Below are 63,545 nucleotides of genomic sequence, written 5' to 3' on the forward strand. Positions count from 1 at the left end.
CTGGCAGGACCTATGGGACAACGCCTCCAAGGGAAGACACACCCATTCCATTATTCCCCAAATTAAGAGCTGGGTCGAGAGACCACATGGCGGAAACTCCTTCTACCTCACACAAATCCTCACGGGGCACGGCAGCTTTGGTCCCCATAGACTTAAGTACAAAAAAGATAACAGCAGCATATGCCCCTGTACATCTGACGTGGACACTGTTGAACATACAGTCTTTTCGTGTCATCTCTGGGACAGTCAACGAACCTCGATTGCACATCTTCTTGACAATCCTCCTACTTTGTCTCATCTTATCAATCAAATGGTCTCCACGACAGATAACTGGCAAACTGTAATTAAATTCTTGACGCTAGTCATTAGAGGCAAGGACAGGCTATATGACGATCGTAATCTTACCCCTGGTACCACTAGGTTCAAAAGACGGATTCAGTCCTCAAACCTTGCCCCAAATCCTCTCCCTGCCTCTCTTGCTAAAAGAATCAGAATAAACATGTCTCGACCTTAGTACTTCTAAATATATCATCGTTATTTACATTGTATAAATGTTTTATAAATTGTTACTGTAAGTTCATAATTGTTAATATATCTCTCTCCAACAACACAAATAAATACCATTATATCTACACTCTCTATAATCTTTTGGCCTATAATATGAGGGATCAAAACACATCCTATAAAAACATCCTACAAAACTTCTTACTATACTTTCCTAATGCTGAAACACCATGGCGACTCGCGAGGCGAATGTCCAGCTCTACGGCGGCACGCTCAAAGGTATGTTAAATTCAAATCAAATCAATAACTCTATCCATTCATGGACAATTCTCCTAAATTCACTTAAACCCCTCAATTCACTGAGGATCGCTTCTTTGCTTGCTTTAGCATTATCATCCACAGAGCTGTTCTTGCTGCCCGACTGGCCTCTGTTGCTGCGACTGGCCCTAATCGGCATGTGTTCGGCGATTTCGGCTCTTTTCGGGGAAGCACCTAACGCTCTATGGGTCTCTTCTTTCCGTCCTGGTTCGTGCTCTCGGGGCTTTGGTGTTGAGTTGCTCTCTGACCCTTGCCCTTCCTGGGCGCGTCAAGACCGGCAGAAGTCTCCCAGCTGATCCTCTTGGTCCCCTGGTCCGTCCTCTCGGGTCTGACTTGATCGCCGGCCCTCCTTGTCCCCCCGTCGGCCATTGGCATGCGACTGATCATCTGAGGACTGACCTTCTGACCCCTGGCTGAATTTGAATGCGCCGAGCCTTGACTCCTGTGAACTTCTCGTGGGCGGGGATGTTGGTCGTAACGAACGAAAATGGATTTGTGATTTTCTTCTGAAATCATAGAATGGAGGGTATGATTGGGTACGGGCTCAGATACGCGATCTCCCCGTCACGGATGGGTACTCCTTCCCCGTGGCCATCTGCTTGGTTCGTGTCCTGGCCGGGGTGGGCCCCTGCGGGGGACCCCGATGCAATAAACGCTGTAATCCTTCTCCTAACTCTCTCTAAAATCCATATCTGAGGGTACATGGCTCCCTCTCTCGCGCTCTTGGAGGGTTTAGGATTGCTGGGCCCGCCAAGGGTTCCTTGCGAAAGCCTGATGAGACTACATTTGTCCATTGACTTGATGGATCCCTTGGGAGGGCCTGGATCTTGGTTCCGCGCCGGCTGGGGGGGGGGGGGTGTGATTTGGTGGGGGCGGGCGGCTTGGCTGTCTTTATTGATCCCTGCATCGCCCCTGCTTTGGGCACTCCTCCCTCGGGCCTGGTGGCCTGGGACCCCATCCTGGGGCTCTTGTGTTCCTCCGGGTGATGGGCGGGGCTGGACTGGGAATCTGATTTGATGGGATAGTGCTCTCCCTGCTGATGAGCTTCCCCTGGACCAGAGTGATTAATTGCCTATCCATTGGACTGCGGGACTCCTCGGGAAGGGTGGGCTGAGAGGGTCTCCCTGGCGCGATTCGGGCTGCTTTGGGGGGGAGCCTTGATCCTTGGTGTCTTCACTGACCCTTGGGCGGCCCTCCTCGGCGGCGGTCCCTGTCGGGGTCTGGGTGCCCCCCCCTATCTTCTTGGATTCTTTCAGACCTTGGCTACCCCATCATCACTGGACTGGCATTGGAGATCCTGGGAAGGATTCGCTTCCGGAGTGCGCTGGACGGGCCCATCCCTCCCCTCTCTTCCTCTTTTCTAATACACAGCGGCATCATTCCCTTCTTGATCTCCGCGCGCGCCGATTGGCCCCGCATGGTCTGGAGTGATGTCCATATATCCTCCGGATCTTGGGGCTCTTCGGGGGGCGCGGGGATTGGTTGCCCTCCTCTCGCTGGGCTCTCGCTTGCTGGGGTTCGGACCCTGTCTGGCCCTCCGTGGGTGGGATCTCTTCGGGACCTGGGTGATCAATAACTACCCCCCCCCCGCTTCTCCCTCCCTGGTTTGTTTCACTGCCGGCACGAGGCCTTGGGGAACACTCGGTGGGACCTCCCACTATCAGTTTTGTTTTTTTTTTTTTTTTTTTTTTTTTTTCACGCGAAGGGTGGGGCGAGACTATAGAGTCTGACGGTTGCGGCCGACTTCCTTACGGCCGCGAGATCCTTCGCATCCTTGGAGTCTTGGCTGTTGCTTCAATTTCGGCTGGGTCAATATGAGATGGCCCGTGGTCTCGCTGCTACTGGCCTGCGGGTTCCGGGCGGAGGCTCAAGGGGTGAAGGTCGGACCCTGTATGGGCCTGGGATCCTGATGGGGTCGGTAGTAGTACGCTTAGCAGTAATCTTTGCGCTTCCCCTCACACACAACCATCGCTAAACCAGCTCATCTCATCCCACTAGTTCGCTCAAAAGACCATTTTGAAATGGCCAGTAGCTAGACTAATATCACCCACACTCATCCCCCCTTTCACCTACTCCATCAAAAAATAGGGGAATCGCCCTGCACTCTCCCCCCGAAATAAATTTTAAACAATAATAATGATAATAATAGTAATAATTCATTTCGCTCCCAGACTTCTTAGCTGGGAGGGATCATCTCTCCCCTTTTCCACCTAGCGCGTACACTCAACCACTTGACCCTCCCCTCTCTCGATGGCCGGGCCACCTCCGCTTCTCTGATAATTATCAGTAATTTGCTGAATAATTGCAGTCGGATCACCCCCCCCCCCCCCCCACCTCCTTACCCCCAAGCTCCTCTAACGCGAACAAACACTGCCCTCCCCCTCTCCTACTAAAGTCTAGAACCACCTCCCTCCTCTCTTACTCCACTTCAGGGAGCTCACTTGCTATACTCCGCTCTCCTCTCGGTCCCCCCGCTGCCTGGACCATACGAATCCTGTCAACAGGAGAGGTCCGGTCAGTTTGGGTGCGGTTTGGAGTGTGGAATGAACTGAGCAGTCACTCTCTATAATCGGGGGGTGTCTGTCTCTAATGCATCTGTGTCACCCCCACCCCCAAAGCTTCACTAAGGTGAAGAATCACCTTCTCCTGGGAGGCCCACTTGCTATACTCTGCCTCCACCCTGTGTCCCTGCTGGTCAGACTATACGTATCCTGTCAACAGGAGAGGTCTGGCTTGCCTGGATGCGGTTTGGAGTGCGGAACGAATGGAGCAGTCTCTCTCTCTTTTGGGAGGGTGGCTGCTTCAAAAGCATTTGTACCACCCCTCTCCCCAAAATCCTAGAATCACCTACCTCCCTCCCCTCTTACTCCACTTATTACATTCCGGGGAGCTCACTTGCTATACTCCGCTCTCCTCTCGGTCCCCCTCGCTGCCTGGACCATACGAATCCTGTCTACAGGAGAGGTCCGGTCAGTCGGGGTGCGGTTTGGGGTGCGGAATGAACTGAGCAGTCACTCCCTATAATCTGGGGGTGTCTGTCTCTAATGCATCTGTGTCACCCCCACCCCCAAAGCTTCACTAAGGTGAAGAATCACCTTCTCCTGGGAGGCCCACTTGCTATACTCTGCCTCCACCCTGTGTCCCTGCTGGCCAGACTATACGTATCCTGTCAACAGGAGAGGTCTGGCTTGTATGGGCGCGGTTTGGAGAGCGGAACGAATTGAACAGTCCCTCTCTCTCTTTTGGGAGGGTGGCTGCTTCAAAAGCATTTGTACCACCCCTCTCCCCAAAATCCTAGAATCACCTCCCTCCTCTCTTACTCCACTTATCACATTCCGGGGAACCCACTTGCTATACTCCGCTCTCCTCTCGGTCCCCTCGCTGCCTGGACCATACGTATCCTGTCAACAGGAGAGGTCCGGTCAGTCTGGGTGCGGTTTGGGGTGCGGAATGTACTGAGCAGTCACTCCCTATAATCTGGGGGTGTCTGTCTCTAAAGCATCTGTGTCACACCCACCCCCAAAGCTTCACTAAGGTGAAGAATCACCTTCTCCTGGGAGGTCCACTTGCTATACTCTGCCTCCACCCTGTGTCCCTGCTGGCCAGACTATACGTATCCTGTCAACAGGAGAGGTCTGGCTTGTATGGGCGCGGTTTGGAGAGCGGAACGAATTGAACAGTCTCTCTCTCTCTTGGGAGGGTGGCTGCTTCAAAAGCATTTGTACCACCCCTCTCCCCAAAATCCTAGAATCACCTCCCTCCTCTCTTACTCCACTTATCACATTCCGGGGAGCTCACTTGCTATACTCCGCTCTCCTCTCGGTCCCCTCGCTGCCTGGACCATACGAATCCTGTCAACAGGAGAGGTCCGGTCAGCCTGGGTGCGGATTGGAGTGTGGGATGAATCGAGCAGTCTCTCTTCTCTCTTAGGGTGGCTGCTCACAATGCACGTGTGCCACCTTTGCCCTCCTAAACTCAAAAACTCTAATTACTCCAAACAACTTACAATCTCAAAAACTCAAAAAAAAAAAAAACCCCCATCTTCTTCTCCTTCGGAACACTCACTACCACACAATTACAGTTCTCTCTCTCTCTCTCTCTCTATACCTTCGACTCAGCGGTTTCTACCTACGGGAGTGGACTGGCCTATCTAAGTGTGGACCTGGGTGTGGGTTACGTGGTTGAAATAATAATAAATAATAATAATGATGGATGGGGGGTGGGAGATCACCCCCCCCCCTACCATCCTTGTTTCTCCCCCCTCCCCCTCTATGAGAGGGAAGTGAGGGGCGTGAAGCATTTAGGATATTTTATCTATTTGCACATCTGCTCTAAAGTGCTAAACTGGGAGCGAAATGAACTGTCAAAAGGACAAAAAAAAAAAAAAAAATATATAAATAATAATAGTTGTTTTCCCTCTCTCCCCTTCCCTACACTCAATTAGCACCAGAGTGCAGGACCTCCTCCTCTTTTCCACAACTTCTATATATCCTGGAGGGTGCCTTTACTATACTCGATCTCCATTTGTTGCTCCTACTCGTCGGACTGGCCTGTTTGAGTACGAGTGGTGTTTGAATGAACTGCGCACTTACTCTCCCCATGCCTGACTCGCTCACATGGGGGGGTAGGTGCTCTAACGTATCTGTGCCCTTCCTCCCCCCCCCCCAACCTTCTATCTTATAAAATCTTATTACCTTATTATTTTTATTTATCTCATCATTATATTCTTTATAAATTTTGTTTTTTGTCCTTCATCCGGGGAATACGGTTGCTATACTTGACCTCCACTCATCGCTCTTACCCGCCGGACTGGCCTGTCTGAGTGTGAATGGTGTCGAACGAACTGAGCGCCTACTCTCTTCATGTTTTGATTCGCTCACGTGGAGGAGTGGGTGCCCTAACGCATCTGTTTCCCCCTCCCCTGTATCTTATTTATTTTTGTTTTTCATAATCAATATTTTTGTTTTCTATCCTGGGGAGTACATTTGCTATACTCGACCTCCGTTTATTGCCCTTACTCGTCGGATTGGCCTGTCTGGGTACGAACGGAACGAATGAACGAGCGCTTGCTCTCTCCATGATTGATTCGCTCACTTGGAAGAGTGAGGGCTCCAACGCATTTGTGCTCTACCCCCCAACTTTCTCTCGATTTGAGTGACCAGTGTAACTCGTGGGGGAACTCAAATTGTACAACATTCGCGACACTGGCACTTTGATCGAGAGTCCTATTCACCTCATAACCCACCACCTCCATTAACATTGTTACAGGACTATTTCTCTACCCTCCTCTCTTCGGATCGGGTAAAACCGATCCAAAAGCGACTTAAATGTCGTCCCACAGTCCACTGGTAGCTGAAGTAATACTAACTGTAAATCCGGCCCAGTGTTGACTCATGGATGGGTTTTGGTGGGTAGGTGCGGAATAACCGTAAATCCTATCGAATGCGCAGGTGGAATTAAGGTTCGCGGTCTTAAATTCTCTCTCTCTGTTAGGGTGCCAAGGGGTTAGGCCGCTCCTAGGTTAGGGTGCTGGGCCACCCCTTGGCTAGGGTGCCAAGGGGTTAGGCCGCTCCTAGGTTGGGGTGCTGGGCCACCCCTTGGTTAGGGTGCCAAGGAGTTAGGTAGCTTCAAGGTTAGGGTGCTGGGGGGTTAAAACTATTTTCGGGGTTAGGGGGATATGGCCTCAATTCCCCATATGCATTCCTTAGGTCGGTAGCAAGTCCCACACTACCTGAGCAAAGGATACCTCGTTATAAGGACCATCGTTTGCGCAGGTGAACATGAGTTTTCCCAACCATGTCAATCCAAAAAAAAAAAAAAGGGTGCTAAGGAGTTAGGCTGCCCCGAGGTTAGGGTGCTAAGGAGTTAGGCTGCTTCAAAGTTAGGGTGGTTAAGCTATTCCGGGGATATGGCTTTAATTCTCCACATGCATTCCTTAGGTCGGTAGCAAGTCCCACACTACCTGAGCAAAGGATACCTCGTTATAAGGACCATCGTTTGCGCAGGTGAACATGAGTTTTCCCAACCGTGTCAATCCAAAAAAAAAAAAAAAAAAAAAAAAAAAGGCTTCCACCCCTCTTGCGGCTCACGCTAACGTGTTCCCCCACTCCAGCATCGAAACTTACTGCGAAGCTTTCCTCATATTTACGCTATTCCCCTATCTGTAGCTATACACATATAAATACCGCTAAAATAATGTTGAGAACATTTCATTTCGCCGATATAATGAAATTGCTAAAAATGCAATTATCATTTTGAAATAAAATTGTAGAAAAGGAGATTTCGTTATGCTTGAAATATAGGGCATACGGCGAAACGCGGGACAATGGTACAGTCGTATTTTTCAACAGAATTTGATGAGACTAGTAATAATTAAAGCCATTCTTCATGTAGATTGTCCTAAAGAGCTCGCATTTTCGATATAGCTTATAGTTTTTCAGCTATGAACGTTTGAAGTTGCACGACACACAAATACATATTTCTTCTCTCGCGTAGATCAGCTGTTGCGCACGTCCATCTTCAATCGTTCATAACTGAAAAAATATAGGATTTATCGAAAATGCGAGCTCTTTGGGACAATCTACATGAAGAACGGCTTTAGTTATGACTAGTCTCATTAAATTCTATTGAGAAATGCGCCTGTACCATTGTCCCGCGTTTTGCCGGAATTTCAGGTCTTCAAGCGTCACTGACTCGTTCATTATGCTATTTATTCCGAGCAAAGTAAAAATGCACCAACAACTTGGGTAGCATCATTGAATAGAGCGTGAAAAGGGGAGACGCTTTTATGATATTTTCATAATTTTGCAACGCTTCTTTTGGTCATTATAATGCAAACTGTAACAAGATGCGTACTCGGAGTAAATAAAGTTGGCTTCCCCTTTCCCCTCTGCAGCTTGTTGCCTTGTCCAGCGTATGTAAACCAGCATAGTAGGCCTACATGCATACGGGTGTAACTGTGTTAGTGACTCGTGGAGTGTACTGTAAACAAACACACATAGCGTTTAGCATGTATGTACGTGGGTCTTATTTTCAATCGCGAAATTGCCCTTCTAAATTTATTGCATTGCACCTTCTACGACAAGCTTCATAAGATTAAGAAATACTCATAGCAGCATGTACATTATCGAGAGCTTCTAATGTAATTTCTCAATGTGCAATCGTACTTTTATTTGTTCCGAAATAAATAGCAGAATGAACGAGTCAGTGACACTTGAAGACCTGAAATTACGGCAAAACGCGGGACAATGGTACAGGCGTATTTCTCAATAGAATTTGATGAGACTAGTCATAACTAAAGCCGTTCTTCATGGAGATTGTCTTAAAGAGCTCGCTTTTTCGATAAAGCTTATAGTTTTCCAGTTATGAACGATTGAAGATGGACGTGCGCAACAGCTGATCTACGCGAGAGAAGAAATATGTATTTGTGCGCCGTGCAACTTCAAACGTTCATAGCTGAAAAACTATAAGCTTTATCGAAAATGCGAGCTCTTTAGGACAATCTACATGAAGAATGGCTTTAATTATTACTAGTCTCATCATATTCTGTTGAAAAATACGACTGTACCATTGTCCCGCGTTTCGCCGTATGCCCTATATTTCAAGCATTACGAAATCTCCTATTCTACAAATTTATTTCAAAATGATATTTGCATTTTTAGCAATTTCATTATATCGGCGAAATGAAATGTTCTCAAAATTATTTTAGCGGTATTTATATGTGTATAGCTACAGATAGGGGAATAGCGTAAATATGAGGAAAGTTTCGCAGTAAGTTTCGATGCTGGAGTGGGGAAACACGTTAGCGTGAGCGGCGAGAGGGGCGGAAGCCTAGCTGCCTTCCTAAAAATTTTTGGTTTTCGTCCACCTCAGAAACGCGGGACAATGGTACGGCTCTATTTCTCAACCGATTTCAATGTTTTTGGGCTTGTTGGAATCGTTAGGTCTGGCATCTCGTCATAAAGAAGCCCGATTTTTCGATTTGTTTTGCGTTTAAATATTATTAATGCGAATTTTTAAACAATTTTATTTTTTTACGTTTTTTAGAAAATACGGCTTTATTTATGACGAACGGCGAGTCCTAACGATTCCAACAAGCCCAAAAACATTGAAATCGGTTGAAAAATAGCGCTGGACAATTCTCCCTCGTTTTTCGTTCCATAATGTTGGCTACAGAGGGCTTGAGGGATCCCGTTAAGAGCGTGATTTGAAGAATAACTTTTTTCTCTTGCTGCTCTGATTAATCGGCACTGTATCTGAGCAATTTCCGTAAATATTTTCTGCCTTGCCCCTATACGTGCATTGCGGCTAGCAACTCTCAATTTTTTAATGTAATCGCGACAATCACGTACCCACTCACGATATTCATCCTGGCTATTTAAAACTCTATTTAGAAGCGACATCGTAGTTCTTTCCGTTTAAATGATAAGCGTGAAACTAATGAAAAATCTTAGATGGAGAGCCCTTCAAATAATCAGTCTCCGAGACACTTCAGTAACATAAATACTTTACGGATCAGGTTTCGCGTTGAAGTAAAAAGAATGCATTCAAGTTTAAAATATACATATATTCTAGATTTTTGATTCATACATTTATTTCATATAATATACATTTCTCAGTGCGCATATACCTTCATGATTCATGCAAATAGGAAGTTGTGAATTATATAAACCATCTTCTAAATTATAATTTCCCCACACATATTCATCTACATTACTAATTTCTAGATCACAAATACTCTTTAACCAATTTAACTTTTCCACCCCTTTTACAAAAACCGTATCCTCATATACATATTTTTTTATAATATCTTTATATTTATAATATGGTGAAAAACCATCCATCCAATTTAAGCCATGATGATTGAAAAAGATTGAACTGAAAAAGAAATTCCTTATTCATTGAAAATAATAATTCGTTGTTTTTTTATAAAATATACTTACTCTGTTTTCTTTCTCTCCTCTTCACTTAACCAAGTATGTGGAAAGGGGGGTGAAAATAAAATATGATGCACTTTTAGTTCTTGTAAAACTGCAAATTCTTTAACTATAAATGTCTTATCCATTAAATGGAATCCTTGAAAATCGACGAACGTTGGGATCATCATGTTAGCGTTTTTAATACTAAATTTATTACACTTTGCCGTTATTTTAAATATATTCTTTTTTTGTTTCTCTAAAGTTTTCCCCATCTCTTCAAACCAAGTATTTCAATTCTCCCACTATCCTTAACTATTCTCTCTTTGGACCAATGGTGTTTCTAAAAGTGTCTGGTTAGTCACCTCCCACCACAGACCAAATTTTTCACATCCCTTACAGCATTTAAAAGATCTTGAGGAGCGTGTAGGGTAGTTTTCAGTTCAGTTCTAGCTTTAGAATATTGAATACTACTTTATTTTTTCGCTCAAGTTAGAAAATGTTCAGTTTAAACAGTATCACCCATATAATAGATATTGATGGATTTATGGTGAACAAGAAAATAGTATATAAAGAAGTAGCCATAAAAGATGTAAAAACTGATTACACATATTACGCCTCGTTTAAAGTGAATAACACATTTCATGATTTAAGTATTAAAGATCAAAAAAGTGCTAACTATGTGTATAGAAATGTACATGGCATAGAATATGGAAATATGGATTTTGAAAAGTATATATAAAGTGAAATATATGACTTCATAAGAATTGTGCAACGAGACTATATGTATCCAGTAGTTGCATACAAAGGGGGCACTATAGAACGTGATATTCTAAATTTAATGGGCATTGAATGCATTAATTTAGAATATTACAAGTGCCCCAAGTATGACAACTTAAGGCAACATTTTACAACTTTCAACCTCCCATGCGAACTGCATAAATTAAAATTCAGTGGCAGATCAGGAAAACCAATCCACTGTGTCTACCAGGAGGTGGATGTTTTCGCAAAGTGGGTGCGAAAACAAATAGAAGGTAAATAATAAAAATTAAGTTCGCAATTTACTTGATATTAATAAATTTTTTGTATGTTTCAGAGTCTGTTATTAGCTGAATGGGCTAAATATTAGTTTAATTTGTATTAGTTTTTTATATAAGTTTCATTTGTATTAGTTTTTATATAAGTTTCATTTGTATTAGTTTTTATATAAGTTTCATGTTCGTTTTTAATTATATGATAAATTTTATTTAAAAGACTCTTTCATTTCCCCTACTCCTATTTCCCTTAATTTAATCTGTAAAAAACAAAAAAAAAACAGAAAAAACAAAAAAGGAAATAAATTTTACATGATTTCACCTATTATTCTTGTAATTATAGGAATTACTTGAGAATTCTGTCTATACGCTAAATTAATAACCATTTGATACTGCATATTTTTTCACTTTATATTTATCGACAGCTTGTATAAGAAAAAAGGAATCTGTATCCAAGGTTCAAGAAAGGTATAATGTGAAATTAAAAGAAGGACCCAAGGAGGAAAATAGTAGGAGGGAATAGAATGGGTATGTGGAGGGAAAAAGACCCTTCAATGGTGTAAAGGTAGGTTGAGAGGGAAGAAAAATGGTTAAATGTGAAATCAAGTTAAATGGCGGGTCCATAGTAGGAAAATAGTGGGAGGGTCTAGGATAAGTATGTGGAGGGAGAAAAAACCCTCCGAGGGCAGGACTAAGAAAACAAAAATGGCAGTCCGTAAGATGCTTAGGACCCCTAGCGGTGTAGCTGCCCCAGTAATTTTCGTGATCGCCACCTAGTGGAGAAAAAAGAAACTTTTTCCTCCACCAACTAAAATACAAAAAAAGTTCTCTGGGTAACTGTCAGGATAACTAACCATCCGGGCCCTAGGGTGATGGGAGAGGGGTAACCCTTAGGGAACTAGTGGACACGTAGGATAACTAACCATCCGGACCCTAGTGACATGGGAGAGGGGGTAAGCCTTAGAGAACTAGTGGACCCGTAGGATAATTAACCATCCGGGCCCTAGGCTGATGGGAGAGGGGTGAGAGACTCTAAGAGAGAAAGAGAGGGTGAGAGGGATCTCTCTCTCTCTCTCTCTCTCACTCCCCATAGCCAAAGCATTTCCTCCGCATACCCGCACCCTCCTCATCACCCAATAAACCCTAGCTCTTAAGAAGACACTTCCCCCCGCACACCCGCACACCCGCACCCCCTCATCACCCAATATACTCCAGCTCTCAAGAAGACACTTCCCCCCGCACACCCGCACCCCCCTGACCACCATGTCACAGGAACCCAAGACACTTCCCCCCGCACACCCGCACTCCCCTCACCACCGTGTCACAGGAACCCCCTAGCTACCACTACTGATGGACCTTGCTACGCCTTACTTGACCTGGTGTTACCTTTTTGCTTGTGCCTTATATTTCCTACAGGGATAATGCAGCAAGTAATTAGGTTCTTGGAGGGCTAGCGTTGGATACACTTGAAAAGGGTATTTTGTCCAGTTGGAATTGTTCATGCCTGGACTGAGAGTCATACGATTGATCCAGCTCCTCATTGTTATCTAATATTCACTCTTTTATTTCTTATTTATATATAGAGATTTTCTTGTAAATAATTATAACTACATTGCTCTTGTCTTTAGGAGTTAACAGTAGATTTGGGGAGAAATCCTATGTACAACTGTATAATTATCTTAACTTTATACTTGTGAATTGATAGACAGAGCAGTTATAGAATATAATCCTTATTTTGATTTTTATTAATGTGTACTGGTAATTTTCCTAGAGAATCCACTTTAATTTCACAGCATGCCACGTCCTTGAAAAGTCTCAAGCCGGCAAGCCTCAGACTGGCTCATACATAAGGGTCATGAGCCTGGCGCTCTTTATAAGTAAAGTCTGTGTGCCTTTGCAATGATTTCTTGTTAAATTTGTGCCTTCCCCACAATAGCAGGAATTCATATCGCAATGCGTGTATTAACAATGTAATACAAACCAAATCAGAGTGCTTCGATGAAATTGCGTTAAAAGTTGCAGTAAATTTGTACGGGGACTTAGAATTGAGCAGAAAACATGCTCATCAAATTATTTCTATGTTCGAAAATATATTTAATAGTAATTACTTTAATTCCTTCAAGCAATTAGTTCTTACAAATACGACTGAAGAATTTGCAACCAAAATATTGGCTAAGTTCAACGAATGCTCAACGGGATTCAAAAAAATTAACACTCAATATAAATGTTTTAAAGAATTATCTAACCTTGGTCATTTGATTAATTTTGATACAGTTACGTTCGCATACAAAGAAGAGCATCAGTCAAATACTCTTAGTTATTTTAAATGCACGGGTTCCGTATTACCATTATCAAAAGTTTTAATTAAAATACTTGAAATGCCAAATATTTTTGAAGAAATAATAGAATATATAGATATATTAAAATCTGAAGAAAAAATTAGTAATATTATTCAAACTGAGTTTTGGAAAAACAAATTTACCAATACCAACTGCATAACATTACCATTATTTTTATACGAGGATGACTTCGAATGTGGAAACTCGTTAGGCTCCCATGCCGGAGTTTACAAAATGACAGGAACATACATATCTCTTCCATTCTTACCACCTCGATTTCGATCTCGGTTAGATAGTATTGTTCTTTTTCAAATAGCACATTCCAGTGACATTGCTTACGGTAATAATGTTTACAGGCATATTATAAACCAATTAAATAACCTATTAACTGAAGGCATTACTATAACTGTATGTTCTAAAACGGTTAAAATTTACTTCAAATTAGCCTTAATAACCGGAGATAACTTGGGATTAAATTCTATGCTTGGTTTTAATAAAAGTTGTAATGCAAATCTAGTATTCCGGTTTTGTAAAGCACCAAAGAATATTCTTCAAAAAATGGTTGAAGTAGATCATTCTTTATTTCGAGATAAATGCACTTATGATAACGATTTATTAAAGACTGATACTGATACTACAGGGATTAGAAGAAGGTGTGATTTCAACGATATTCTTGATTTTCATGTTGCAGAGAACTTTTGTGTAGATATTTTGCATGACCTTTTAGAAGGTGTTTGTTGCTATGATTTAGGGTTTATACTACATGAAATGGTTATAGTTAGAAAAATAATAAGTTTAGAAACATTGAATTTTAGTATTAAATATTTCAATTACTCGTTTAAAAGCAATAAGCCTCCACCCATTTCATATAGTAACTTAAAAAGCAAACATATTAAAATGGCTGCCTCGGAAATGAAATGTCTAGTTTTAAATGCTTCTTTTATATTAGGTAATTACATTGATGAAAAGAACTTAGATATATGGGAACTGTATTTAACACTAAGAAAAGTACTATGCATTGTGTTAAAAACAGCTATTACTCAAAATGATATTGATTCACTTAAACAATTAGTAAATGAACATCATACTTTGTATTTAGAGCTCAGCAAAGATACTTTAAAACCAAAGCACCATAATATGATACATTATGCGCAATTAATGAAAATTGTTGGGCCTTTAATTAATTTCTGGACAATGAGATTCGAAGCAAAACATCGTATGTTAAAAAAAGTAGCGCAAACTTCTTATAATAAAAAGAATTTATCTAAGAGTATTGCTACAAAATATCAACTATATGTGTAAACTATTTCTTTCATCTGGCATGTTTCAAAAGCTATTAACATATGAAGATTCAAACGAGCCTCCACTTACACCTTCACACACAAGTATTTCAAACATTAATTGTAATGATTACATATATGTTAAATCTGTAACTATTGAAAATATCAAATATTTTTGCGGAATTGTTTTAAGATGGAACGAAAGCGACCTTCCTACATTTGGACGTATTCATTTCATATTAAAAAATAATGTAGATGCTTTAGAGGCTTCTAATTTTGCGTTTATATTTAAACTTATGCAATGTATAAAAAAAGACTATCATCTACAAGGTTTTCAACTAAGCGAATTAGACGAATATAAATTTGATTTATTTAATTCATTAAAATCTTTTGAACCAAGTAATTGTATTACATTATCCAACGGTCTTTTACATATTGCATATGATGATTATAATTTGTAATGAGTTACATTACAATATCTTTCTTTCACGTTTAAACCAAATTTTTTTTTTATTTTAGCAAAACAAGAAGCTTTTCTTTCCCTTTGTTACTTTTTTTCATTATAATATAAAAAAATTATGTAGCTATATATATTGTATAAGTATATATATATATATATATTTGATATTTCGTATAGTTTAATATTAGTACATTTATTAAAATAGCTTTTGCGCTTTATAAAATAAACAGCAGAAACATAACCATAACAATATTATAAATGATTGAATTTAAAAGAACTTTAAAACACTTAATTTTTATCAAATTAAAACTTAGAATTGAGCAAATGTATTTAATCTTGCAGAAGATTTACCGATGAACTGGTTACAGAGGGCATCTACGTTGATGCATTCGGCTATTTCATGATGAACATGAAGAATCATAAGGTCATCTAATCTTTGGTGCGTCATAGTAGAGCGAAGGAATGATTTTAATCTTTTCAACGCTGAAAAAAATCTTTCCGCACAACAAGATGTTACTGGTATTGTTAGAAAAAGTTTCAGCAATTTTACGTATTCGGGTACTAAACTCGCTAGAAATGATTCTTTTCTTAAATACTCTATCACAGAGGAAATTGATTTGCATTGAATTCCTTTTACTTCCAAAATATCTAGAAACATGTCGCGATGCGAAACGAGACGATTATAGTCAAAATCATTTTGATAAAAGAAACTAAGTTTTTCAGCGTTTTCATTTTTCGTTAAAATAAATTTTAGCAGTAATACAAAGTGAGACCAATATTTGTCAGCAAATTTCATCGACAAGCTAGAAATAACATTGTCAATTACTTCGTTAAAAATACTTCGATACAATTCTATAGGTTCTTGAAAATGGTAAGCAGTTTCTGGCCGATCGTCTAATTTTTTTGGAATTTTTCTTTTCCTATTGGAAATGATTGGTTCATCGACGCCTATTTGCTCTGCTTCTGTCTGTGCTTGACACCATAATTGATCGAAATTACTTTTCCGGAAGCCTTGTAAACTTAACACGACTGCATCTATTCTTTTTTTAGCATGATCAAAATTTATGTCTACTTTTTGAATCTCGATATTTAATATTTCTAAGGACTCAAATATTTTGATCATAATTTTGAGCAAGAAAAAGAAATTAAATGACTGCAGTTTCTCTAAAAAGCCTTGAGCTTTAGCTCCCATTAGGTTCTAACTTTTCGCATAGCTATTAAAAAATTTCAAAAGCATTTCGTAATTGGACCTTATGCTTTTAAGGGAAGCTATCCGAACTGTCCATCTTGTGGGACAAAATGTTCTTAAATTTATGTTGTCATCGAGCTCATTCTGAACTTTCAAATTTTTAAATTCACCTAATCTTTTCGGAGATTCTCTTATAAAAGTAATTAAATCTTTTATTGTTAATAAAAAGTTCCTTAAATTTGCAATTTTTTGGAAAGAATCTTGAACAACAAGATTTATATTATGGGCATTGCAATGTACATAAATTGCTCTATTTTCCTGTTCCAAAATTCTTCTCTGTAATCCGGTAATATTACCGCTTACATTCGCTGCTCCATCGTAGCATTGTCCCCTACAATTCGTGATATGCAGGGATAATTGCAGAATTATATCTGTTATTATTTTGTGCAGCATTTCAGAATTTGTAGAAGGTGTTTCGTAAAGTCCCACAAAAATCTCGTCAACTTCAAGGGTATTTCTTACAGTTCTAAAGCATACTGATAATTGTTCTAAAACACTGATATCAGAAGTTTCATCTGCAATAATTGCATAGTACTTATTTGATTTGATTTGATTCATTAATCCATTTTGAATTTCTATACTGAACATGCTTAACATTTCATTAATTATGTCTTTTGATATCCATTTTTGTTGATTATTAATAAGCCATTTTTTTAATTCTGGTACGTCTTCTGTTCGTAAAGTAAGAAGTCTGTAAAAATTTCCCTTCTCCTCAGTATGACCTCGCAAAGCTAAACCCTGCATTCCTAAGTACAAAACTGAAGTGAATATTTTTTTCAAACAAATTCTTGCTTCTAGCGTTTCTCGCTTTTTATATTCTGACAACATATTTTGAACATTGATTCCTTGTTGTACAGATTTGGAGCATTTCACAGCAGTTAGGTGAACGCTCGATTTTTCATGCGATTTAAAACGTTCAATTGCTTTTTTCCAAGAATCGAAACCATATGTGACAAACGTGGAAATGCTTCTTTGGTCACAAATTGAAGTTTGGGGTAGATGAAATTTTAATTCCACTGCTTTTCTATATAAATTACAATATGCTTTGTCCTTAACTGAAACATAATCAATCAATTGATATGTACCCTTCCAATGGTTTTGAAAGCTTCTATTTTTACTGGAGCTATTTGTTGAATGAGATATTGTCGAAGATTGTGCAGCTTCTTCTGGTTTACTTTTTTTCAGGAATGTATCCATTATTGAAGAAATATTTATAACAAAAGACAAAGCTGTTAATTGGAAATTGATTATAAGTATGCTGAGACGAATAACAGGTTGATATTACTGATCAAAACGCTTACCTTAAATTAAGACTCTCAGAACCCAATATTTCACCGGTTCTTATTGAGATACTAACCAATTGCCTCTTACGCTATCGAATTCAGTAATTACCCTATGTTTTATTCTACATTTATTATTGTGTATTGATGAAATATAAAAGGTACCGGCAAATTTTAAAATAAATTACAGTTCGGCTCATCAAAGGGCTGGATAAGTTTTCCGGGGAAATGCATAAGCGTCACAATTTTTGAAGGAGAACGTTAGTAGTTCAAGTTGCTTAATTGATAAATACAGCTGCTGTAAAATTGTTAATCAATTTAACCTGATTGTGACATAGTACGTAGTTCTGGTGATGAATTTTACAGATAATTGGATTTTAGTTAGCTCACGCGCTATGCGAGCAGTAAAGCCGGTCTGTGCCTGTACGATTCCCCCACTATACCGCCTAAACACATGCGGTTATATGGGAATAGTGTCCACAATAGGGGGTCCGTTCAGATCCAGATTGGCTACATTGAGCGCGATCTGCAGGCTGTGAGTGTAACTCTCATTTCACGTTTCCTATCGTGTTCCTCCAGTAGCTTAATACTTGCGCGGCGCGCCGATCTACGAACCGTGAAATTACATGTTTAGATAGTTGCGTAAATCTAATGCGAAATTTATGCTATAACACTAATCAAAACAGAATTTAATCCAGTGTAATATGAAAAGGAATCTATTCCAATTAGTATATATTGTCTTATATATCGGAAAATTTATGAAATTTCTTAAGCCGAAATCAGACGATGCTTTTTCTATTGCTGGATTATTTGCTGAATTTAGAATGATAACTACTGATTGGATATTTACATTATTATATTCAATCAGCAAACAATATTTCAGTTCATCAAAAAATGCAGCATGAGAAAAAGCATCGTCTGATTTCAGCTTTACTTCAATATTTTATGGGGGGCTGGGCCACCGATAAAATGATCACATGAGGGGCACTAGCCCCGGAGCACCCATTGATTCGCCGTCACTGAATCAGAGATTTGTTAAGTTTGCCGGTTCGGTCGATGATAGTGGTAAATGTTACGGTGAATACTATTCAGATCATTACGGATCTTGGGAAAATATGGTAGCTAACGGATTAATGGTAATCACTGTCATGGATTATTATACCAAAGTAAACTTAAAGAAAAACGTAGTTGTACTTCGATCTGGCGTTCGATGTAACTATGCCACCGGAAGCTGTCTCGATAATGAGGGAGGTAATACGTTTTGGGACGTTGTGATGAAGGAGTCGTGCGGATTTCGCGACTACAAAGTATTATATGAAGGTCCTGCTGAAAAAATAATAGAAGAATCAGTAGGACAACCAAAAGCAAGAAGTATATAACTGTTGGTTTAAATGACGTTTCATTTGCTGTTATTATTACTGGAGAAGATAAAATCTGTGGAGAGAGATTCTTAAAAACGGAAAATCCATTATGGTTTGTTGTGGAAAAGGCGTTTAATAAATTTATAAAAAGAAAGGAGGTTTTGGGTGCGGACGATATAAATATTTTAAGTTACGTCAATGCAAAATTCGTTTTTGTACACAGGCACGTTCGAAACCAAGTTATTTCCCTTTACAATGATATCATGGTGGAGCAATGTGAATTAAGAAAAAATCTCTTAAGAACACAAATATCTATTCAATCTATGAAACCAGCAGAATTTGCATATTTATTTATGGAAAAACCTGGCTACATTTCATTCAGATCGGGGGAAGTCATTCATATTTCTAAATGTCTTCCAGTTAATGTAGTTTTCAGAATAACTAAAGACTGCTTCGAAGAATTACCTGTTAGTAGAGGAAACGACAGCTTATTTATGACTCCTATCACGAATACTTTACTTAATAAAGGGAATAAGATTGAATGTAGCAATTATATGTCACCAATATACTATCTGGATAACACATGGATGAAGTTTAATCCGGAGGGGACTGTAGCTGCCACACCTCCAAGGATATCATTAAAATCTAAATCTAACTGGACTTACAAATCTCTGTTAAACCTAGGGTCCAGTGGAATCTATTCTGCGGAAGATGTTCAACGTTTTCACGAGAATGTAATGTTTCCAATGGAGAGACCGGCTATAGTTCATACTATCGCGAAAGAAGCCACTGGTCATTACAGAAATGATTATGTATTGAGACTAAATAATTTGCTGGACAAGGCGACTCTGGAGGAGCAGGTCAAACCAACATGGACTAAACTTTTCAATTTCTTTGGAAAATTTGGAACTTATACGGTAGCAGTAATGGGCCTGTTTATGATTATACGTGGGATCAAGTTTTTATTAGATATACCTTAGGTCATGGCTACACCTTGCACGCGGTATATGGTTGGAGTATATGTTTAATTGATGCTTTATGGGATTCCGTAACCCATCTTTTACTAAATTTAAGAAGAAATGCTGCTAGAAGAATTCTCAATCCTGCTACACAAGCACCTAATACAAATGAAAATGACATACCCCAAACAGTTATTATTAATAATGAAAATGTTGAAACACCTCCTTACCCAACAGATAATACACATCACAATTTCAGCCTCCAAAATCCCAACATTCTAGGTTCCATCAATAATAATAGAAATACTTCCAATTTGCCAAATGCGCCTATCAAAATCTCTCATCCTTATCCAATTAATTTGTACCCTTAAAAATAATTTAAGTAATATGCAAAAATTTATTTAAATTCAATATTACCATATTGTATTATACATAACCATTTATCCTTAAAATTTTCATTTTTTGTATCTACTAATTATAATCATAATAACTGAAAAATAAAATTATATTGTTTCTTTTTACAACTGTATGTATTAATTACTATACGTTGCAATCTATTATCTTTAAAATACTGCTTCTATTAGCAATCTAATAGTTCCACATTCTCAATGCATAAGATTTTTTTAATTTCACTTTGATGAAATTTATTGTAACGTAGTTTAACTATTATATCAATAAATATGTAAGTAATTTCAATTTCATATGAAATACATAATTGAATAATAAATAGTTGTTTACAATTTGATTGTGAGATGTAAGAAAGTAAGTAAATTGATGAATTACTCTCTGTACATTATTTATTGGAATTAGAGCAACACCGTTTAATACGTTTATAGTTGTTTAATTATAAATTTTCCTTTCCAATTACACATAAATAATTAATTGAAGATAGTAGATAATATAATAAACATAACATTGATTTTTTTAATAAAAACTTGACAATTACTAATGTACTTTTAGTTATAAGTAATTGATAACAGTGAAGAAGTCTCTTTAATTTTAGTAGCACTTTATAAGCTTTTCATCTGAATAATCATCTCAAATCAGCAAGCTTAATCCTCAGCAATTGTTAAATATATAAACATATGTTAATTGTATCTGGAAAAAAAACAACAATGTATACTACATTCTATATTATAAAACTCTTTATTATACTTATATAATGTCTTTTTATTTATTGATTTTTGTATTTACCCAATGTGTTAACTCAATTATTTGAATATTCGTTTTAATCTCAACGCAGTTTGATTCTCAGAGATGACACAATAACCACATTATGGTGAGTATATTCCCTTTGTTTTAATATTCAATCCACATAACTCCATTCTCAGCATTGACATAGTAAACACTTTAATATAATTTTATCTGAAACAAAATTCCAAAAAGTAATATAAAATATCTTACATGATAAAGTGTAAATGTCATGTCAACTTCTTTATTTGGTATCGTATTTACCCAATGTGTTGACTCATTGATTTGAATATTAGTCTCAATCGACACAGTTTGATTCTCAGCGAGATGACACAATAACAACATTCTATTTAGTCTCTTCCTTTATTTCAATTTTGAAAATTCCCACAGCTTCATTCTCAGCATTGACATTTGACATAGTAAATACATTATTATAATTTAATCTGAAATAAAATACCACAAAGTACCACAAAATATATATATCTTATATTTTATATTATAAAATTTATTGTTATACTTATCTAAAATGTTGAGTCCTTCATTTACTTTTAAAAATTATTTTAATGTATATTTTACAAATCTCGTCACTTTATTTATTCACTTTGGGTGCGTTCCACTTAACGTCCACAACGTTCAGAACGCCTAAAAGAACGTTCCACTTAACGATTTCGGACGTCGTAATTGTACTCAAAACGTCATAATTGACGTCATTAATAACGACCGTTTTGAACTTTCAACGCCTCTAGTCGTTAGGTAGGTCGGCGTGAGTCTTGAGATTAGCCGTGTTCTGTTATTATTGCAAGAAAACTTCAAGTACCGAGAATCTATACTTTATGTGACAGAAACTATAGAATTTCAATCTTACAGCTTGTAGTAATAACGGAACACGGCCCTGCATGTATATATCGGACCAAAAAGATCTCTTTCTCTCTCTCTCTCTCGGTTTGCGATTAATTGTTAATTAATTTTATATTCGTAAGTATTTTAACAATTTGAAAATTGTAAACGGATAATTTATTATTATGCACATATAATTATATAACATTTATTTTCAGTTAATATATCTTTTATTACATATAAAAAATGAGGCAAAAAATAACATACGTAAACGCAGATGAGAATTTATTAGTAGACGTATTTTTGTCAGACGAAGATGTATTAAGAGCACAAACTGGTGATCAACTTAATTTATTTTTTATCAATTCTCTGTATACATATTTGTACATTCAGATGATTCAATGGTATATTCTAACTCTCTATTTTTAGATGCTACTTTTGCAACAAAAGTTATGAATGAAGGTCTCAAACCCAACCCAAAGGAACGTACTAATAACAATGACATAATACAAGATAGTAACGCAACTGAATTTTATGGTGGATCAGCTGCTGATGATGATATTGATGTAGATGATCCTGAACTTGGTGAGGGACAAAAGGAAAGTAAGTTTAATTATGTTTTAATTTCATATGCAAAGTAGCTATTTATTGCCGTTAATTATTACATGTTTGAAATATTTTAGATACATCTTTGTATAGATGGTCAGCTCCTAACGTTTTATTACTATCAAGTAACACGGTAGTGTTACGCGGCAAGTAATTAAAAAAATACGAGCCGCGCGGTACTACTTACTTTTACGCGAAGATTGAACCAAACTATACCACTCGATTATTCCGATGGATATATTTTCCGATCGGTTCATTTAATGAAAATTTTAATGAAACTTTCATTATATAAATCGATTATAAGCTTTCGAATGAGACTACAAACGTCTAAATCGGTACACTCAATGCTGAGATATCAAGATTGAGCAATTACGATCAGCTATTTTAGTTTCAGCTTTTCTTCTTCTTCCGACCGAAAATTGTTTTCTCGCTCGGAAGTCTCACTCTTTCACATTAGAAGCCTATCCGCGGCATCTTCTGTCCTTCACCACCACTTTTCCGATATAGTCCGAATGTGTTCGTGCTATAGGTGTGAAACAGATTCCAATATGGCCGCAACGTAGGCGCGACGTATATCCCGAGTGGGAGTTGCAGTAGTTTGCCAATGCTGACGATCGGCAATACCTTGGCCCAATTGTAGTTGCCAATCATTCTTTCCTAGGCCTGCCATAAGGCTTCCCAAGTAGGAAAGAACGGTCGGAGCAATACCGGGACGATATAGTTATCGGAGTCGGAGTGTTGGATTAATACCGGCTGCTGTATCGGAATATAGTCGAAATGATAAGACCGGTCCATAGTTCGCTAATAGGTACATATGCAGTACTGACAATTGGCACTGGATCTGTATTTTTAAATATCTCAGTCCAAGTGTCGGATAAATACTGACTGCGGTATTGGAATATGGTCGAAATGATAAGGCCGGTCCATATCTCGACATTAAGTATAATTCTAGTAGTGTCAAACAGTACTGATTGAGTACAAAGAAATAAGCCTGAACGGTAAACCGTTGGCAGTACAGATACCGCGACTGGAAATTACACGGCTGTGATACTTCGTCGGTACCGAATGTCAGTGTTGAATCAGTATTATATGCAAAAAAAATCTTTATCTGAATTGTTGGCTTTTTGACACACATCGTTAAACGTCAGAACATTCAACTTCCATATACATCACAAGCTAGCATATAAACATTATAATTAATTTTATTGTCAACCTAGCCATACATACATAACTAACACAAACATACATATACATGAATTAATTTATATACATATACACATCAAATGTGAATAAATCTATACTCAAGAGAGAAGGGTGATAATTTACAGCATCCTGATTTCAGGGTATCGATCTCCATTGGCTCCATCAAACCTATAATCTAAGAACTAACAATGAATATACGTTTTTCGATCTGGTATATATATTCAGATCCATGTTTCACTTCAACTAACGAGAAAGTTGTGATCCTGCGCCATCTACATTTCATTCCCAGAAATATATAAGTACTATCTATATCTATGACTTTTATATATGTATATTAAGCATATGTATGAGTATTTCATAATTTTAATTTAAAAATATTTACTGTTTAGTAAAATGAATACAAATGACTTAACTCATCATAAAATTTATTGAGTTATAATACATAAAATACAAAAATTAAATATCATTGAAAATTAACATAAAATGGGACAATCATCTTTCTTTTATTAAAATGTCTAACACAGTCTCAAAATAAATAATTTATCTTAATCCACAAAGCTGGGGCATAATGATTCATTATTATCTCAATATTTTCACATATAATTGTTTCATTTAATGAATCGAAATTTAAATCACGTAAATCTATTATTTTACTTTGAATCACTTTCACAGAATCAAAATTGACACAATATTGTAAAAGCAAATTTATTTCTAGTAGTGTACGTTACTCATAGAATTTCAGAATATTCAAAAAAGAAAATATTATTTTTTCGCAATTGCCTTGAAAACTAGCAAATTTAAAGCAAAATAAACGTTATAATTAATTTTGATTTACAATCGAGAACCAAAAATATTTATATATTTAAAAAGTATTATATTTATTAAGTTATATTAAGAAATGAGTTTTATCAACTAATTCAGTTTTCATTAATCTTCCTGTAATTTTCTTTTTCTTCCTCCCTCACGATCCCCAGCTCCGGATAGCCAACGACTTATTCTTGATACAACACCTTCTACAGTTACTTGGCCAGGAAAAGCTAAGTGTAATGAGTCTAAAGCATTTATGAATTATAAAACAAAAATACAGAAGTTGATGTAAAAAACTTAAATAAGGTATTAAAAAAATTACCTAACATGCATTTGTAAACATTTGTTGCTATAAAACTGCGTTTTTTGGTTCCGAATGCTGAAGAGCGTTCACAAGCACTGTATAAAAGTTGAACATCCTTAGACATTATTGCCTTCAATACTTTAGGTATTGCCTCCTTAAATGTTGAACACATATTCATATTTTGTAAGAAAATGGTTTCTGGAAAAATTAATTTAAGTTAATTACATATGATAAAACTTATACGAATTTCCTATAAACCTACCATTTGTTCATTTAAAATACTTTCATCTTCTAATTTTTCATTTAATGTTTCGAAATCTTCTAAAGTTTTTACTGGGAAATGAAGACCAAATATATTTTCCATAGTCTTATTTTTCTGTATTACTTTTAAACCATAATTTAAATTTAAATTATTTTGTAAAATTTTAAAATTATTATTAATTTCTGCCTGCAGACGACGTGTAGAATTTTTAATCTCTTTGCTTAATGTATCCAGTTTTCTATTCAGCATATCTATAAATTCATTGATTTTTTTATAAGTTGATATATACTACTATTGAAAACTATTTTAGTGTAGTTGTCATGCAAATAAACTCATTATTATAATCTTATGTTATAACTATTATTAGTAATAGACTGCGTACATTATCTAATTACCCTGAACATTTGAAGTCGATTAGCAGTTTACGTAATGAGATAGTTTTCTTAAAGTTTGAAACATTTACACAAGGAACAAAAGCTATTTTGGATTCTAATTGATTAAATGGCTTCAAATGTTGAGATTATGGTGATTACGCAGTACATTATTAATAATAAGTAAAATTTTAAAACCTTCCAATGATTATATTTGCTTAATAATTACTATAAACGAAAATAATCTATATATGTTATACCATTATCAATTTGATATGCTGTTATATCCTTATTTGATGGTTCTGCAAACTTATTGTTATTGCAATCTTTTGTTTTCTTTATATTACCGGAACAGACACTAGTGGAGCTACCTAAAAATAATAAGACGCATACATAAAAGGTACACTTATTCTTATGTTGATCGTACAAACATATATTAAATACTAACAAAGAAATTATGAAAGCGAAAGACTGTTAGAAAGAGTGTTCTGTACTGTACACATTATTAATGATTTAAACACAGCTTTACGAGTGATATAAATTAATACTTACTATCAGAAGAGATATCTGACTCTTCGTAGTCTTTATCAGTGCAAATTCTGTTTAATGAATTCAAAATTCTCTCTGTACTTGATTTGGAAAATGTCTCAACTTTGCTTTTGCTTGGAGCATTTGAATGTGAACTCTCGCTTTCAACATCTAATTTGTATAGTGCTCTTTTTAAACGCCTCATTCCTTGTGCATAAGTCTCTATAAACAAATAAATTATTAAAGAGTAATAAGTTTCTGAAAAGTTACTTAAAAGATAGTAGAAAAGTATAGTAGTTTATTGGTTAGATATTTATTTAGAAAACTATGTATATCTAGAAATTATCTAATAAATTTAATAATAAAAAAATAAAAATGTTATAGCAATATATATACTTACTTGCTTCTGCTATTATTTTAACTGGATAAAGCTGCCAATTTTTATCTGGCTTTTTGCATTCCTTTACCCATTTACTTATCCACTGATATTGTAATTTGTCTGGGTAATAACAAAATAAAGAATCTTTATCCTTCTTTAACCATGTATACGGAATTAATTCTATTTGGTCTTTCCCATTTTCATCTTTCTGATAAAAGTCAATTATAACATATAGCTGAGTCATTTTTGTTATTCGTTTAAAAATTTTTTGTGCAGTAAGTTTGGTTTGTAGGCAAAAATAAAATATTTGTCTTCTTCTATGTAGTATGCAGCACATGTATCTTAGACTATCCATTAACACTAAATTATAAAGGCTTAGGCTAGCCGTTAAACAAGTACCACTAGAACAGTATTGCCAACTCTCACCAATTATTTTAAATATATTTTTGAAATATCTATTAGTTCCCAGCAGTATGTAATAATGCAATGGCATAATATTCTGCATCTGAAGTAGGAAGTAATAAGCATTTTTGTTTAATTTTGCGAAATGAATAAATAATTGATGTATCAGCAATGTCTTTAACCTTGAAAATTCCAATATTGGACGATGTACATGGATAGCAAAATGCTTTTTTTTGTAATTTAAAAATACGTCCTTTTATAAACATATTGGTTAATAAATATGAAAACTTTGTCCCATTTTCTGCATAAATTTCTTCTATTTTAAAAATATTTCCATCTTCAAGTATTACTATATTATCAGGTTTACTAGCTTTTATAACCATGCCATTATAAATCACTTTTTCCAATTCGTTATTTCGATTATATTGAACGTTAGCTTCATTTGAATTTATTTCGGTTATAGGTTTTAAGAGTGAATGCGATTTAGAAACAGTATTAAAATTGAATTGTACTTCGCATATACGCATAGACAATTGTTCTAATGGGTTATGCGGAGTACGGATTAATTTCTTTAATATTCCCAATTTATTTTCAAAGGAAAAAGCTGAGTAGCTGGGTAAGGCAGCTTGCATATATGTTACATCATCTGAAATGTGTAATAGGTTATGAAAATTCATAACTTGAATGTCTTTACCATAGAAAGTTGGTGCAATTTGGATAAACTTGGTTAATAATATTTTTGCATAATCAGCTTGTTCGACTGCCAAATTCGAACTTAAAATTCTACATGCAACAAACAAAAGCATAAAATGTTTATACGCACTTTTAGGAAGTATTTCACGTAAAGGAATGAAGCTGGCGTACAACAGGAAGAATCTGTACTGGGTTGCCTTCCAATTTGTAAGATCATTCAAATCGAATAATTTTCTTTGAAATTCTATCGTTATCCATGGGGAAAAAGATAGAAGATGCTCGCGTAATTTTTTTCGACTTTCCTGGTGTAACTTGCATATACCTGGTTTAAGCCATTTTTCTAGTAACGTTTTACTAACTCCCAAAAACAATAGATGCATGCTATCAAGCAAAACACCTTTAACAATATTAAAGTTCTGCAACTGAAGAAGAGGTGAAGTCAAACCTTCTTTATGGTGCTGAGGTTGCCGTTGTGTTAAGAAGGATTCGTTAGTACGTCTTTCACAGTTTATTTCTGGAAACACTCGTTTACCTGCCACAGTTTCTGCTTTTATTTCACATCTTTTGCAAGAATAAAATGCGGTATGTCCTTTGATACATTTTATGAACGCTCGTGCTGGTGTATCACACGTAAAAGCCAATATGTTAAAACAATATTTTTTCTTGTTGATATATATTCCATTTAATGTTAACTGATTAGCTTCCTGGATAAAATCTGACAAGTATTCTGTTATTGATGGAGGTTTTTCGTGGCCCCAAAAGAGTGCTATAACAAAAGGCTTACAGTTATAGTTTTTGTGAAAAATTTGTCCTAAAATTGGCCAGAATTCTTGACTTGAACGATTATAAATATTAGTTCCATCAACATTGATTAATAATTTTATTTCTGCTTCCTTATAATTGCTGGTGTCAATTATTCTTCTTAAATTACTTTCTATTCCAAAGTAGCGAAATTTACCTTTCGAAAATTTAATAACTGGTTTTAATTGATTATATATTTTCTTCGTTTCTAGTAAAGTTTCGGCACAACTAGGTACATCAAGACCTTCGGATTTCAATATATGTAAAAGACCAGTTATCAATTTATTATTCACTTTACTAATATTTTCTAAAAAGAAATATTTTAATTTTTCTTTTAGTGTAGGACAATTATAGGTTATGTTTCCGTTATATTCTTCCGTATCGTTAGTTTGATTTGCACCACTACTGTTATTTACATCTGCACTTTCATTTACACTAATCGAAGACACAGAATTATCATTGACTCTTAATGATTCTGAAGAAGCACTGAAACTGTTTGATAAATGCGATGAACTAAAGGACGAAAATGATAACGATTTCCTACTTGTACTATTAATAAGTCTGTACATTTTCACATACTTATAACTTCGAGACAGTGACATTTCCGTTACTACAATTATTCAAGATAGGTAACTTTTCTCAGCTCTGAAATAATTTCAAATTTAAGTAAATGTTTAGATGTTAGAAGTATGTACCTACTAATCAGGATGGTCAGATGATCGCTACTGATCAATCGTTACTACGGAAGCTTACACTTTACAACTCTCGCTTTATATTGAGTATGTTTACTCACAAGTTGTTTTTTTCGGATCGCGACGATGGCTTCTTTGCCAAACACTACAAGTTTTTTGATGGTCGGTATATTTAACATTTTGTATTATTGTATTTGGTTTGATGTAGAATTCAATTTCGTGTGCGATATTCGGTAAGAAAAACTTATATTTATTGTACTGTAATGGACAGTAAAAGTTGTTAAACTAAAAAAGGATAAGAAAACAGCACTTCAAAACTTTATGAAAAATAGAATTAGTGAGTATAGTAAAATAACGCAAATCCTAAGTCCCGTCTCATCATTAAAAAAATAAATATGTGTAGATTTTAGTCTAAAATATCTTTATGGAAGAAATTTGATAGTAGAAAAAATTATCTGCTAGTACTATAATCCATGCTGATAAACTTTATATTCCCAGTAAAGAAACAGTACTTTACCAAGATCGATTAAACACTGATAAACGGTATTGTACATATATCGAAATTAAGAGGATTACGATACTTATTCAATACTTAAATAATAGTACCGATTAGGTACAGAGTTCCGATGCTTAATCAATGTTGTATTAAAGTACTTGCTGTATCTTGAGTCCTAATATCATATCAATATTGATACGATAATACATTGGTATAATTTCAATACTCTTCCAACACTGTTAATCGAATATTGTTTAATTATACATTGCCAACATTGGGACGGACGTAAGCTTCGGAAAGCGTCCGGCAATTCCTACTTGGGTTGGCCCAAGTATGGTCCGTTGATAAACCGAGCTAAAAGCCAATATTGGCACAAGTTTGAACTTCAACGTCAATCCAAGTTTGGCGGAATCCTCGGCACAGCTTTGGCACAATATAAATGCCAATCGTTGGTTTTCATATTTATACCAAAGCTGGGCCTGTCTATAAAGCAGTAACGAGCCAGCATTGTTTGCCAGTATTGACTCAGTCCTTTCAACTTTTTATAACCCAATACTGACAACAAGGCTGGCGCAGGTTTGGCACGAAATTGAATGCCAATCGTTGGCCTTCCTGTCAATTACAACACTGGGCCAACCTAAAAGCCTTTAACCAACCAGTATCGTCTGCCAATGCTAAAGTTTAGTTTATAATTATAGAGAGAGCAAGCTCGGCACAGCTTTGGCACAACATTGAACGCCAATCATTGGTTTTCATATTTATTCCAAAGCTGGGTCAGTCCATAAAGCAGTAACGAGCCAGCATTGTTTGCCAGTATTGACTCAGTGCTTTCAACTTTTTATAACCCAATACTGACAACAAGGCTGGGGCAAGTTTGGCACGAAATTGAATGCCAATCGTTGGCCTTCCTGTCAATTACAACACTGGGCCAACCTAAAAGCCTTTAACAAACCAGTATTGTCTGCCAATGCTAAAGTTTAGTTTATAATTATAGAGAGAGTAAACTCGGCACAGCTTTGGCACAACATTGAATGCCAATCGTTGGTTTTCATATTTTGATACCAAAGCTAAGTATTGACTCAGTGCTTTCAACTTTTTATAACCCAATACTGACAACAAGGCTGGCGCAAGTTTGGCACGAAATTGAATGCCAATCGTTGGCCTTCCTGTCAATTACAACACTGGCCCATTCTAAAAGCCTTTAACAAACCAGTATTGTCTGCCAATGCTAAAGTTTAGTTTATAATTATAGAGATAGCAAGCTCGGCACAGCTTTGGCACAACATTGAACGCCAATCGTTGGTTTTCATATTTATACCAAAGCTGGGCCAGTCCTTAAAACAGTAACGAGCCAGCATTGATTGCCAGTATTGACTCAGTCCTTTCAACTTTTTATAACTCAATACTGACAACAAGGCTGGCGCAAGTTTGGCACGAAATTAGATCCCAATCGTTGGCCTTCCTGTCAATTACAACACTGGGCCAACCTAAAAGCCTTTAACAAACCAGTATCGTCTGCCAATGCTAAATTTTAGTTTATAATTTTAGAGAAAGCAAGATCGGGACAGCTTTGGCACAACATTGATCGTTAATCTTGAAAACTTGTGAATTTTGTAGCTAATACATATTTATTTTGTGGTAATTATTTCTAATAACATTTTAGCCATAAATAATAATTACATACGTTCATTTTTCTTCAACATATACAACATTGCTGCGCCAATAACGTGTTGAAGCTAGTTTATACTATGCCCGCTACCCCTTCCCCCACAATAAAGTATAATATTGGTATATCCCGTTTCCTAATATGATCGGAGGAAATTGAAAGGGGTGGTAAAAAATTAAATTCTAAGACGAAAGTTCATATACCATTTTTTTATGTGAGCCCTCTTTTTCGAGTTATTAAAAAAAGACGTCGACCAATCAGAGCCCGAGGAAAGACATCAATCGATTCAAAAGTGCGTCGAGATCGTGAATTTAAAGCAGTTATTAGATAATTTAAATTAGTCTACCTGCAACAATTAAATTATTTTGCAACATTGTTATTATTTATTTCATTTAATAGAATCAAATTATCCCTATTTATTTCTCTATTATCGCAAGCTTCAGTGAGTTTAATAGATCTAATAGTAAGCACAGTCGCTGGTCTTTTCTCGCGTTCTGATTGGTGGACGTTTTTGGTTAATAACTCGAAAAAGACGGTTCACATAAAAAAAATGGTATATGAACTTTCGTCTTGTAATTTTACCTTTTTTCACCACTTTCATTTTCCCCCCGTCTATTAGGACACGGGGTATACCAATATTATACTTTATAGTGGGGGAAGGGGTAGCGGGCATAGTAAAGACTAGCTTCAACACGTTATTGGCACAGCAACGTCATTTGTTACTGAGGCAGTTTGTGCATAACGAAGCAGCGCTCAAGACGGTACCAGTCAATTTCTTAAATTGTATTTTTACAATTAATCAACTTTAAGAACGGGGAAATCTATAGAAAAACTGAAAGAATCAACGAAAGTAGTGATTGTGCAATTTGAAACACCTAGAAATGACAAGGTATTATTGGATTATGTTCTGCCAGCTTGGTTAAATCGTGAGAATAATGAATGGTTCTGCAAATATCCAAACAAAAAACATGAAAGCAAAATAGAAGAATACATAAAATCAGATAAAGAACCAGAATCTTCATGGAAATCGTACAGAGTAAAACTTATTCAAGAAGCAAGTAAGGCAGGGCTCGGAACGGTTTGCAACTTTAAACTGATTTCCAAGCTCTATCCCCTCCACCAAGTCACGTGGGCTTGCAGTCGCTGGTCTTAGCTGCGCGCGCAAGCCTAAGCCAGGTGCGGCGCACGTAATTATTATGGTTCAGATAAAACACGTGGCACCAAATTAATGTTTATCAGCAATAGTATTATTGTTTATGCTGAAAAATATCCATATGAATAAAAACGTTACATTAGTATAAATTATGTACCATTTATAGGCTTAACGTCATTTTAAATATAGTATTACAAAATAATATAAGTCGAAAGTGTTACACTAATGTAATTATTTGATTTTAATAAACATTAAATTTATTCGATCTATAAAAGAATAGTGCTATGGCCCTGTGTATTGAATTTGTAACTATTAAAAGTACGCTAATTGCAGTATTATTTTCCATATTGTAGTTCTGCTGCTAAAAATAAATATGTGTACAAATACAATAATATTTACCATTTTTTTTACATGAAAGATATACCTGTACTTATATACCTATCTACTTTAATGATGTAGACAGTTTCAATAATCAAATGACAGATTCTTAATAGATTTCTACATCACCCAGGAGGTTCATTGCAGATTAATATTGTTCTACTTCCTTCAGGATCAAAAGAAACTGGTTTTGTAAAATATTTCCCGGCCTTCTTATTTAGAAAGTTAAATTTCCAATTTAAATCATCAATATCCTCATTAAAATTTCTAAGAGAATATCCATCAGGCATTATTTCATCAGGATTTGTGATGAGTGGATCTTCTGGGGCACCCGTCCACTTCACTCCTGGTATAGGGTTGTTCTGATAGAATGCGCGGCGCTGATTTGCCGGAGTCGCCGAATCTGACATGGCGACAACAACCTCTCTTAAATTTGACAGAATTATCTGTTCGCTCTGTGGGATAAATTTGCCGGTGTCAGTGTAATTATCAGCTGCTAAGGCTGGAACATACGTCTTTGAAAATACTCTGACATTTCCTACTGCATTAATTATCGTGCTAATATGATCTGGCATTATCATAATGGCTTTTGCCATCTGTATCCATTCTTCGCTCAGGGGTTTGTATTTATATTCTTCAGTATCTTTAACAGTTGCAGTCACAGCGCGCTGTGTGTGTTGAACTTTAGCCTGAATTAAACATAGGCCAATACGGTATAACTGATAGATGGTGCCACGAATTGGTACATTTGCAAATTAATATATACTTGCAAATATGTTCAAGGTTGAGAAACCTATCGCACGAGTAGTCACGGTAATCGTAATAGCTCTTAAGGTATTATGAGCTTCTAAGCGATCAAGCGCTGACATACTATAATCTTTCACACCTGGATATAACTTCTTCCGCAATTCCTCATTGAGGATAGCATCCGATTCCTTATTCTTTTCCGTTCTATATGATTCATATCGCTTGGATTGATAGGATTTTCGTGAAGTGCTTGCGCGGGTACCGGGCTGTCGCCCGCGAACAGGTGGTGGTTGTACCTGTCTCCTTGCCATCTCGTAGGCCCTGCCAGCGTCGTCTTCTTGTACGAATGAAGCATCGTACCACCCAGGAGGTACTTTTAATGATGCATCTTTTTTAAGTAGTATCCCCAGTAGGTTAAATTTAATCCACTGTAATTAACAACACGAGAAATTAAAAATTAATTTGGTTTATATGTTGTGATTGGAGGAACTATGAAAAAGAAGTATCTATCTCGCTGTGTTAGTCAAATATGTTTTCATAAGAGTAGCCAAAGTGGAATCATTCATGGAAAACCGTAAATCATTTTTAATTTGTTTCAGTTTCGAAAGTAAACATATTCACGCAAATAGGTAGATTTAAACAGAACAAATTTTGCGCCTAAAATTTCTGAAAAGACATAGAATTGCTTCTTAAAGTTGCAAGTATTTGGAGCAGATTCTTGAAGTAAATATTTACAGACGGCAATGTGAGGAATAGTATTAAATACTAAATCATGCCTAAACATATATTAAAATTTGCACCGAAAGAATTAATACGTCTGATCAACTGAGAAATAGACTGTTTTGACGTTTGCAATTAATAATTGACATTATGAAGGTGATTCGTTAAGCTATTGTTATTAAAGCTAATTCACAAGGAGAATGCATATTTTTTGTTCTATAAGAAATTTTGAAACTTTCGCTGGTTTTTAATAATAAATAAGACGCGATTTTATGAGAATGTGTACAACTGTACGCACACTATTTTAAGCAAATTCACACCTACATGTAATTTTAATGTGATATATTTAGTGAACTGCTAGAAGGGATGTTACTTTCATATAGTGTTTTGGAAAGCTCTTGAGATAAGCTAAAAGAATATGCAATAAAAAATAGTAGGTTATTTAAAAAAATTCAAGGTGACCTTCATATGTTTTTCAAACACAATTTGAAAATCAAACTAATGATAACATTTTATTTCTCCTTCTGAACCATAAATCTTTTGTATGAAAGATTTTTTGAAAAATTATTGGATTTCGAAATAATCAGCTGGAAACTTTTGTAACGAACACCCTGTGTTGTTATTATACTCAGGAGGTTGACTAGAAGATTTAAATATTTTAGTATCATTTTCAGTCTCCTAACGAACTTTTTCAGTATAACAACAATGTGATTGACATTGCCAAATATCAGCAAGTGTTCGATAGATGATTATTGCCGTTTAAAGTGTCACAATAAACTGTCATTAGAACGGATTAGTCGAATAGGTCTCCGGTTGGGCGATTTTGTAATTTAGAGGTCGAAATAAATCTTCTCTTCTTTCTTTTGTTCATCAAAAATTGATTCCTTTTGAAAGCAAGTGATATCAATTTCTTCCTTGATTTTGCTGGTTTTGTGTGATATATTCTCTAATTTATTGACAGTGAGAGTGATAAAATGAGTAGAAATCAAAAATATAATCAACCTTTCAACAGCTGCTGGGAAGACTAATTCTTCGCTTATATATCCAACAAAACGGTATGTCTGATTTGCCATTATGAGCCATCCATAGTTTCTAAATTTACTATAGAAAAACATTATTTTTCAAAACACATGTCGAAATATAATCATTCAATTTATAAAGATGATGAAAGACGAAATTTAATAGAAGGATTGAAATTAGATCTTAAACAATATTCTGATGAACCTCCAAATTTGGATATTGCTGCCCAAACATCCTCATTTGCTCGTAAAGCTTCCTACGATATTTCTTTGCTTATTGCTCACCGTGGTAGGCCTTTTGTTGATGGCGAATTTATTAAATCGTGTCTTCTTAAAGCAGTAAATGCATTTGGAGGATCTTTGACGGTTGATGATGTTCTTCAAATTCCATTGAGCGATAAAACGGTTGCTTCCCGAGGCAAGTAATAGCTGGTTCTATTGAAGAAAAATTGAAATCTCTGCTACAATCGTGTGTATATTTTTCATTGTGCCTCGACGAAAGTACTGACAAACGTCATGTCAGTCAATTAAGTATGTTTGTGCGCATTGTACAAGATGACTTTTCTTATACTGAAGAGTTATTAGATTTCTTCCCGTTACATGGTACAATGACAGGTGCAGATATTTTTAGCGCGGTAGAAAACACTTTTGAAAAATTTAATATTAATTTTTCCAAGTGTTCATGCATCGTTACGGATGGTGCACCGCCTATGGTAGGAACTAGAATAGGATTTGCTGGGCAGCTATTTCAAAGAAATATAAAGTTCCTTTAATGCATTGCATTATTCATCAAGAAGCATTATGTGGAAAAGCAATAAAGATTATTGCTGCAATGAAAATGGTAACAAAAATGATAAATTTCATTAAAGGAGAAATAGATCATTAACTCATCGTCAATTTAAATTATTTTTAGCTGAGCACGATTTACTCTATAAGGATATACCTTTATATTCTGATGTTCGTTGGCTTAGTGCAGGGCAATGTTTAGAAAGGTTTTTCGCTTTAAAGAATGAAATAATGATGTTCTTGCAAAGTATAGCAATGACATCAACAATGTATAATGAGTTCAAATCATTCTTGGAAGATATAGATTCCCTTTGTGAGCTAGCATTAATAACTGATTTAACAAATCATCTTAACATCTTGAATTATAAATTGCAAACATCAAAACAATCTATTTCTCAATTAGTCAGTCATATCGATTCCTTCATAGCGAAATTAAATATGCTTATGCATGATTTAATATATAATAGCTTTTATCACTTTCCCGCATGTAAATATTTACTGGAAGAATCTGCTCCAAATACTTGCGACTTTAAGAAACACTTCTATATCCTTCAATTGATTATTGAAGAATTCACTACTCGTTTTAAAGATTTGCAAGGTCTTAGAAAGGATTTAATTTTATATGAAAATGTCTTCTTTGTACCTATTGAGGAGCAAAATGTAACCTTACGGGAAGAACTTTGCGACTTACAAAATGATATTTCTTTGCATTATTTAAAAAATAAATTTCAGAACTCATTAGAAATTTTTAAAACCTTGCCAAAAGACAAATATCCTTTTCTAAGAAGTTTTGGGATCAGGATATTTTCTATATTTGGATCCACCTATTTGTGTGAATGTTCGTTTTCTAAAATGAAACAAATCAGGAATGATTTACGGTCTTCCATGAATGATTCCACTTTGACTGCTCTTATGAGAACATATTTAACTCGAAATAGATACTTCTTCGTTAGTTCCTCCAGTCACAACATATAAACCAAATTAAGTTTTAACTTCTCTTGTTGTCAATTACAGTGGATTAGACCTATTGGGGATACCACTTACAAAAAAAAATGCATCATTAATAGTACATCCTGGGTGATGTGGAAATCTATTAAGAATCTGTCATTTGATTATTGAAACTGTCTACATCATTAAAGTAGATAGGTATATAAGTACAGGTATATCTTTCATGTAAAAAAAATGGTAAATATTATTGTATTCGTACGCATACTTATTTTTAGTAGCAGAACTACAATAAGGAAAATAATACTGCAATTTGCGTAATTTTAATAGTTATAAATTCAATACGCAGGGCCATAGCACTATTCTTTTATAGATCGAATAAATTTAATGTTTATTAAAATCTACTAATTACATTAGTGTAACACATTTTCGACTTATTGTTTGGTAATACTATATTTAGAATAACGTTGAGCCAATAAATGGTAAATTTTTTATACTATTGCTGATAAACAGTAATTTGGTCCCATGTGTTTTATTTGTTCCAGAATTGCGTGTGCCGCCCCTGGCTATGTTTTACGCCCCCAGCTACGACCAGCGACTGCGAGCCCACGTGACTTGGTGGAGGGGATAGAGCTTGGAAATCAGCCGAAAGTTGCAAACCGTTCCGAGCCCTGAAGTAAGGTTTTTTTACAAATACTAAAACTATTCATGCAATCATGCAATATATGAATTAAATATAATTTTTTGCAGCCGATTTTAATCAAGCATCTAGACGGATTGATAGATTATGTAAGGATCCGGAATTATACTCTTCGAGAAGTAACTTAACAAGTGTTTTCACTACTAAGAGTAATTTAGCAGAAGTTATTCCAGAAAAAGGTAAGATAGTCTCAAAAAAAGAACCGTTTGGATACTACTGATTTATTTATCAAATATTTTAGTTTGATTTAAAAAGTAAATTTTTTGCTCTCTGATAATATTCAATTTTTATGGTTTTCTTTTCTCTAAACTTCCATAGATTCCATATTTTATAATTGCTATTACTTTAAAAATATTAATTAATTCCAATTTAGTTTTAATTATGATATGCATTACTTTTTACGGTGTGCAAGTACCAATAAGCAGTATGTTCAAATTTACTTTAACATAAAACATAAACACAATCTTCATTGATAAAAGTTCCTGCTTAAATTTGAGATGCTAAAAAGTATTTGTCTAAGTATAGTTTAATGTATAATAAGAGATACCTTTAACATTTTTTTTAAAAAATAAGGTAGTAGCTTCTGATTCAGTTTCACTTGCTACGGTGTACTTTTTACTATGCATAAGTACACTATCATTTCAACGAAAGACTTTTAGCAACTTAATTTTAATTCTGATATGCTTATGCTGTATGACCTGTTACGTTGTGTATGTATCAGATCTTTAATATTTGTTGCAAATAATAAGGAAATAGCTTCTGATTCAGTTTGACTTGCTACGGTGTACTTTTTACCATGCATAAGGACACTATCATTTCAACGAAAGACTTTTAGCAACTTAATTTTAATTCAGATATGCTTGTTCTCTATGACTTGTTACGTTGTGTATGTATCAGATCTTTAATATTTGTTTAAAATAATAAGGTAATAGATTCTGATTCAATTTGACTTGCTACGGTGTACTTGTCACCAAGCATGATGCACACATTTATTTCATCGAAAGACTTTTAGCAACTTAATTTTAATTCTGATATGCTTGTTCTCTATGACTTGTTACGTTTTGTATGTATAAGATCTTTAACATTGCTTTAAAATAGGTAATAGCTTCTGATTCAATTTGACTTTCTACAGTGTGCTTATTGCCATGCATAATGCACTTACTTACATCAACAAAAGAATTAAAAATAATAGTTAATTGCTAATATATAAGCTAATATATATTGTGGGATTTATCCCTAAGCATTTGGCTATTCAATAATTATTTAATGACTGCAAGAGCTAGAAACCTAAAAAGATTAAACATAATAAATTTGCCTTATCAAGAGATTCCTAATACAGTGCGATTTTCCATAATTGTTAGTGTGTGCTAGGTGTAAAGTAATTCTCAAACAGTAATCATTTTGAAGTTAGGAGAATTACTTTTTATTAGTGTTAATTATTTTTTAAAACATCGTAATTTTTGGGGATTCTTTTCTTATACAGGGCTATATGACTTCAACGGAAAAATTCGTACAGAATATGTAAAAAAGCAAAGCTTAAGCATCGTTTTGTTCAGTTTTGCTAAACTGTTACCCCCCTCCCCTCCACAACTTCAAAACATGAATGAACAGCTTTAACGAGTAATAAACGACACAGTTAACTGAAAATTCGCGAAGAGTTTAATCAAGTTAGACCTCACTTTATAATTGTTTTAATTATCAAATATATATTATCTATTTAAACTTATTATTAGTAATTTGAACAACTCTCAAAAACCAATTATCCATTGAAATTATCAATTTTCCTTCAACGTATATACAAATATTATTATTGCTTATAGTTTACTTTTGTGGGATATACTCGAAATAATTTTTTAAGCAGTTAGACAACCAATCTATTATATAGTCATATATAAAATCAATAAAACCAGGCCCTTAAAAATGAAAAGATCGAAAAGTTCCAATTATAAGTACGTCAAAAAATACCGAACATTAAAACAAGATAAACAGAATTATTTATCGAGTACGGAAAATGACGAAAGTGATAGTAATGACAATGTTAGTGAAAATAATATACAAAGGATTCAGAACGATCAATTGTTTTGTTCTAAAGAAATTTCTCCATGCAATTACAGTAGTAATATTGATCAAATCGGTAATACAATGGAAGAATTATGTTCTTTAAATTCTGAAGACGCTTATTGTAGCAATGTTAAATTTCAAGAAATCATACCAAACAACAACGAAGTGGATTTTATACAAAGTGCAGATAGTGGTTCATCGATACAAACAGAAAGCGTAAATGATATAGAAACTTCAAGCCGAAGTGTTTTTGAACTTGTCGATTTTTCAGCAAAGCTTCGTGAAATTGTTATTAAAAATATTAATTCCCTAACTAATACATTTCTGTGTCAACTTCTTAATATATTGAGGGAAGAAGGGTACGATTTACCAAAAGATCCTGAAACTTTTTTGAAAACCCATAGAAGAAATAGAGATTATACTATAAGACCTATGTTGAGTCGAAGAGACGAAACTGATGAATTTTGTTATTTAGGAATTGAAAATCAAATTCGAAAAATAGTTAACCCTAAAATATATAATGAAGAAATTATTAAAGTACTAATAAATGTTGACGGTATACCTCTTTATTGATCATCAAGTACACAGTTATGGCCAATTTTGCTACAAATAGTAAGTGACTTTCACATGGAACCATTTGCTGTAGCCATCTTTTGTGGCAAATCCAAACCAAAACATGTTTCAGAATTTTTAAAGAACTTTGTAGAAGAATCAACAAATTTAATAGAGAATAGAATTATAATTGACAATAAGATATATAAATTCGAAATAATAGGTTTTGTGTGTGACACACCAGCACGAAGTTACGTGAAATGTGTTAAAGGCCATGGAGGGTTTTATTCGTGTGAAAGATGTACCGTTAAAGGTAAAACAGTTAATCGCAGAAGAGTATATACAAAAATAAACTGCTCATTAAGAACTAATGAAACGTTCAGAAATAAAAAGCAGCCTCAACACCACCTAGAAGATTTAACATCACCATTGCTAGCTATTCCAAACTTTGATCCAGTTAATCACTTCATTTTAGATTATATGCATTTATTATGCTTAGGCGTAACGAAATATTTATTAAATCAGTGGATTTATGGGAAAAAAGAAATTAGGATAATTAAAAATAAACAAGTTTTATTACAAGAAATTTTAGAAAATATTGTAACTCCGTCGATACCTGCAGAATTTCAAAGAAAGCATTTTCGTATCATAGATTTAGCTCACTGGAAAGCAACACAATTTAGATTTTTTATTTTATACGGCGGTGGAATTATTCTTAAAAACATACTTGATAAAAAACGTTACAAACATTTTATATTACTTTTTATTGCATGCAGAATCTTATGCGATTCTAAATTAATAACTCGTTTAGAAGAAGCCAGGTCTTTATTACAAGAGTTTTTTCTTAAAATTCCCAATCTTTATAGTGAAGATTGTCAAACTATAACTTTTCATAATTTAATACATATTTCGGACGATGTGGCAAATTTTCAAATGCCTCTTACTCAAATATCATCTTTTCCCTTTGAAAGCTATTTAGGTAAATTAAAAAACTTAGTTAGAACTCCACGTGCCCCTTTATCGCAAATTATTCGTCGATTATCTGAAATTGAAAGTACAGCAAGGCCGAAAATGAAATCTTTAGCAGCAATATCGGAATTTAAAATAGATACCAATACAAAGCTTAGTGAAATTACTGTTTTAAAAAATTTGAAATTACATATAGGTTTTATTAGCGTTAGTAAGCCGGATAATATTGTACAATTGAAAAATGGAGAAATTTTTGAAATACACGAAATATTTACTTATAATACTAGCAGTAACATATTGACATTAAACGAAGTATTTAATAATGGAACAATTATAGCCAAAAAAGCAAATAATAAAAAATTATTTAGTTCACAAATTGGTATAATTGAATTGGAGACTAATTATAATAAAGTATTAATGAAAAATGTCTCATGGATAATATTTTATCGAAATGCATAAAAATGGATTTGCATGAAAAATCGTATGCAATAAGATTATTGCATTAAATTGAATTCACTTGATACAGTATAATTTAATTCTTACACCTGTAGATTGTTTACCAATATGAAATTTTTTTTTTTTAAATAATATACTGACTACTTCCTCAGGAAAGGATATAAAAACTGTTGAACGATTATAAATACTAACTACCTTTCAGGTAACTGTTGCTAATAGTTTAATTACTATTGTGGGATTATCCCTTAAGTAATAGTTAGCCATAAACCTAAAATAGTCTTTTATATGTCCTTTTCATTTTTTCGTTACTTATAGGACAATACCGTTTATATCGATCATCTTACCAATATTACTTTAATTTTTTCTTACAGTTAATCAAGTAATTTTTTTATGGCTTCTTTTATGAATTTACAATTATAGTATTAAATAATCATTTAGACATGCTATGCATTGACTGATTGGTCTGAGCTTAATGTACCATCACTATTTTGAAATAAACATTGCAATAGTACATCGAAATAGCTCAGGGGTCAGTACAATATATGTATGCGTTAATAATGTAACACAAACTTAAATTTCATCACCAGAAGCAATATGGATACCACAGGTTCATCTTCAGGAATTGTACCATCGAGAAGACTCTATATAACTCGATTAAATCCTAGAACTAAAAAGGAGGATTTATTAAGAGTTTTTAAGGATTATGGCGCAATACATGCAGTTGTTAGAAGAAAACAAAGTGGAAATACCGCCTTTGTTACATTCCCAACAGCTGATTTAACAACTACCGCTCTGAATAAGGTTCAAGAAACACCGATAGTACTGCATAATCGAACTATTCGTGTATTGCGATCTGACTCTTGGCATGACCTTAATCTGATAGCACCTAGGCAAAGAATTGATCCATTTCCTGGATGGAATCCTCCGGAGGGACCCAAGCTACCACATGAAGTCATTCAAAAGATAGCGTCTTATTTGCCTTATACTGATAGGGCTCGCATGGAAAAAGTTTGTCGTCAGTGGCGTGCTGCAATGCAAAATTCGCATAGGCATATTACCACATTAAATTTGGAAAATTGGCGTTGGTTGAGAAGGAGTGTGACAAAAGAAGCATTTTATTGGTTAATTCAACGCACTGGGGGGAATTTACGTAGAGTAACGTTAAATACAGATTTATCCGCTACGTTACAGCCTCAGATTATCGCCATACTCATGAACAGTGCCAAATTTGTGGAAGAATTAGATTTACTGAAAGTAACTATACGACCGACTGCAATACGAGAGCTCGGAAATGGAATTACATCCTTGAAAATATTTAAATTGGGCAAATGTGATGGGTATATCGATCTAGATCTATATCGAGCCTTTAATAACTGCCAATTGTCGCATTTTGAATCCATCGGAAAAAATATTACTGGACTGGCGTTGATGGGTCTTCGAAATTTAGACACATTACGTTTGGATGAATCTCATGTTAGGAGTTGTCACCTCGTCAATGCTATCCTAGCGTTTCAATGTTTATCTGTTTTGCATATATCTCATCCTAAATATTTTGATAACTCAATTTTACACGCTTTAACTAGTAATGAGAGTCTTGGTGTATCTATGCAAGTTCTTAGTTTTCTCTATTGCAACCCCAAAGGCTCAGAAAATGTTGAGGATATGGATTTTGACGATGACGATGATGGAAATATACAGGATTTTTTTTAGATAATTCCTAACCGACTAGACATTGAAATATCGATTCCACAGAGATTTATCTATGTAACAGACTTCACTGTACAATTTTGCGGATGGGTAGACAACATTTTTATAGGACAAATAGGGGAATTTATGCGTTATTTAAAAAGTTTAGATATAACTGGATGCACTAACGTAAGAGAACAGTTCGCTCTAGAACCTTTGGGCTCGTTAAGTAATCTAGAAACTCTAAATATGAGCTTTCTTCATATTAGCGTTGGTGCATTATTCTTAAGAGAATTGCGCAAATTAAAAACCGTCGTCTGTAGGGATAACAAAGGCATAATCGATATTGACATTTGCGAAGCAATAGCACACTGTAAAGATTTGGAAATTTTGGACCTTGAAGGATGCTATAATATAACAAGAGAGACAGTTGGATGTATACAGACAGTACTGCGGGGAGATCCTAATGATCATCCTATCCGAATATACCTAGGAGGAACTTCTGCAAGATCTCACAGACGGGATCGCTTAATGCTACATGTCCATATTGATTATCAGCGCCATTTTTCCAATCCTTACGAACGTCAGGGGCGACAGTATTATTTGTAAAAAGGAAAGACTATTACGTCTCATAACGAAATTTTTTCGATCTTTTTTTTAGTGTAACAAATTACTTAATTATTATTAATTGTAGGACCTTCCCTAAAGTAATTGTTACGCTACACGTTAAAAGCAAAAGAGATACTGTTTTATACTTTATTATTTATAGTTTAAATTAATTTTATATTAGCCGTCGTTGCCTGGCTAGTAAATACTAATAGCTTGCTATTGTGGGATTTTCCCTAAGTGTTGCTATGTCAGGTATCGAAATTGATTAATTCTTCATTATAATTTTTGTAATGATTCTTTCCTTTTCAAAATTCTTCATTTTTAAATTAATGAAATTAGTTTAAACGAAGCGTAGCAGCAATAGTGTGAATGAGTGTGTGCGTGTGGGACTAAGCGTTGGAAACAATGAGAAAATTAACTATTAATTATTATTATTATACTAGCATCGTTAGATTTTGTGTACTTTAAGAATAATTTGGTTATGACAGTTACTAATTGTGAGGTTTGCACTAGTAACTGCTGACTGACTGATCTAACAGATGAATTGTTGACTCGAAAACAAATGTTACTTAGAAGTTATGTGTAAGTATATTACTACCGTGAAAATTAAAAAAAAACACATTTTTAAGGGCTTCTGAAAACACTATAATATTCCAAGGATTAACAAGTTATGCATCTTTTTTTAATTCAAGGGCGAAGGGCACATTATACGAAATTTGACACCCTCTTTATGTAAGAAGCTTTTATTATAACCTTTCAATTGCCATTAGTTGGAGGTTCGTAGCTTTGCTATTTCTCGAGATATAATATTTTTAATAATCCACATTTTAAATACCGTTCGTAGGACATGCCCTTCGCCCTTGAATTCAAAACAATTGCATAACTCTTAAATCTCCACAATATTACAGTGTTTTCAAAAGCTCTTTTCAAAATTCGCAATATTAAATTAAAGGTTCCATTTAAAACGTCCAAGATGACCTTGCCCTGATTTTGTCGACGCCAACCAAGGTTAAATTGTTAAGATCGGTAAATAGATCTCTTTCAGCATTTTAAACAGTATTTTTTGACATTTTTGCGGTTTCCGTAGATTTTTCGGCATCCTATATAAGTCTTATATCAATTTTAAACCTTTTCCACTTATTATTTTTTATTAGATTGTGTAAACCAAGAAGTCGTAGTACAAGATACAGATAAAAGTCTGCATGACAAATTGGATGAATTAAAGCAAGAATTTAAAACTTTAAGTAAAGCTGTTACAAATTTTCAAAGAAGCATGAAATATGATCTGGAACAGAAACTTAATGAAATAGTAGACAATATGGTAAACTTGGATGGCTTGAGAGAAAAAGGAGAAACTTTGACTAAATGAAAATCCAAAATTGGAGTAAATCTACCTATTAAAACCTATAATGACTTTGTTGAATTTGATTTGGCTCTTGCAAGTGATGAAAAACGTGATGCATTTGTAAGGAAAATGATTTGAAACATGTTTATTTGTTTTTTTTTTATGTATGTATTAATGATAAATAAATTCACAGAAACTATGGATTAAAATAATGCAAAACACAACAAAAAATGTTAAGGATGCAGTTTCAAAAACATTAGGAAGTTTACTTGCCAAAGATGTCCAATTAAAATATAGTGGATGTGGACGACAGATTAAAGGCAAGAGGAAAAGAAAACTTTAGTGTCACTAAAACATTTGAGATTTTATGTGGTATGTATAAATAATTACACCTAATAATGTTTATTAGCATTTTCAACATTCAATATACAAATATCTATATATTCCCAGTAAACACAATCATATTCAAATAATATTCAGTAAATATTCTCAAAGAATATTGATAATATTCTTATTTGATTCCAATTAAATGAAAAAAATATACCTGAAATATTACATAAATGTTTAAGTGGCACTCTTTGAAATATTCAATAGCAAGGTAGAGAATATTCTTTTAAGGAACATTTGAATGTTTTTAGAATATTTTAAGAATGTTCATAGGACTTTCTGGAAGAATGATTATAGACTATTTAAAAATAATGTTAATTGATCAAGAATTAAAAGTTTAAAAAATTACAAAAAAAATTTATAATGCTCCATTCTCATAAACATTGAATTGAAAATATTTATAGATATTTAAAATTTAATGTGCAGTGAGACAAAACATAATAAACTTTGCTAACAATTTTTTAAATTCCTTTTCCCTCAATTGCTATTATTTCTTACAATATTTCTTAAACATTCTTGCATTTATTTAAATACTGTTATTTAGTATTTGTGTGTGTGTACAAAGTAAATATAAAATAAATATATCTGAAATGTATTTAACATTTATTCTTAGTAAACCTTTATAAATGTATATATATATTTATATATATATAAATATAAAATATAAAAACAGTTATTTATACATGCCACGTATAATATTTTTTCGCACAAGTAGGAAAATTCCATCTTTCGATCATAGCAAATAATAATGCTTCTTGTCATATAACATGTAATCTCTAATTATATAGAACTTCAAAATAAATACTTATTATTGTTAATCAGTCCTCCTTCGGTTTTCTAAATTTAGCTTTAACAAGCCATCCCTTTAGCACGCTTTCGATTTCTGAGAGTGTTGTTGTTCGGTGCGTCTTTTGTATGGCGTCTATAAAATAAATATATTAATTAACAAACTTATATTTACTAAAACCGCGATAAGCTCTCAAATAATTTATTACTTATAACTGAATTTTTTTTATAATTTTCTATGTAATGTGAATATTTGTGTGTAAGTTAGATCATATGTTTTATTGAATTTACTTTCAATTATCTTAATGATTTTGGAATTTTAAGAGCCTTGACTATCAACATATTTTTGACGTAAGGATAAAAACCTATTCCACATTGTTCATCATCATATTACTTATTAATATTTACAATAAGTAATTTATAAAAATAAATATTTTCACCTGTAATCACAATTGCAATACGTAAAATGGAGAAGTTATTTTTTCCTTTAAAGCCGACCCAACTGTATTGTTCAGCTACTTCGTTCGAAAGGATCTTGATCATAATACGTTTAGCCATATGCTTATATGTAACACCACCAATTTTTGTCAATTCTCGTGTCTAAAAATTGCAAAAATTGAAGCACCAAATTATTTTTGTTGTATCAAACATAACTAATTATATTTCACGTGTTATGTTATGTAATATTTACCAATATTAACTTGTTGTTAGTGTTGTCTAAATAATCTTCTAAACATTGTAAATCAGCAATAGTCTTTAAAGGAAAATCAAATTTGTTCAAAACACTTTCAGTTTCAGTCACAGCAACATCATTTTCATTATTTCTTTGCAAGTACCGAAGAATTACTTGAATATCTTCCCACATTTGGGATTGACGAAGATTAAGTATTTGCAACTGACGCAAAACTAGTTTTTCAAATGATCCATTATCTATAAAATATTATTTTTAATTAGTATATATATATATATCGCAATTGTACGTTAAATATTAGAGTGCGTATCATGTTATGTAAATATGGAACATTTGTGTATATGTTATTGTTCTTAAGTAAACTATAAGTTTTTATTTTGTATATCCAATTATTTAATGTAGCTGCCTAAATTTATAAAAATTTAATAAATAGTTTATATATCAATCCAAATTAAAACTGTTAAGTGTTCTATATTTGCATTATTATTCACAGCCTCTACTAAACATATAATTATATATATATAAGCTGCTTACTATCAAAGATCCTTAGACTCTCAGGAGCTTCGATAAACCTTGAATTATAATTCTTTTCTGGTATCAATAACTTACCTTTATTATTATTACATTGTTGCAATTGTCCTGCCGAACTAGTATTGGGCCTCAGATTTAAACTGTCATTAAAAACATTGTCCTCTACATTTCCATAACTGACATTCGTCTGCGTTAAAGATTTTGCATGAACTGTGTCATGCAACATTTGACAACTGGTACTGGGCTGCATCTTGAAACGTTCATGCAAGTTGCTATTTCCACAGCTTGCAGAATTATTATTCGATTGCACTAATCCATCATTGTTACCTAGTTGATGAAGAAATTTAATTAATACTTGTCCCATAATAATGAAAACAAATGTATATGTAAAAAAAATCCCTTAAATCAAATATTATAAAACAAATAATACCTGCTTCTTCTGAAATTAATGGAAAAGACATATTAATATCTGCAGCCTCATTTTCATCTTCATTTGAAGTATTCGTTGATTCAATATCACCCTCCGTGCTTTCATAAAGAAATTTTTTGGCCTTCCTCAATCTTTTCCCTTCTAAATCTGAGGCAAGGTCAGATGTATCTTCGGCAGCAGCAGCCTTTGACTTAGCCTTCAGTAAGTTTTCTACAATTAAAGATGTAAAATAATACAATTTGTCCAGATCAATTAACTCAGTAATGTAAATTATTGTTAGCATGCACTGTTTTAGAGAATTAAGGACTAACACAAAACCAATGGGAAATATCTTGCTATTAGGAGTAATAATCTTGTGCAATTTATTATTATAGTTATATAATATTTATTAATTTTCACAACAATTTATGCAGATTTGTGGCTTGAAACTTAATTGTTAAATATGTAATCCTATAAATATTAACAAAATGAAAATATTATTTAGGATTTTTCTATTGCTAATTACAATTAAGAAATATTTACTATTATTCTAAAACATTTGTATATATAACTCCTTACCATACATTTTTTCATTTCCTAATCTTCTAATTTTATGCAAACTCCATGTTCCGAATACCGGATCCTCGCACTTTTTAATAGCTGCATTCAATTTTATTGCAGAGTATGGTGGCCAGTAACAAAGTTTACCCTGAATCCAGTTAATTGGTACAGCCTCAACTTGGTTTTCATTAATGAAATGAACGACAGCCCAGCCCATTATATAGATGATGCTAATAATTGTGAAGAAGAGGAAAAACTACATAGTTGTTTTTATTTGGAAAAATTACCATTTTTGAAGAAATGCTATTAACAGGCCAAACTGATAAATCACCGAGATCTTTTATCGCATAAATATCTAGAACTGTTGATTGAAATGGTTGACTTATAAAGCTGCTTACATTCTTAAATTTTTTTCCAATTACAAAGTAATTATTATCTTCCGTTGCAAAATTTTCAATTAACACAATGCTATTATCCTTTAATAAGCAGCAATTATCACCGAGTCTTGCAGTAAATGTAATATTATCAAAAACCAGTTTCTTAAATTGTTTAGAAAAATTTCTGACTGGCAGAGGACCATTATGATGTTCTTGTATCATCTTCAAATTACTTTTTTCCGAACATATATTTGCTAAGATATTATCTGCTTCACTAATGCGATTTATAAGCTGAACCAAAGGAAGGCTAGGTTTTCTAATTAATTTTCTCAAATGTTGTAAGTAATTTTCAAATGGAAATGCACTATATCGTTCTAAATTTCCATAAAGTTTACAATCATTAACAACGTGAATTAATCCATGTACATTATGTGATATATATTCTGCCCCGTAAATATTTTTAAAATTACTTACAAAGTATATTAATAAGGAATGTGCATATTGAGAATATTTTGCAAATAAATCAGCATGGAGTAATATTCTCATAGCAATATGCAAAGATAGGAAATGTAAATATTTATCTTGTGATAAAATTTCTTTTAAAATGACTGGTCCACAATATAGCATAAAAAATCTGAACTCTGTTGCCTTCCATCGATTAATTTCTTCTAAAGAGCGTGTTTTTCGTACAAAGTCAGATGGGATAAAAGATCTTATTTCAATGAGGTAATTTGAAATCTGTTGTACGCTACTTTTTGATAATTTGTTTGAAGGAGGTCCTGCTATCCATATGTTTAACATTAACTTTTTCATCACACCAAGGCACACCAGATGCATGTACTCTAAAGGAAAACTGTCAATCATGTTAATAGATGGTATTTCTTCTAAAATTGAATATCCTGTATGATGTTGCGCTTGAACTCTATTTCGGAAACTCTCATCGGTTCTTAAGACTACATTATCACTTTTAGGATAACACACTCTTCCTTTTATATACTGTCCTTTTTGCATACATTTAGTACATGCAAAGTATCCAGTATGACCTTTACAGCGAGTAATAAGTGACTTTGCAGGCGCATCACAAATGAATGCCTTAATTTTAAAAGGTATAGTACCCTTTTGACATATAAAACCTTCTGACAATTTTTTGACTTCATCTACAAATTCTGATAAAAACTCGTTTATATTGCTAGGTTTTTCATTACCATGGTAGATACCTATTACAGACACACAATAAGGATATTCATACAACGAACATAAGATTGGGTATATTTGACTGTTGGAGCTTTTACTTAGAGGTAATCCATCTATATTTATCAATAAATTAATTTGGTCTGGATGCTTATCAATAACAGCAATAATTTTTTCAACCGCAGATTGAATTCCTATATGCGAATACATTCCTGAGCTTACATATCTACTGATTATTTGTCGAGGGGTGTGCAGCAGTGTTCTTGGATCACGTGGTAAACTCAATTCAGTACTTGAATTCAATAATATCAACAAATCACGTATAGCATTATGAGTAATTTTATGTTTTATAGCCCATAATCTAAATCCATTTCTGAAATTAGTACTATTTTCTTCTATATTATTTTCCACATTTATTGGAACCTCATTATTAATATTATTTTCAGAGTGATCAGAAAGATTGCAATCACCTGCTATTGCAGTTGCAATTGTAACATTGTAATCAGTTGAACTTATATTTGTACATTGCTGAATTTCTATTTCACAATTTGTATTCTTTTCTTCATAACTGATGCTGTTACTACTCATGGATGGCTTATTTTCACAGTTGTTGATCAAACTTTCAGATAATGTTAAACATAATTCTGTTCTCATTTTTACTCTTCGATAGAAAGCTGATTTTGATATGGTACGCTTCATTTTAAGATATTTATATTGGTGAAAAATGCAAAGACATATACTTATTTTCAGATTTCAATTTAAACAGCAAGCTTCAAATTTAATGAGAACAATTGCAATATTCAATCCCTGGATTAAAATATACCTGTAGAGAAAATATATAGACAATTGATGCAATATCAATTTATGCCTGTTAATATCATGACTATTTTTAAGTTCTTAAGTAATATATGAATTATAAGAAATTATAAATGAACTTACCAACATTGAAAAAATGTAACAAAATTTACCAGTTTATAAACTTTTATTTAATTAGCAGCAACTGTAGTAGCAGTCATTCACTGAAAACCACAAATGATTTAAACTGATTTAGTAACCGTCACCACCATAATTACCGTTATTGTTAACGTGGTAAAATTAGAAAATTGACAATGTGTATATAATGTTATACATAGATATATTCTGATGAAATGTTTATATATGGAGCTTTAAATTATGTCGGAATAGGAATAAATGAGCATTCCTTAAATGACAAATGTTAGCTGAACTCTCCCTGTACTATCTTCATTGCAGGAAGGCTAACTCTACATAAGTTTTCACCCAACATCAAAAAGTCACTTATGAAAACTAGTCATTATCATTGAGTAATTAAACTATTATAGATAGTAATGATGATAAGAAGTGTTACAGTTGTATCAAACCATCAAACTATATATACTAGCGCCATCTTAAAACATATTCTAACTATAGCAAATTCTTCAATATTCTATTCAGAATATTCTCTAAATATTTAGTCATAATTCCTTGAAGAATATTCTAAATAAAGAATGTTTACACTATTTTGGAATATTCAGAGAATATTCTGTGTTTACTGGGATTCTTTCAGAAGTTCTTGTTGATATTCATCACACTAATCCAGGGGAGATCAAAACTGCAGTTAGCAAATGGCTTTCAGGAGCATGCGATAGAGAAGGTGGAAAAAAGCTGCGTTCGTAGAAAGTTGTGGCACAGTTCAACAATTCTGATTTTATATTTTGTTCGATGTATTACCTTAAATAACCTAATGCGAGGGAGTGGGAATTTGTTATAAAAAATACTTGTTATATACTTGTTATTCCCCATACAAATTTGAATCACATACCTTAACAATAGTAACAACCCACCATCATACCTTAATAATAATGATGTACGTGCCTTTCACCTCTCAGTACTGCAACTTGTACACACCATGCCCTTTTTGAGAAAATATCATCCATTATCTGTAACAAAAGAAAAATATCACCACAAAATTAAGTAACAAAAATATAAAGTGAAACATAATGTACATTACAGTTATATAAATTTACCTCATAAAATTGCCATTGTCGCCTATCGTTACCTGATTTATTATTATAGTCCTTTACTGATTTGTATGATTTTTTTAAGCTACGTAATTTTGCTGAACACTGTGGCCCTGTTACTGGAATATCTCTTTTATTAAACATTTTAGCAATAATCTCCCATACTTTTTTCCGAGGACATTTTCCATTATTTAGTTTACTTTCCATTTGCTTGTAAGTTTCTAACCCAAAAAAACACTTTCGTGTAAAAAAATGACTGCAAGTAATTAAAAGTGATTCCACTGAAAAAAATAACCTATAAGACCAAATAATTATTAAACTCAAATGTTACTTTAAAAATTTCTAGGTAAATATATTTCCACACATCAAACATCAATACTTTTACAATAAAAAATAATACATTAAAAACGAAATATAGCAGAAAAAGAATTTTAGACAAAAATATCTGAAAAAGCATACTTTACAGTTAAATATTTCAGAAAAGGAAATAGTTCTTCTGGTTGCTTAATAAATATATCTGGCAACATAAAGCATGAAGATCAAATAAATTAGGCAAGTAAGTCAATCAATCGGCAACATAAAGTATTGAGATCACATAAATTCAAGCAAGTAAATGAATGAATAATTAATTATTATATAATTTTTGTATACGTACACAGTGGGAAGTTGAATCGTGTGTGGTTTCAAATACAGTGTAGTATATCATTTTCCAAGTTAAATTACAGAGTGAAGCTAGCTAAACCACCCACGATTCAATTTCCTACTGTGTACTACTTGCCCGAACGGGCCAAATGTGTACTGCAGATGATAGTTCAAAGTGCAACTGATGAAGACTCAAATATACTTTACACTTATCGGCCCATCCGGGCAAGTAGTACACAGTAGGAAATTGAATCATGGGTGGTTCAGCTAGCTTCACTCTGTAATTTAACTTGGAAAATGATATACTACACTGTAGGTAAAACCACACACGATAAAACTTCCCACTGTGTGCTTATACAAAAATTATATAATAATTAATTATTCATTCATTTACTTGCCTGAATTTATGTGATCTCAATACTTTATGTTGCCGATTGATTGACTTACTTGCCTAATTTATTTGATCTTCATGCTTTATGTTGCCAGATATATTTATTAAGCAACCAGAAGAACTACTTCCTTTTCTGAAATATTTAACTGTAAAGTATGCTTTTTCAGATATTTTTGTCTAAAATTCTTTTTCTGAAATATTTCGTTTTTAATGTATTATTTTTTATTGTAAAAGTATTGATGTTTAATATGTGGAAATATATTTACCTAGAAATTTTTAAAGTAACATTTGAGTTTAAAAATTGTTTGGTGTTATAGGTTATTTTGTTCAGTGGAATCACTTTTAATTACTTGCCGTCTTTTTTTTACACGAAAGTATTTTTTTGGGGGATCTCAGAACTTTTTGTAATATTTTAAAGTTATGTGAATAATATATTTATAAATTTATTTGTGAAAATAAAACGAAAAATAGTAAACTTTTGGAGATACATCGGTTAATGAAAAATTAAAATGGTGAAAGATCTGCTTATTACAACAACTTTCTATCCTCATTAACATTAGTCACCAAAAGTTTTTGTAAGTTATAATGTTTTATCTGCATATCTTTACGCAAACATGTAACTGCTTAGCCAATTTCCCCCTATTATAGATGCTCCTTCTTCTTTCTGAAATAACCTGTAAATAAAACAAAATTTTAATATAAACAATGCTAATTAAAAGAAAATTTGCTTGGATTAATTTTGGATACATATTAAACAATATAATTTTCTTTCAATTGTTGCTTTGCTACCTAAAGCTCAAGTCATACATAATAGTTCCCAGACTTACTATTTAAATATACATATACAACAATTAATGACAATTTTAAATGATGAAAGATCTACTTAATACTAAAACCATCTATCTTCAATAGTTAGGCACTAACAGTTTACGTATGTTAAAATGTTTTATATGCTTATCTTTACGCAAATATGTGACAGCTTAGTCAATTTTCCACCATTGTAGATGCCCCTTCTTCTTTCTACGATAACCTGTAAATAAGATAAATTTATAATATAAAAAAATGCTATTTAAGAGAAAATTGGTTGGAATTAAAATTGGATACGTATAATAAAATATATTTTTTCTTTCAATTGTTACTTTGCTACTGAAACTTCATCTCAAACATAATAGTATCCAAGCTGACTATTTAAATATACATACACAACAATTAATGACAATTTTAAATGATGAAAGATCTATTTATTACTTAAACCTTGTATCTTCAATAATTATAGGCACCAGCAGTTTACGTATGTTAAAATTTTTTTCTGCATATCTTTATGCAGATATTTGAGAGTTTATCCAATTTTCCACTATTCTAGATGCTCCTTCTTCTTTCTGACATATTCTGTAAATAAGACAAATTTATTATATAAATAATGCTACTTAAGGGAAAATTGGTTTGAATTAAAATTGGATATGTACGTATTATACAATATAATTTTCCTTTTAATTGTTGCTTTTTTACATAAAGCTCATCTCAAACATAATATAATTGAATAATTTTATAATATCCACAAATGGCTCATACTCAACATACAGCTGCTGGATAAAATTATTTCTACTCTTTTTTTCCATTCGGGTGCTTGTTGTTGCATTATTTAAGAATATATTGCCTGGTAATCATTTTATAAGAATATAATAACAATACGAGAGGCTATGAACCGAAAATGTGATAATATTTAAATTTCCGCTACTTGCAGGTCACAAATTAAATTGAAATAAGTATCTCAATATTACTGTATTAGAGTTTATTGATAAGCACCATGTATCACCATATACCAAACCGAATTCTCCAACATAATCTGAAATTAATACAAAAAAATATATCTGTAAAAACATGAATATGTATTTATAAATTTTAATATTTTTGTCTTACAATTTTATAGATCTTACACAGTGTAAAATACCAGGCCTCTTTTTAGTCGAAATCTAAATTTATCATCCCCCGTAGCATTGTCTAATTGAATGATTTTCTAATATCCATAAATGGCTCATACTCTACATAATCAACCGATAGCAAAATTGGCTCAAATGATGTAAAAATGACTGGAATTCTTGTCATAATGACGTCATCTCGACCAATCTTGCTACTGGGGCAGCTCCTGGATACAATTTGATAACTTCTACTTTATTTTCCCATTGCGATACTTGTTGTTGCATTTTTGAAGAATATATTACCTGCCAATCATTTTATAAGAATATAATAACAATAGTTTAAAATATATGTTGGTATATGACTGCATATAAGTATATAAAAGTACTTATATATATTCAATTTTTAAACGTACGTACAAACCAAGTTAAGGCCAATTTAAATGATGAAAGAAGATTTATTTTGTTAATACAACCTTCTAACCTCATCGAAATTAGTCACAAACAGTTACTGTATGTCAAATTATTCTTTCTGTCTACCTTTATGTATATATCATTCTCATCGATCTTCGATTATTCCAACTATTTCTTGCATATTTCCAAAACAATCTGCCATTTAGGAAACAATAATCATATTCACTAACATGTATAACAGAAAGACTAAGACTGAATTAAATCTAAATATTAATTGTTAAATGTTATTTACCTTCTAATTTGTCCATCGTAATCTATTATATCTGATCTAAATAACCTGAGTAAGCTTGAAGTATATGCTGGTATATAACTGCGTATATAAATATATACAAATATCTAGATTCAATTTTTAAACATACGTACAAACCAAGTTATGGCAAATTTAAATGATGAAAGAAGATATATTTATTAATACAACCTTCTAACCTCATTAAAATTATAAGTCACAAAAGATCAATGTATGTTTAATTCTTGTTTCTGCATACCTTTATATATGTAATCTGTTCTATCTGCCATTCGTTCATCGGCTTTCTGCATTTTGCTAACACAATCTGTAATTTTGAAAACCCATACTATAATAATAATATTGATAAACACATTTAATATTAAAACTTAGTAAATAAAAATCAGATATTGAAAAATGTTATTTAACTTTTAATTTGTTTTTCAAGATGCATTGAAACTAATCTAAATAATTTGCGTATTAAGGGTTATAGATTATACCACAACTATTTTCCTTGTTTTGGCATCATTTTGTTACAAATTACTTTATTAATTAGAATGTGATGAGCGTTTATAAACGCATGGTTTTCTATTAGTCACTCTATTTCCTGTAACCTATAAAACAAAGAAATCACAAAGTACCATTGCTCAAATATTTAAATATTTGTTCTAACAAACAATACTTATCTAATTGTTTTCTGGATCACTGCCATATAATTGATGCATCCAAATTTTAACTATGAATTCACGTGGAAAACTCACGTGCGAATCATACTAACAAAACGAACACTTCGATGGATACTACATCCCGAGTGCGAATTTACGATTGGTTATTGCTTGGCGAAGCCTTGGCACCGGTCTTCGGAGACTTGGCCGATGCTTGGCAAACAATATTGGACATGTGCAGAAATGATAAGATCGGCAACAGCTTGGTTCGGTTACTCAGCCAATGGTTGTCTGGCAATACTGGCACAAGCTAAGTATCAAGGCTGGCCCAGAGACATTTTCGAAGTCAGGCTTTTCCTTGGCAAACAATATTGGACATGTGCAGAAATGATAAGACCGGCAACAGCTTGGTTACCGATACTAAGCCAATGGTTGGCTAACAATAGTGGGCCAAAGATAATTTCGAAGTTAGGCATTTCCTTGGCAAACAATGCTGGGAATTGCCAGAATTAATAACACTGGCCAAAGCTTGGTTACCATTACTAAGTCAATGGTTGTCTGACAATACTGGTCCAAGGATAATTTCGAAGTTAGGTTCTTCCTTGGCAAACGACGCCGGAAATTGCCCGAATTAATAACACCGGTCAAAGCTTGGTTACCATTACTAAACCAATGGTCGTCTGACAAAATTGGTCCAAGGATAATTTCGGAGTTAGGTTCTTCCTTGGCAAACAATGCTGGGAATTGCCAGAATTAATAACACTGGTCAAAGCTTGGTTACCATTACTAAACCAATGGTCGTCTGACAAAAGTGGTCCAAGGATAATTTCGGAGTTAGGTTCTTCCTTGGCAAACAATGCTGGGGATTGCCAGAATTAATAACACTGGTCAAAGCTTGGTTACCATTACTAAACCAATGGTCGTCTGACAATACTGGTCCAAGGATAATTTCGGAGTTAGGTTCTTCCTTGGCAAACAATGCTGGGGATTGCCAGAATTAATAACACTGGTCAAAGCTTGGTTACCATTACTAAACCAATGGTCGTCTGACAATACTGGTCCAAGGATAATTTCGGAGTTAGGTTCTTCCTTGGCAAACGACGCTGGAAATTGCCCGAATTAATAACACCGGTCAAAGCTTGGTTACCATTACTAAACCAATGGTCGTCTGACAATACTGGTCCATGGATAATTTTGAAGTTAGGTTCTTCCTTGGCAAACAACGCTGGAAATTATTGTCAGAATTATTGGCAATAACTTGGTTACCAATTCTGAACCAAGATTGTTTTTAATTGAGAAAACTGGTCCATGTTCCACTCTAAATCCAACCTTAATAATTCTTCTTCTATATTAGTCTTTACTAAAATTTTATAACTGGGTAGTACTTGACTAGAAAAGAATCACCAATACTGAAGTGCCATTATTGTTTCGGAGCTAATTATTTTTTAAATTCCAATTATGAATTTCATTCCTTCTATTGGGTTGACAACTAAGTAAATCAGAAAAGTATAAAATATAAGTATACGAAATAAAGTCAGATTTAGTTAACATTTCATTTATTATGTATAATTTTATACATAATAAGAAATACATCCCAGAACAAACGAAAATTTAGAATCTTATTCTTTCACTACGCTTCACTTTAATCAGTTTCTTTAATAATTTAAATAGGAAAATGTTAATAGTAACGGCATAGTAACGCTTTAGGGAAATCCCACAATAGCAAGTTGTTAGCAATTACTTGCAAGGGCTAACGTAAATTTAACGATTTTACATTTTTTTCTCGCTGTACATACATAAGTCAATAATTGTTTAATATGAAGCGTAACAAATGCTTAGGGACAAATCCCACAACAATATATGTTAGCAATTTCTCACCTTCTTACAACATTCAATTAACATAAATAAAATGTTCTTATCTTTTGTTATTTAAAAAATGCTTAACATTAGTTAATTTAATACAGTCTTTTGAATAAAAATTTTAAAGTTTATAATACTTATGTTTACATTAATATAAAATCAAGAGGAAGATCGCAAAATTACTATTTCAATGAAGTAGAAAAAATGCTTAACTTAAATGCAAAATAAAGAGATCTATATGATTTTATGCAAAGTAAAGCAACAGTAGATTATAGAATAATATAAAAATATGTTCTTGCGTCTCATTTTTAATTTTCGCACTTAAAGAGGAGGACGCTTGGAGCGAGTGTGCAAGAGCGATTGGGTGTATTGTTTTCTTGTGTGTGTGTTGCGTGTGAGTAGTCAGTCGTGCGAGATATGAAGTTAAGGATGGACGTGGCGGTTCTGAACATGCGATAAACGTAAAGGAAGGACAGAAGGAAATAAGGAAAGGAAGGAAATAAGGAAAGGAATGAAATAAGGAAAGGAAGGACATATGGAAAGGAAAGACAGAAGGAAAGGAAGGAAATAAGGAAAGGAATGAAATAAGGAAAGTAAGGAAGGAAGGAAGGAAGGTTAACTCTCTTATCAATTACACACGGGTAATTGAAATATTAGCATCTTCTTCTGGTTTATCGGTAAAAAGCATTGATGATACTAGTCATTCTGACGATGAGTTAAAGTCTGGTAATTTTCATAACTTTTTACAAATTTTAATGTTGTAACTTTTATTTACTGATATTTAAAAAATATTATAAACTTTTTACTTCTCTTACAGTAGAATTATTATCAAAGCGACAAAAGGTGACTGCCAAATCCCTCTTTGCAAAGCGGCTAAAACAAAAAGAAATGCACGAGGTGGCAAGAGAAAGGAGGCATAAGGAAAAATTGGAAAGCAATGAAAAAATGATCACGGTCCTTCAAAAACTATTAAAAACACCAAATGCCAAATATTAGATATATTTTATAAGAATGTTAATTTATACCTCAACTTAATTAAAACAAAAGTTCATTTAACAAGCTACAATTAGAAAGTAGTAGGAGATTTATTCACCTATTAGTTTAAGAATAAGAGTTATGTGATGAGTGCAGTATTATTAAAAGTTAAAAACTGTGATTCTAGCATAGGTATGCATAAAAGGTGTTAATTTGCATAAGTGTAAGATGTTTTAAGCATTGGTTAACTTTGAACGTTATACTTATTTTTATAAACTTTAATATGGATGTTATACTACTTTATTTCTAAATAAAAAAAAAAAAATTTCATAAATTGGTTTAATTTACTTCGCAAAATGGATGAGAAGATATGTGTTAGCATATAATTTAAAATACATTTATCTATAAACATCTCCTTTTAATACTTAAATGCTCTATACGTAGCTATATATTGTAACCCTTTGGAAGGAATTCCGGGTTAAAATAATTAACTAAAAGGTCCGAGACACTTATTTATTTGAACTAAGCATAACAACAACAAAAAACTACACTAAATCCCGAGGGGGAGAGGCCTCCCGCGATGTCCTGGCACACTTATTATACGAAGCACTGATTTCACTAACGAACTAAAGGAAAAAAGGGGGGGGGGAAATTCAGGGAAAGCGGCGGGCGAAAAGCGAGAAAGGGAGAGCACAAAAGGGAAAGGAAGAGGTCGAGGAAATTCCACCGCGGCTCCGACGGCGACGTCCAGCGATTCCACGACGTCCGCCACGAGAAACTCCACCAAAACTTCGTCGAAACAATGGCTGGGGCCTGCAATATCGAAATCCGACGTATTCCGATATTTGCAGCGACGACCCAACTCTCTACACAAATCCATGTACGGTTGCTCCAGAGGTAGAACAAGGTGTAGTCTGGTGTAGTCCGAATTGACACTTTTTCCTTCGTTCTTCGTGTCATTCCCCTCATTCCGGGGGTTCCAATTCGGCATAGTTACGATCGGGATCCAGGGACCAATCACTGATTAGGTATGGATCCGCGATCCATAATTCTCGCCGTTCCGGCTAATTACTCCTATGCTTCGCGTGCTAGCTGGCTTGCTAGCTCCTGCGCGAAGATCCTGCGTGGTCGTCCTTAGCAGCAGACGACACGATGGCTTCGTGGCTCGGCGGCGGGGCGATGCGGTGCGGGGTCGGCGAGTCGTGGTTCGGGGATAGCGCAGGCAAGGGGGAACACAGCTAGGCGCGTGAGGCGTCAGCGCGGCAAGGAGAGGGGACGGGACTCGCTGCTAGGCGCTCACGGCGCGAAGCGCGGTAAGGGGAAGGATAGAGCGACGCGTAAACATACGCGGACGGTACAATTGGTGCGAGGGAGATAGACTTATGTGGGTTTAGCACGGGTTAGAAAAGGATAGAGGGACAACAGTTTTCAAGCTCTTGTTGGAGCAGAGGAATCGGTCTTATAAACTACTAATAAAATTTATCATTGGGAATATAATATTTGATTCTAATTGAGCTACAACCTAAAAACATTCGCTCAATCCTCAATAATACCATGTTCCAAAAACAGTTACTCTCCTTCCGTGGATGGCAATTACAATATCCCTTAAGCGGGTAACTACATTACCATCACACGGAAGGTTCATCTATGTTCACTCACTCACTCACAAGCATAATCAAGGGGACGGGAGGTACTAAGGGGGAGACAAGAGAACTAAAAAACATGTACGTTTCTGTAACGTGTTTCCAACACGTTATAATATATACAGGGTGTTTCACGTAAGGCGCCCCAGCTCGAAATGAGGACTCAGAGCGCATGGTGGGGGCAGATGCATCTAATTGGCCGCGGAGGGAGAGAGAAGGATTAACGTGGAGAAGGATAGAGCTATCCTTTACTAGACGATACGCCTAGCGTATCACTGCCCCTCCCTTCCCCGCTCACATCAGTCATCTTTGGTCAACTCTTATCCTCTTTCTCGTACTCTCTCTCCAACCGCGGCCAATAAGATGCATCTGCCCCCACCATGCGCTCTGAGTCCTCATTTCGAGCTGGGGCGCCTTACGTGAAACACCCTGTATAAAGAGAATGTATATATACCCCATCAAGCAGTAATTAAGAAGATCAAGTGTTAACACGGAGAACCCTATCAGGGCACGTTTCGTTAGAAACTTCCCGAGTAACAATTTGTCAGGGCATGCCTGATTTTATTCCGGACCTGATCAGGCCAAAGAATGTATTGCCTTAGGTTAAAATTTCGTATATGGGACTGATCCGGTCCAAATGAATTTTTTGGATCAGAATTGTCTTATTAAATCTGATCCGGCCCTGATTTTTTTGTCGCGATGCAGCCGTATCAGGGAATTTTTAATCCGGTACAAGTTAGAAAGCCCGAATCCGATTCACAATATCAGGATCTTTCCTGGCCCTTAAAAGATTTGCCTGAAAGTTTTTTTAATGATAATAAGGTAAAGGTCAAGTTTGCCGTATTTAAGCCTGAAGGAAATTACCTTATTACAATCATACTTGGCCCTGATGTTTTCTATATATGGCTATTATAATTCTTTTGTTTTAAAAGTTTTAATTCTTAGTTCGGTTATAACCGTTAAAACAAACGCATCGTTTACACTATATGCATACAGAAAAAAGTCTGCATTGAAAATTACTAAAGATTCATTGTTATCTATTATGAGTGATAACCGAAATAAAAGGAAAAGAGAAGCTACTCGATTACGAGTTGAACGTTACCGTGAAAGAGAAAGAATAAAATCGCAAAAATTAGAAGAAGTTGATGTACCGAAGTTAACAGTATTTAATGCTTTAGCTACAGAAACTGTTAATGTTAATGAAACATTTAATGTGGAAGAAGAACAAATCTTAGAACAGGAAGAATGTACAAATGAAATTCTAAATCATAACATAGGCACAAGAATAGCTGTTGACCATGAAAATACAATAAATAGTGAAATTAATATGCTTCGATTAACTGTTGATCCTGAAAATGCGATAAAAAATGAAATTAATATGCTCCGAAATTGGGCAATTACTGCTGATTTAAGTTTAAACAAACTGGAGGGGTTATTGTCAATTTTGCGAATACGAGCATATCCATAACTTCCAATAAAAGCAGTAACATTCCTCACAACTTCAAATGCAAATTACAATGTTGAAAAATTTGACGATGACAGTGAATACGTTTATTTTGGAGTAGAAGCTCGTCTAAAATGTATTATTAATGTGTCTGTACACACTGAAGAAATGATAGAGCTTTTAATAAATATTGATGGTGTCCCCTTATTTAATTCATCATTAAAGCAATTTTGGCCTATTTTGTGCCTTATTTACCATAAGTCTTATAAATATGATCCATTTGTAGTGGCTATCTATTCTCGTAATAAAAAGCCATCTGATATAGAACGATATTTGGGTCGATTTGTTGATGAGCTTAATAAATTGCAACGAGAAGGAATCACGATTAGTGGCAAAGAAATGAAAATTCGTATCAAGGCCTTCATATGCGACAGACCAGCTCGTTCTTTTATCAAGTGCGTCAAGAATCATAATGGTTATTATGCATGTGAACGGTGCACTGTAAAAGGAGTACGTGTAGAAAGACGTACTGTATATCCAGAAGTTAATTGCACACCAAGAACTCATGCATCCTTTTGTCATCAAAATAATCCAGATCATCACACAGGAATATCGCCACTTCAGCGTTTGGAGAATTGTGATATAATAAAGATGTTCTTACTGGATTTTATGCATTTAAGCTGCCTGGCAATTATGAAAAAGCTGTTAATAGATTATTGGATTGACAATAAATCTAAAACTAATTTAAGTTATGGTAATAAGCTCATACTTTCACATACGTTGATTTCTTTAGGTTCTCAGATACCTGCTGAATTTCAACGAACCACGCGAGATATTACCGAAGTGCAGAAGTGGAAAGCAACAGAATATAGATTCTTTTTACTATATGCTGGACCTGTTGTACTTAAAAAATGTTTGCCCGATAATTTATTTAAGCATTTCCTTCTGTTACATGTAGCTTATCGTATTTTATCATCAAACTTAGCAACAGAATGTAATGAACATGCGAAGTTTTTGTTAAAACAATTCGTCAATATCTCTGAAAGTTTATATGGAAGTACGAGTCTTATTTTGAACATGCATTCACTCATCCATTTAGCGGATGATGCCGATTACTTGCAAGCTTCGATCACCAATTTTACAGCTTTCCCATTTGAAAGTACTTTGGGTAAAATAAAGAAGCTTCTTAGAAGTGGAAACCGTCCATTGGCGCAAGTTTGTCGTCGCTTGCATGAAATAAATTCGATTAAAATGAAGAAATGTGCGGATGCTGAATTTGAAATCTTAAGTACCAAAAG

The 63,545-nt window shown here is 34.1% G+C and overlaps 3 protein-coding genes across 3 annotated transcripts; 1 reads left to right on the top strand and 2 right to left on the bottom strand.

Moving 5' to 3' along the window:
* The first annotated feature begins 660 nt into the window (after positions 1 to 660).
* On the top strand, positions 661 to 14,412 carry LOC136776155 (uncharacterized). Its single transcript, XM_066731531.1, has 3 exons — positions 661 to 783; positions 12,543 to 12,648; positions 12,761 to 14,412. The coding sequence occupies exons 1-3, from the start codon at positions 661 to 663 to the stop codon at positions 14,410 to 14,412; spliced, it is 1,881 nt and encodes a 626-aa protein (XP_066587628.1).
* Positions 14,413 to 15,160: 748 nt separating this feature from the next.
* LOC136776156 (zinc finger MYM-type protein 1-like) lies at positions 15,161 to 17,296 on the bottom strand. Its single transcript, XM_066731532.1, has 2 exons — positions 16,054 to 17,296; positions 15,161 to 15,948 (listed from the first exon to the last, which is right to left on the bottom strand). The coding sequence occupies exons 1-2, from the start codon at positions 17,294 to 17,296 to the stop codon at positions 15,161 to 15,163; spliced, it is 2,031 nt and encodes a 676-aa protein (XP_066587629.1).
* A 28,972-nt stretch (positions 17,297 to 46,268) lies between these two features.
* Positions 46,269 to 48,453, bottom strand: LOC136776446 (uncharacterized). The gene is made up of 6 exons (XM_066731978.1): positions 48,447 to 48,453; positions 47,889 to 48,098; positions 47,537 to 47,785; positions 46,928 to 47,166; positions 46,677 to 46,836; positions 46,269 to 46,372 (listed from the first exon to the last, which is right to left on the bottom strand). Exons 1-6 carry the CDS (start codon positions 48,451 to 48,453, stop codon positions 46,269 to 46,271), a joined length of 969 nt encoding a protein of 322 aa, XP_066588075.1.
* Positions 48,454 to 63,545: the final 15,092 nt, after the last annotated feature.

The sequence above is a fragment of the Prorops nasuta genome, unplaced genomic scaffold (genome assembly GCF_024137725.1).
Source record: "Prorops nasuta isolate Cenicafe-Biocafe unplaced genomic scaffold, Cenicafe_Pnas_1.2 PNAS00009, whole genome shotgun sequence".
Taxonomy (NCBI): domain Eukaryota; kingdom Metazoa; phylum Arthropoda; class Insecta; order Hymenoptera; family Bethylidae; genus Prorops; species Prorops nasuta.

What these genes read in the sequence shown, in the direction of transcription:
- LOC136776156 (XM_066731532.1), bottom strand. Translation starts at nt 17,296, where the DNA reads ATGGATACATTCCTGAAAAAAAGTAAACCAGAAGAAGCTGCACAATCT. An exon ending in TTTTAATAGCTATGCGAAAA is followed by an intron (nt 15,949 to 16,053) that starts GTTAGAACCTAA and finishes TTGAGTCCTTAG; the next exon opens with AAATATTAAATATCGAGATT.
- LOC136776155 (XM_066731531.1), top strand. Translation starts at nt 661, where the DNA reads ATGAGGGATCAAAACACATCCTATAAAAACATCCTACAAAACTTCTTA. An exon ending in CTACGGCGGCACGCTCAAAG is followed by an intron (nt 784 to 12,542) that starts GTATGTTAAATT and finishes TAATTTTCCTAG; the next exon opens with AGAATCCACTTTAATTTCAC. An exon ending in GAGCCTGGCGCTCTTTATAA is followed by an intron (nt 12,649 to 12,760) that starts GTAAAGTCTGTG and finishes AAACCAAATCAG; the next exon opens with AGTGCTTCGATGAAATTGCG.
- LOC136776446 (XM_066731978.1), bottom strand. An exon ending in CTAACAACAAGTTAATATTG is followed by an intron (nt 46,837 to 46,927) that starts GTAAATATTACA and finishes TGCAATTTTTAG; the next exon opens with ACACGAGAATTGACAAAAAT. An exon ending in TATTGCAATTGTGATTACAG is followed by an intron (nt 46,373 to 46,676) that starts GTGAAAATATTT and finishes TTTATTTTATAG; the next exon opens with ACGCCATACAAAAGACGCAC.